The following is a 72,089-nucleotide window of genomic DNA, read 5'->3' as shown; positions in this document are numbered from 1 at the left end:
GGTGAATGTTAAATTGGACTCCTGTAATAAAGTAAATAAGAAAAAAAGTAAATTGCCATTGTGATAAATTAGGAATCTGATTAAATAATGCAGCTTTTAAAAGTAGTTAGGAAAATGTCAAGAGAGCTAAAATATGTTGGACATTGTGGTGTACATCTCTATTCCTAGCACTCAAGAGGCCGGTGGGTCTCTGAACCCTACTCCATAATGGTCTACATAGTGAGTTGCAGGATAATAGGAGTACACACTTACATACCCCCACTCACACATACACATACACATACATACACACACACACACACACACACACACACACACACACACACACAAAGAGAGAGAGAGAGAGAGTTACAAATTCCAGATATTCAAAACCAAAAGATAAATTATATAGGTAATATCCAATTCTCCTGATTATTTCACAGGGAGCACATAGGTTGTGGTACCTGAAAGTTCTAAAACCTTGTTTATTGCTCATACATTCTAAAATCTTACCACTATATTCTCAATTCTGTAATGCTTTGGAGGAATACTACTAGTTGTTAGGAACTTATTCTCTGTTGGTATCTTCCTTCTATTCAGGGTGTCTTTGTTGACTTTATATCTATATTCAAATTTAGCCAAGAAAATAACTTGAAGCAGGAAAAACTTATCTGTCCCAGTTTTAGAATTTTCAGCTCTAGTTTGTTTTTCTGGTTCCATGGAATGCAAAATATGATGGTAGAGACCATATGTCAACTTGGATTTAGAAAAGCTTGGCCAAAGCAGGACCATGAGCAAACTAGAGCCACCAATGACAAATTTCCAGAGTCTACCGCCCTCCAAACCTGATCTCAGAGCTTCCCTCATCCCCCAGTTTGATTATCAAGTTATAACCTAATCAGTGTATTAAAATGAGGCAGAGCCCTCATTCTCTAAAAACTTCTCAGTGACTGCATCTGTAATTAGTATGGAGATCAAAACATCAACACATGACCCTACTTCACAGGGCATTTCCTATCTGAAATATAAGAAAGACTGTGATAGGATTACACTATGCTTCCTTGATTCCAGTCTTGGCCACTGGACTGCTACAGTCAAATGAATGTCTAAAATATATGTTAGTGTTAGAGTCTTAAAAACCAGGTAAGAATGACCCAGATCAAAAACACTGATGACAACTTATGCTGAAGAAGTTGAAAGGTACATGGAATACTTCTGCATTTCTGGTAGGAATGCAAGTTGGTATAGCCCCTTTGGATGTCAGTGTGGCAATTTCTCAGAAAATCAGGAAACAACCTTCCTCAAGACCCATTAATACCACGTTTGGGTATATATCCAAAGGATGCTAAATCGTGCCACAAAGATATGTGCTCAACTATGTTCATAACAGCTTTGTTTGTCATAACCAGAACCTGGAAGCAACTTAAATGCCCCTCAACCAAAGAATGGATAAGAAAAATGTGGTACATTTGCACAATGGGGTACTACACAGTAGAAAAAATAATAATGAAATTGTGAATATTGCAGGCAAAAGGATGAACTAGAAAACATTATTTTGAGTGAGGTAACTCAGATACAGAAAGACAATTATCACATGTACTCATTCATAAGTGGTTTTTAAACATAAAACAAAGATAATCAGTCCACAAATCAAAATGCCAGAGAACTAAGACAACAATGAGGACACTAAGAGAAACATGCATAGATCTAATCTACATGGGAAATAGAAAAAGACAAGATCTGCTCAATAAATTGGGAGCCTGTGGATCTTGGGGGAGGGTGGGATGGAGAGGAGATAGGCAGGGAGGAGAGCAGAGAAAAACGTGGAACTCAATAAAAATCAATAAAAAAAATAAAAGCATTACACCTGTCAGAATGGCTAAAGTCAAAAACACCAAGGATAACCTTTGCTGGAGAGGCTGTGGAGGAACGGGTACCCTCATCCATTGCTGGTGGGAATGCCATCTTGTGCAACCACTGTGGAAGTCAGTGTTTCGGTTTCTCAGGAAATTCGGGATCAACTTACCCGTGGACCCAGCAATACCACTCCTGGGAATATACCCAAGAGATGCTCTATCATATGACAAAAGCATTTGTTCAACTATGTTCATAGCAGTATTATTTGTAATAGCCAGAACCTGGAAACAACCTAGATGCCCTTCAATGGAAGAATGGATGAAGAAAGTATGGAATATATACACGCTAGAGTACTACGCTGCGGTAAAAAACAATGACTTCTCGAACTTTGCAGGCAAATGGATGGAAATAGAAAACACTATCCTGAGTGAGGTGTCCCAGACCCAAAAAGATGAACATGGGATGTACTCGCTCATAATTGGTTTCTAGCCATAAATTAGGGCCACGGAGTCTACAATAGGTGAACCTAAAGAAGCTAAGTAAGAAGGTGAACCCAAGGAAAAACATATAGTTATCCTCTTGGCTAAGGGAAGTAGACCCAATTGCCGGGGAGAAAATTAGGATCTTGGGGGTGGGGTGGGATGGGGGTAAGGGGAGATGGGGAGAGAAAAGGTAGAAGGGAAGGAGGGGGGACTTGGGGAATCAGGAGAATTGGGATAAAGGAAAGGTGGATAGGTGAGCACGGAACCACAATTCTTAGTTAAGGGAACCACTTTAGGGTGAGCAAGAGATTTGACCCTAGAGGGGCTCCCAAGTGCCCAACATGAGGTTCCCAGTTAGTTCCTTGGGTAGCTGAGGATTGGGAACCTGAAATGACCCTATCCGAGAACAATACTGACGAATATCTTGCATATCATCATAGAACCTTCATCTGGTGATGGATGGAGACAGAGACAGAGACCCACACTGGAGCACTGGACTGAGCTCCCAAGGTCCCAATGAGGAGCAGAAGGAGGGAGAACATGAGCAAAGAAGTCGGGACCATGAGGGGTGCACCCACCCACTGAGACAGTGGAGCTGATCTACTGGGAGCTCACCAAGGCCAGCTGGACTGTGACCGAAAAAGCATGGGATAAAACCGGACTCTCTGAACATGGCGAACAATGAGGGCTGATGAGAGGCCAAGGACAATGGCACGGGGTTTTGATCCTACTTAATGTGCTGGCTTTGTGGAAGCCTAGCCAGTTTGGATGTTCACCTTCCTAGATATGGACGGAGGGGGGAGGGGGGAGGACCTAGGACTTACCACAGGGCAGGGAACCTGGACTGCTCTGTGGACTGGAGAGGGAGGGGGAGAGGAGTGGGGGGAGGGGTAGAAGGGTGGGAGGAGGGGGAGAAGGGTGGGAGGAGGGGGAGGGAAATGGGAGGCTGGGAGGAGGTGGAAACTTGTTTTTTGTTTATGTTTTTTTTCTTCTTTTCTTAATAAAAAAAATTATTAAAAAAAATAAAAGCAAAACATAAAAGAACCAGGTTTAATTTGAGAGTTTTTGCCAAAGCTATAATCTGCCTGTGGATCAGGGAGTAAAACAGAGGCAAAGCAGGAGAATGCAGTGTACATTGTGATTCTCAAACTTATGACAAGAAATGGCTCTTCTGTCTTCTCCCCTTTATTCTTCTCCATTCCCTCAACTCCCATCCTTCCCACTTTTCCTTCTCTTCTTCTCTCTTGCTCTGTAACTCAAACTCAGGACCTCAACATTGGACAGAAACGTAAACACGAGAACTTTAGTCAAATCCCCTTCAGTTTAAAACAACCTTGACCTTTCTTACATGTAAGTACTCTGACAGGCACACTGTAAAAGCTCAGCCCTTAATTCTTTAAGGTTTACCTAATAATTATCTCTGGGGAAGAGTTATATGGGAAATGACTGGAGCCATGTTTTCCCCTGATTTATGATAGCTAAGAGCTCATTACAGGAACTGAAACCCTACCTCCAACAAAACGGGCTGTTTTTTTGACTTTCTCATCTGTAAAATTTAAAAGGAAATAAGTGAACCCTTATGGGTTGAACAATAGCCGCTAAGTAAAAGGAAACTGTGACTTGCTCAGGAGTTAGTAGAACAAATACAAATGGGACATATTGAACTCATCCTTCATCCCTGGATGTCATTCAAGAAAAAATCTAAAGGCAAAGGGAAATTATTACATGACTTAAGATCTATTAATTTACAAATGAAAAAGATGGGGTCTTACAGCATGGCTTTCATGAGGCATGAAATTATATTTCAGTATCGTACATAAAAAGGGGATAGAGAAAGGTTTGCTTTTTCCATACCAGTGCTAAAAATGTATATACTGATCAAAAACAGTAGTGGAAATTTTTCCCTTGAAGAATGAAACATATTCCTACTATCTGTCATTATCACATTTTTCAAGCCTTAAATCCCCTGTTAAATGGCCCATCTATTATATTTATTCATCATATGGATGATATTTTGCATGCTCAGTATGATTCTACCAAATTACAGGAAGATTTTCAAATGCCTCAGATAATTATAAGTGATTCCTGCCTTAAAACAATTTGTCTCCAGTCACATTATTTACTTTAATTTATTGAAAACAAATGACAGCTCATTATATTGTAAAACTCAGTCAAGGTCAATGAGTTAATCTCTGGTTACTTTGAAAGATATAATAATAGAGAATGGTAATCACCAGCCCCATTACTTATCATTGCAAGAGTTTTCCTTGTGTCTTTTCAGAAAATATACTGCAGGAATCTGTAACCCTGCCCAGCTGAACAGATCATGGACAGCTGATATAAGCAATGAAGCTGATAACATTGAAGAGATGCAAGAAAAGCAAGCACCTATTATACTTGTGTTTTTGCTTACTGAACTAAGTTCAAATAATGCCAATTCCAGAATGTATTGGGCATTGGTACCTAGCTCTCCCTTGTTACTTGGGTGAAGGTCAGAGGACCTTGCCCTCTGTTCTTTGCTAATGGCTTCAACCTATTTTTGATATGGTCCTATGAGAGAAGATTCAAAATTTGAAATGACACTATTTCTTCTCCCAAATACCCTCCTTGCTTTCACAACCTTTCTAATTTATATACCTATGAGAATTAGTCTTTAGTTGCAATACTTTGGCTAGCATATTCTGTCCCTGGATGAGGATGCTCTGCTCTCAGGAAAGCAAAATGACATAGAGGTAGGAGAAAATGCAGGCATGGCCATGGAACCAACCCACCTGTTGATTGGGTTAATAAATAAGTAGCATGGAACACCATACCCCTGTGTATATCCAGAATTTAGAACACTGAATTCTGAAACAGTGTGAGTAGCCAGTAGCTGTCCTGCTGAACAGACTGCATTCTGGGTCTCCTTTTGGTGCTTCTTCAGTAAAAAGACAAAAATGGCATGTGTGCTCACTGTCAAATCTGAGATAGTGTGCTGATTAATCACAGTCCATAAGATTCCACTATATATTTTTAGTTGTTCAAGTACAATAAAACAAAAGCTGTTCCCTGTAACTTTCTCCAGAGGGGTTTATCTCTGGACCCTTTCCTAACCTACTAGCATTTCTGGCTTGTGTGTGTGTGTGTGTGTGTGGTTGGGGCCTTTGGGAAATGACAGTAATAAAACATTTGACATCCCAGTGTGTCCTAAAAGGAAAGGGGAGTCAGAGACAGAACAATTTTCTAATACAACAGAGTGGCGCAAAGTGCTGAGTGCCGCTCCTACCTGGCAGCCCCAGAGCTAGCACAAAATGGTACGTCCTCCATTTTAAAATTGTCCTGACTCAGCAGCAGGAAAAAACCTGGCTGTTTTAAAATGCTGGCTTTCTGGGCTACATCGCCTACATTGCGGGAGACTGAGCTTTTAAAGGGAGCATTTGGAGTAAAGCTCTACGGCTTGCTTGATGGCAATGTGGACTGCTGTGTGCCTGGAACTGTGTGTGGCTTGGGGGCACCAAATGGCTCTGAGGCAGGAGCAAGTGCTCCCTGCTGAACTGTGCTGGTCTCAGGCAGAAACTACCGTAATTACTGTAGTAACAGCGCAGTTAAGGTTTCAACTGGGCAGGACACAGATGGTACCGTATTACTTGTACATGGTGCAACTTAAGTTTTTAAGAAGTGCTTAACATCTTAAGAAATGCTCCTGGATAGTAAAAAAATGTTACAGATTCACAATAAAACAGATTCAGACATAAAAGACCACACTGTTGAATGAATGTACGTAGGCTTGAGAGAGAGAAGAAAAGGAATATAGAGAATAAAGTTAATGGTTTAATTAAAAGGTAAAGTCTTTAAAGAGACAGAGTACAGATAGTTATAGATTAAGAGAAATAAAGTAAAAATAAGCCATGTAAAAATGGAAAATTCACAGAGAGGCTGGATTATGTACATTGTGTTTTCTTTAAAATTTTTGACTGTGAAGGAGCTAAGTACAGAGAGACATTTCATTATATGGACTGCCAAGTGTAACCAGAACGGATATCATGAGGGTATGACTTCAGAATTTGGGTCTAAGGATATGATGCTTTGGAGAGAGTCTTCTTTTGTTTTCACAGAGGATGAGACTCTATGGATTTCTTCTATCCCAGTTTGGTATGATAGATCACGCCCTCCTGAAAGGTTGCTGTGAACACCCTCAAAAAAATTACTTCACTCAACTGCCAACTGAGATGACCCTGGCACATAGGTTATACCATGAAAGACCTAATTAACGAAGCCCCCATTCAGCAGGAAGCAGTTTGGAGAGAAAAAACTGGGCCCATGTTCCCAAAATATTGTTTATAAATGTTCTTTTACATTTAAAGGGGGAAATGATATAGGTATGAGTAATTTGCATTGGTATGGATTTTAAGGTCAATTTTGATATAAGTATATGTATTTCTGATCTTGATTAAGGTATTGTGATTGTGTAGTTCATTTTTAAAATGTAATATATAATTAGGAAATATAGGTTGTTGATGGATAATCATAAATAATAGTCAAGTTTGTAGTCATGTTACTTAGATTTTCTAGATATATAGAGATATATTTCAGATAGGCATTCTTCATATCTCTCAAAGGCTGCAGAATATAGCATTTAAAATATTTTAAGAACTTAGGACTTTTCATGACAATGAAACACGTCTGCTCCTGGCGGCACCAATCTACTTCGAGAGGAAGATGGGCATCGAAGAGGATCCTTATGGAGTTTGATAGCCATTTGGGCAAGAAACTGTTCTTGCCTGGACTGTTGCATAAAATGGACACAAAGAACCCGCAGAGAGAGGACTGCTGAACTTGCCTAAAGGTGAGATGATCTTTCGGGGTTCCTGATTATGTCTTGTACCTGGATAAACAATGAAGTCAATTCTGTGTCATCTGGTATAAATTCAGCAGTTTCAATATGCACTGGACAGGCAATTCAGACAAATGGAGCAGCAATAAGACACTGTATCCAACAAGGAAGAAAGTTGAGAGGATTCATGCTCACAGTTGTCCTCTGAACACCATAGTCATATGTGTACTTTGGCACATATGTTCGCACATTCATAACTCAAAAAAGCAGATGCACATTCACTCCTACATACCACACATACACATGGAGGCATGCAAACATACGTACACACACACTCTGCATTTGTTTAATACAATCGTTAAATTTGGTTTAGCTGTTGGGAACAGTTTTAACCAGACTATTTGCTAGCAGAAGGTTCACCTAGCTATACATGGCTTTGCAGTGGTTTTCACCCAGTTCAAAGGGGGAATACATTCACTGATAATCTAACAAAAACACTTCTATTATTGATGCTAAGATTTCAGCCTATAATTCCAAAACATAAGCCTCTCAGAACATTGTAGGTACAAAATCAAGGTTGTGGTGTATCTACACAAAGTGCTGTGACTGGTCAGAAACAGCTGAAGAAGAATAAAATTAATCTTTTTCTAGCATCCAGGTAAAGAGAAAGAAGAGGAGGATGAAAAAGAGGACCAACAGGGCAGAGACTGAGCCTGAATAAGTATAAAGTGCAGTAAGGAGAGAGAGAGAGAGAGAGAGAGAGAGAGAGAGAGAGAGAGAGAGAGAGAGACTAAATGTATTTGTTATGGGAAGGTCCCAAGAGCTATACTGATGGACAAGTATCTAAGGCCTGGGATTGGAAGCGGTAACACAGGCTTATAATAAAGATTGAGGAAGGTCGTAGAGTCCTAGGAACTGAACCTTAGAGGGCTGAGGGCCATGATTATTGAGGCCTGTACAAGGACTGAACATTTAAGGACACCAGTTGCTGATGATTCCCACACAGCTGATGTGGCTCACTCCTACAAAAGAAATGGAAGAACTTATTGTCGTCCAGTGGAGCAAGGAAACTTCAGCCTGCTAGTTTCTGACATTTTCAAATAGTATGCATAAAATATGTATTTAAATAAAAACTTACCTGGGGACTTCATAAAGGCAGTGTTCTGACATTCCTTTACCAAAAACTACACCAGAATCTGGGGAAAACAAATCTAAAAGTAGACAAAAATTTACATAAGAATAAACATTTTAGGATAAATAAAATATACTGATATGGAAAGCTCTCCATACATCAATGAATAAGAGACAACTTCAATAAAAGCATCCATAATAGCTTAAGTCAAGGTATTAAAGCAAAATGCTGGAGGGAATAAGTAAGTTTTCATTGGTCAGCAGAGACATGAAAGAATAAAAAGATTAAAGGAGGACTTCATTGCAAAATGGTGAATGAAATTCATCTAGCCAGCAAAGCTAAAGCAATGAAAAGGGTAATTGTTGGAAGAATTAAGAGATTTTGATGATATTCCAAATAATAGTAAGGAGAGAGGACAATGAAAGAAGCTGAATTTTAATACAGCAAACTTTCTGGAAATGACAGACAAATCAGAACAATCCCATGATTTCCAAAGAAGCCTCATCAAGAACTGCTGTGGAAAATGCTCTCATATATAATAATTTGTCACTCTGATTGGATTAATAAAATACTCATTGACCAGTAACAAGGCAGGAAATATATGCAGGGCAACTACACTTGGAGAATTTTGGGAAGAAGAAAGGCAGAGCTAGTCACCAGCCTGGTGCAGAAGAAGCAAGGTGAGAATGTTGCACTGCGAAAAGGCACCATGCCACATGGCTAAACATAGTCAAAGACTATGTGTTAATTTAAGCTATAAGAGCTAGTTAATAATAAGCCTGAGGTAATAGGTCAAACAGTTTATAAATAATATAACCCTATGTATGTTTCTTTGTGACTGAACAGCTGTGGGAATGAGTGAGACAGAATTTTATGACTGCAAAGGACCTCACTTTCTATATAAGTACTGATTGAGATGAGACTAGTGAAAACACCAGACCTGATTCAAACTCTGTCACAGTCAACTCAAGTACTAGTAGTAAAAGTCTAGTGTGTATCCTCTGAGGAGAATCAGTGAGCAAGCCATCTTCTTATGCCTGTGTACATCTTAGACACATGTATTAGTGGTCATCACTTTCTGTAAAGAACTTACTAAGTGCTATGCAATAAAAATTGTATCCCACTTTGGACCTTCTACAAACCCTGATTACCTGATTAGAACTTTTGTGATAGTGGAGAGGTAGGGATATGGCATAGGCCAGTTATAATTTATCTTTAAAATGATATCCACTCACTGCCTACTTCTGTGTCTGACTTGATATATTTGTAGCTGACATACAAAACATGTTTGGAAAGTGTTAACAGACTCCTAGCATCCACCAACTCACTTGAAAAGAATACTACCAGGTAGCATATGAGACTTATAGCTTAGGTTCCCCATATTGCTGGAACCTGCCCATTTGATGTTTCTACCATATTTGAAAAGTTTCTTGATTCATGGCATTCTTTGTTCTATTCTAATAAAAAACTTCATGAAACCGCCACCATAATCGATCATGGAGTTTGGGGTAACTTGAATCTGTGTTACTGGGCCATGAACATTCATGTTTGACTCTTTAATAAACTATCTCTCACCCATTTATGGGAAGGCCTACATTTTTCATATTGACAAATGCATATTTAAAACTATCTATCTCTAGAGAGGGCATGGCATTCTATGCAAAGATAGAAAGTATAGGTTTTCCATCAAGGACACCATGACACAAAAATATATTAATTATAACACTCTTTGGCCAAAGGCTTAGGCATATTCCTAACTAGCTCATATATATTAATTGTGCCCATTTCTAATGATATGTGTATTTATACAAAGCTGCAGATTACTCATAAAATTTTGGCCACTATGTGCTTCAGCCGAAGCATGGTGTCTCTTTATATTCTGATTACTCTTTCTATATATCTCTGTTTAGTCTTCCTGAAGAAGGATGCTTAAAAAAAATCCCACATTAGCTCAGAATTGAGAATAATAGAGAGTTATTTATTTTAGAAGTAGACTCACAAATCACAATCCTCTAAAGAAAGGGGACATTTTTTTCTAGAATTATGTCCAGCTGTCATGGGGGCAATGTTTTGTCTATGGAATCCTCTGAAAGTAAAATGATGTTTAAATACTAATATTACTGTCTGATATACTTGCTTATATGAATAGTTTTTGAATATTTGGTAGGGTTTTTATGAGGTTCCTATTTTGAGTTTTGGTCAGAGCATTATAAAAAGTACACCATTTCAGCTAACCAAGTCGAAATCATCTTGAGCAGCCAGTACCCAAAACAGGTCTTATAGCAGCACTATCAGCATCATGACATCATTTCAAGCATCTGGAGTTGTTGTGGACCCAATCTATTTCCTGGAAACCTCAATGATTACTGTAGAAAAATTCATTGTCTACTATGGAAAATTTAAACATTTTTATACAGACATATATATTCAATGAAATATATGATAGAGACAAAAATAGGTATGAAGAAATGTACATTTTTTTTCTAAATTCTTTCTTTTTCTGTCCCATACCAGACCTCTCTTCACATGAGTTAGAAACTCTGAATATTTATTTTAACATCATGCTTAAATTTAGAAAAGGAAAGAGCCCTTGTCCAACTCCAAAGCTAGATCTATATAGTTATAAATTCAAGTGTATGTTTTGATCACATGTCCTTACTAGTCATATTCCTTTCTCTTGATGATCCTTATTGGATAGCTATTTTTTTTCTTCTGTCAGTATCCAAACATCTAGGGTCTCTTGAATTTTTTATTATTTTCATTTTCCTGCAAAGACAAGAACATAACCCTGTCCCAATACTTATTAGGTTTCCTTACTACCAGTATGGTTGTTACTGCTGTGGATGAGCTGTCATTTCTTTTTTCAAGAGGTTACTCCTTTTCAAGGTAAATCTTTATTAATTTTGATGGGTTCATCATTTTTTTTCTGCTGTGGAAACAAGAGCAAAGCCCTTCCTCCAACATAGAACATCTCTTGGTTTCTATTGTGAGGTCAATACATCCTTGAAATACACTGGCTGATTTAATTCAGAAGACTTTTCTATTATCCAATGTTTCTCTACTGCTGTTGTCCCATTCTCTTTAGTGTTAAGAAATTCAAGGTTAATAAAGCATTATGTAATCTATTTCTGGGGTTATTTTCCATACCTTTTTGTTGTTTAACATATCCTTTTTAGTTCAATTTGGTCTTTCTATAACTGCCTGATCTGTAGTATTCTGTGGTATATCTGTAATATGCTTAATATTACAATAAGCAAAAATATTTCTTTTTCTTAAGAGATATATGCTAGATGATTATCTGTTTTATTTGTACCTATGATGGCCATCACTTCTAATAAATATTTGATTACCACATGAGCCTTTTCTGAGCTTAAAGCTGTTGTCCACTGAAAACTTGAATAAGTGTGGTGCACATATTTTAATATTCCAAATTCTGCAAAGTAGAACACATCCATTTGCCAGATTTCATTCCTTTGAGTACCCATTGGGTTAGTCTCTGAAAGCAATGGTGTTTGGTTATAGAAAGAACAAATAGGACATCTCTTTATAATCTCTTTAGCTTGTAGGCATGTAATAGACAACTTTCTTTAAACATTTGCTATTGACATGATGCTTTTTATGAAATTCTGAGGCCTGCAACATACTTACAATCAATAATTGATCAATTTCTATATTATCTTGTGATAGAAGATCTGGCAGATCCATATGGGATTGGATGTGTATTATTTATATGGGAAAAGACCTAATCCCAATTATATCTTGAAACTGTTTGAATAACAAAGTCAGTTCTTCATGATTTGATGTAAATTCAGCTGTTTCAATATGCAAAACTCTTTCTGCATGTTGTAAATCAGTAACTATATTAAGATGCTCTTAATATCCCATAGCACCATAAGAATAGCATATAATAATGCCTCTTGAGAAGAATTATAAGGGCTTTGTTCCAACTAACTTAATTATCCTGATTTGTAACCTGCCTTCCCTGATTTATTTGCATCAATGTAAAATGTATGGGCTCCAGTTATTGGTGCATCACTCGCAATTCAGCGAAAATCCAAGAATTTCTCTTTATAAGATTAAGTCTACTGCTTTTTGCAAAATTGCTATTAATTCCTTCAAAAAATGAGCAGAAGCCCTTTGCCAGTGTTCATTGTCTTCCAATAACTATTTTAATTCATCGGCAGTAAAATGTACTACCAGCTCTGCTGTGTCTATACCTGCTAATTGATGAAGTCTTAATTTACCTTTTATAATTTATTCAGAGGTTTTTTCCATGTAAGTTTTAATTTTTACTTGGTTTATATGTAAAAAGATTTCTTCCAGGATTATATTGTCCCTCTGCATTAAAATTAGTGTAGGAGAAATTCTGGAAGGCAATCTTACTAAAATACAATTAAGATTTGAATTCGCCCTATCCACATGTGCCTCCTGTAATTTCTCCTCAACAACTGTCAATTCTTTTTCTGCTACAGCTGTTAATTCTCTGGGACTATTCAAGTCTTTATCACCATCTAAGGTTTTGTTTAAATGGATTATTAGATTAGGAATTATACCAACAGCCAATCATAAACTGAAATTGTTTCCTAAAAATCTTAGAAAGTCATTAAGAATCTGTAACCAGTCTCTCCTATTTTGTGCCTTTTGTGTTCTTCCAGTAGCACAGACACTGAGAACCACAATAAATAAATGTGATTTCCTGAAACTGAGAAGCTTCTGTAAAGCAAAGGACACAGTTAATAAGACAAAATGGTAGCCTACGGAATGGGAAAAGATCTTCACTACCTTTATATCAGACAGAGAACTAACTCCAAAATATATAAAGAACTCAAGAAATTAGACATCAAAATTTTGAATAACACAATTTAAAAATTGGGTACAGAACTAAACAGAGAATTTTCAACAACAACAAAAATCTCATATGGCCGGAAAACACTTAAGAAAATGTTCAACATCCTTCAACATCAGGGAATTGCAAATCAAAACAATTCTGAGATACTATCTTATGCCAGTCAGAATGGCTAAGATCCAAAACACCAATTTGTTCATCTATATTCATGGCAGCATTATTTGTAATAGCTAGCACCTAGAAACAACCAAAGAATGGGTAAAGGAAATGTGGCACATTTACACATTAGAGCACTACTCAGTGGTTAAAAAAAAAAAACATGTCATCTTGAAATTTGCAAGCAAATGGATGGAACTAGAAAAAAAATTCTATAAGTGAAGTAACACAGATCCAGAAAGATGGTCATGGTATGTACTCACTGATAAGTGAATACTAGCTGTAAAGCAAAGGATATTGAGCATATAGCTTGTGATCCTAGAGAAGGTAACAAGGTGAACCCTAAGAAAAACATACATAGATCCACCTGGAAAGGGTAAATAAACAAGATCACCTGAAAAAAAAATGGGATTGTAGGTATGGGCTGAGTAGGGAGGGCATAAGTACAAGACTACGGGAGAAGGGGAGGGGGAGGACAACTTGAGGGATAAGATAGTCAGAGATGAGAACAAGGAAAAAGATAATTTTATTGAGGGAGCAATTATGGGTCTAGCAAGAAAACTGGCACTAGGGTCATTCCGAGGAATCCATAATGATGACCCCATCTAAGACCCTAAGCGATAAAGGAGAGGGTACCTGAACTGTCCTTGCCCTGTAGTCAGACTAATGAATATCTTAAATAATAGAACCTTCATCCAGCATCTGATGAAAACATAAGAAGAGACTTGCCTTGGAACTGAGCTTCCAAAGTACAGCTAAAGAGTGGGAGGAATGAGAATATAAACAAAGAGGTCAAGATCGTAATGTGAACATGCTGGGGTACCTTGTCTTGGTTATTTCAACAGAGACACCCACTGAAACTAATAGGAGCTCGCCATTAATCATACAGGGAAGGAAAAGCATAGGTCCAAAGTAGTCCCCATGAAAGTGTGTGATAATTGTATGGCTGGTTCAGACTGCTGGGCCACTGACGGTGGCACTGGGATATATCCCTCCTGCTTGTATTATCTTTTTTGTAACCCATTTTGTTTGGATGGATAACTTGCTCAACCTAGATATAGTAGGAAGTTCCTTGGACCTTCCCCAAAACAACGTGCATTGCCCTCTCTGAAGAGAGGATGGGGGTTGTGGGGGGGATGTAGGTTGAGGGAATGGGAGGAGTGAAGGGACTGGGAACTAGGAATGGTTTGTCAAATGAAAATGGATAGTTTGTTTTCTTTTAAAAAAGAAATAAGAAAGAAGAAGAGTTAGTTAATAATAATCCCAAGATAATAGACCAAACAATTTATGATTAACATAAACCTCTGTGTATTTGTTTGGTATTGAACAGCTGTGGGAATAAGTAGAACAGAATCTTTTGTCTATAAAGAACCTCACTTTCTGTATAAGGACTGATTGAGTTGAGACTAGTGAAAACACCAAACATTGTTCAGACTTTCTCACAGTCACCTCAATGACTAGAAATAAATGTCTAGTGTGTGACCTTTCTGGGAAGTCAGTTTGTAAATCTTGTTCTTATGCCTGTACAGGTCTTAGACACATGTATTAATGGTCACCAGTTCCTATTAAGAACTTACTAAGTACTATGCAATGAAAATTGTACTTTACTTTGAACATTGTACAAACTCTGATTACCTTATTTAGAACTTTAGTGATTGTGGAGAGGCAGGGATATGGAAGTCCAGAGCCCAGTAATGATTTATCTTTCAAATGATATCCACTCATTGGCTACCTCTGGTTCTTACTTGATATATTTGTAGCTGACAGAAAAAACATATTTGGAAAGTCATACCAGACTACTAGCTTTCCCCAAATATGATGCAAAAAAAAAGCCATCACATAGCAGATGAGAGGTACAGTAGAAGTTTCTCTATGTTGCTGGAACCTGCCCATCTAATGTTTCTACCATATTTGAAAAGTATTTTGATTCATGATGTTTTATGTTCTATTCCCATAAAATCTTCATGAAACTTTCAACATATTGGATCATTGAGTTTGGAGTAACTTGAATTTGTGTTACTGAGCCATGTGCATTCATGTTTGGGTCTAGAATAAACTATATTTCATACTTTTTAGGGAAGACCTAAGTTTTTCATACTGACAAATGCATATTTACAACAATCTCAGGAGAAGGCATGTTATTCTATGCAATTACAGAAACTATAGGTTTTTCATAGGGCCACCCAGACCTGAATAATAACACAAAACTCTCTTAATTATAACCCTGTTTGGCCAAAGGCTCAGGTATATTCCTAGCTAACTTTTGTATATTAATTTAGCCCATTTCTAGTAATCTGTGTATCACCACAAAGCTGGTTTTTGGTGGTACAGATTATGGCATCTTTCTCCATCAGTAGTTACAGGGTGTCTCTTTGATTCTTCTTATTCTTTATATATGGTATCTCTTTTACTCTGCCTACTCTCTACATCTCTATTAAGATTTCCCACCTGGCTTTACTCTGCTAAGTCATTGATTGAAAAAGCTTTATTCATCAACCAATAAACGCAACACATATACGGAATGACATCCCACATCAAGATACTTTAGAAATTCCTTAACTTTAAAAAAGTCAAAAATATATTTATCAAATAGAAATCAAAAATGCTTTGAAGGAGAGATTTTACTTGTTTCCACAAGAAGAAAGAGACTGGATTTGTTCCATGTTGATATGTATCTGGCTTGATGCAGGGAGACTGCCTGAAATTTGACAAGTGATAGCTATCAACAAAGATTATAGCTGGCCTTCCAAAAACTTGGTCATGATCTCAAAATTATCTTGGCGACCTTTACAGAGACTTTCCCTACATTCAGCAATAAGCAGTCTAGAGAACACAATGTGCCACACACAAGAGCTGGACTGTGGAATGTTTTTGGTTATTTTGTGGTTCAGGGTTGTTTGCTATATTTAGAAGAATAAAGGAATACAGAAATAATAAGAAAAAAGATAGATTATTGAATCTACTTTAAACCAAAAAGCAACTATTAACCTCAAATATTTTTATTGGAATGGACTTTTCTATACTAATACAAATTTAAGGTAAATTTTTGTTATACCACACTGTATATATGTTTCTAGTCTTGTTAAAAGGATTTTTGTGTGTAGGTAAGAATTTAAGTTTGTTCTTTTTATAACATTGTAAGTAGGTTTTTAGTTTTGTTTGAGATATTGTGTCTATGCAATTCACTTATAAATGTAAAGTGAAGCTCTAGTTTTTAAAAGCTATTCTTATAAACTATATAGGATATTCAAAAACATAGGTTGGTAGTTTTAGTCATGGATAACAGTCAGTTTTGTAGATATGTTAGGCAGGTTTTCTAGAGCATACAGAGATATATCTTTGATAGATAAATGGTCTACAAATACTTCATGACCTATACATTATGTCATTTAAAATGTATTAACCTGAGGTCTTTCATGACAATGAGACACTTTTGCTCCTGGCAGTACCAATTTGCTTCAGAGATGATGACCATTGAAGAAGCTCCTTATGGCGTTTGCTGTCATTGTGGCAAGGTTAGTTATTTGGGCAAGAAAATGCTCTTGCTTACACTTCTTACAAAATTTTGTATAAACTTGACAAACAGGATCCCCGTGAAAGTAACCACAGAGCTTTGACAAAACAAGGCAGAAGGATCTGTCTGGGTTCTGATTCCTGAAAAGAACTGCCAGATATTCTCCAGGACACAGAGGAAAGTGACTGACAAACAGCCAATGTGGGTATTACAGACTTCAAATTTTCTGCTTCATTGAAAAGTCTGCCAGATACTATGGGCCTGTAGGCTGAAGATGGATGCCCCGTGTTGTAACGGCACTTGGGTAGGTGCATTGGCAGTCAATTGCTTCTGTCATCCCTAAAGTTGTTGGAAGTCATTTCTAGTGTACTTTTTGTTTACATAAATAGTATAATATTTTCTAATGACTTTTATAGAGTTGAAGCCTAAATAGTTATAATTTAATTTCCTTAGCTATAAGAAAAAGTAAATCAGTGTAAGAATACATGGGTGGGGTAAGATGGGGGTAAGGGGAATTGGGAAGGGAAAAGTGAGAAGGGAAGGATGGGGAGAACTTGGGGGAATGGGATGGTTGGGATAATGGAAGGGTGGATATGGGAGTAGGAAGGTATAATTCTTAATTAAGGGAGCCATCTTAGGGTTGGCAAGTGACCTGACTATACAGTGGTTCCCAGGTGTCCAGGGAGATGTCCCCAGGTAGTTCCTTGGGCAGCTGAGAATGGGGAACCTGAAATGGCCTTATCCTATAGCCATAATGATGAATATCTTGCATATCACCATAGAACCTTCATCTGGCGATGGATGGGGATAGAGACAGAGACCCACATTGGAGCACTGGACTGAGCTCCCAAGGCCCAAATGAGGAGCAGAAGGATGGAGAACCTGAGCAAGGAAGTCAGGACTGGGATTGATGCACCCACCCACTGAAACAGTGGGGCTGATTTATTGGGAGCTCACCAAGGCTAGCTGGACTATGACTGAAAAAGCATGGGCTAAAACCAGATCGTTGAACATGGCAGACAATGAGGGCTGCTGAGAAGCCAAGGACAATGACACTGTGTTTTGATCCTACTGCATGGACTGGCGTTGTGGGAACCTAGCCTGTTTGGATGCTCACTTTCCTAGACCTGGATGGAGGGGGGAGGACCTTGGACTTTCCACAGGGCAGGGAACCCTGACTGCTCTTTGGACTGGAGAGGGAGGGGGAGAGAAGTGGAGGGAAGGGGGCGAGGAGTGGGAGGAGGGGGAGGGAAATGGGAGGCAGAATTTTTTTCAATAAAAAAAAAAGAATACATGCAACGACATAAAGGACAATATGCCATCATCAGAACCCAGTGGTCCTGGACAGATGTGAAGCAGAAAAAAAAGAGACCAAGAATGCCAGTCCAGACTATTATACCAATCAAAACACTTAATAACCATAGACAGTGAAAACAAGATATTCCATGAAAAAAAAACAGATTTAAACAATACCTGTTCTCAAATCCAGTCCCACAAAATATACTAGAAGAAAAACTCCAAAATAGTTCCATTGGCTGCACACAAAAAAACACAAGTAATGATAACCTCAAAGAAGAGAACACACACACACACACACACACACACACACATGCATGTGACTACCACCAACAGCAAAACCAAAATATAACAGGAATTAGAATTAGTAATACCTTGTATCAAATATATCGTAATATCAATGAACCAAATTTACCTATAAAAACACACAGACTAACAGAATTCATAAGAACACAGGATCTGGATTTCTGCTCCCATTTTCTGAAGTTGAGGATAAACACCTAAACTTTAAAGACAGACATTACCTCAGAGTAAAGGTTTGGGAAAAGACATTTTAGTCAAACCAATTTAAGAAGCAAGCTTGTGTAGGAGCTATTTTAATATTTAACAAAATATACTTCAAGCTAAAATTAATCAAAAGACATAAAGAAGGAAATTTCATATTCATCACAGAAAAAAATCCATCAAGGTAAAGTCTCATCTCTGAACATTTATGCTAGAAATAAAAGAGTACCCATATATGTAAAAGAGACACTACTAAAGCTTATATCACATCAAACCTCACATATTAATAGTGAGAGACTTCAACACACTACTCTTGCGAACGGATAATTCTACCAGGCAGAAAATTAACAGAGAAAAATGGGAACTAACATATGTTATGATTCAAATGGACTTAACAGACATCTATAGAATATTCTACCAAGACACAAAAGAATATACCTTCCACTCAACACCTCATGGAACCATCTCTAAAACTGATTGCACACTCAGTCACAAATCAAACCTCAATAGATAAAAAAATTGAAATATGCCCTTGTATCAGATCACCATGGCTTAAACTTAGAACTCAATAACAACACAAACTACAGTAAGTCTACAAACTCATGGAAACTAAATAATGCCCAACTGAATCACTACTAGAAGAACAAGGAAGGAATAAAGATAATTAAAGCCTTTCTAGAATTCAATGAAAATGAATGTCCAACATACCCAAAATTTATGCGATATTGTGAAAGCCATGCTAAGAAGATAGTTTCTTGCACAAATTGACTATATAAAAAAATTGGTGAAATCTCACACCATCAACTTAACAGCACACCTGAAATCTCTAGAACAAAAATAACCAAACTCACCAAGGAAGAGTACATGACAAAAATTTTCAAGGTGAGGGCTAAAATCAATAAAATAGAAACAAAGGGAACAATACAAGAAATCATTGAATCAAAGAATTGATTCTTTGACAAAAACAATGAGACAAATCCTTATCCCAACTAACTAGAAAGCAGAGAGATAATACCCAAATTAATAAACCATAAAGGAAAATGGTACCATAGCATAGAAGAAATCCAAAGAACCATCAAAATCATGTACTCCACAAATTTGGAAAACTAAAAGGAAAAAAAAATGGACAATTTTCTGAATAGGTACTACATACCAAAGTTAAATCAAACCAAGATAAACAATTTAAATGGACCTATAACCCTTAAGAAAATAAAATTAAAGAATTCTTTAAAAGTCTTCCCCCAAAAGATGCCCTATCATATGACAAGAGCATTTGTTCAACTATGTTCATTGCAGTATTATTTGTAATAGCCAGAACCTGGAAACAACCTAGATGCCCTTCAATGGAAGAATGGATGAAGAAAGTATGGAATATCTACACATTAGAGTACTATGCTGCGGTAAAAAACAATGACTTCTCAAATTTTGCATGCAAATGGATGGAAATAGAAAACACTATCCTGAGTGAGGTAACCCAGACCCAAAAAGATGAATATGGGATGTACTCACTCATAATTGGTTTCTAGCCATAAACAAGGGTCACGGAGTCTACAATTGGTGATCCCAAAGAAGCTAAGTAAGAAGGTGAACCAAAGGAAAAGCATATAGTTGTCCTCTTGGCTATGAACCTTCATCTGGTGATGGATGGAGACAGAGACAGAGACCCACACTGGAGCACTGGACTGAGCTCCCAAGGTCCCAATGAGGAGCAGAAGGAGGGAGAACATGAGCAAAGAAGTCGGGACCATGAGGGGTGCACCCAACCACTGAGACAGTGGAGCTGATCTACTGGGAGCTCACCAAGGCCAGCTGGACTGTGACTGAAAAAGCATGGGATAAAACTGGACTCTCTGAGCATGGCGAACAATGAGGGCTGATGAGAACCCAAGGACAATGGCATGGGGTTTTGAACCTACGTAATGTGCTGGCTTTGTGGGAGCCTAGCCAGTTTGGATGTTCACCTTCCTAGAAATGGACGGAGGGGGGAGGACCTAGGACTTACCACAGGGCAGGGAACCCTGACTGCTCTTTGGGCTGAAGAGGGAGGGGGAGAGGAGTGGGGGGAGGGGGAGAAGGGTGGGAGGAGGGGGAGAAGGGTGGGAGGAGGGGGAGAAGGGTGGGAGGAGGGGGAGAAGGGTGGGAGGAGGGGGAGGGAAATGGGAGGCTGGGAGGAGGAGGAAATTTGTTTTTTTTTTTTCCTTTTCTCAAAAAAAAAAAAAAGTCTTTCCCCCTACCTGCAGCTTTAAAAATAGCCCAGGCCAAGATAGTTTCATTTCAGAATTCAACCAGAATTTCAAAGAAGAGTAAATTCCAGACCCACAAAGAACTGTGTTAATCACACAGATACTATATTAATTACAACCTTGTTTGGTCTATTAGCTTAAGCTTAGCATAAACTAGCTCTTACAACTTAAACTAACTGAGAATATTTGTCTATTTAGTCATATGGCTTGGTAACTTTTTTTTAGTACTTCCTTTGTGTGTGGCTGGTGACAGCATCTCTACCTTTCCTCTTCCAAGAATTCTCTTAGTTTGGGTGCTTCACCTATACTTCTTGGGTGGCTACCGACGAAATAGATTTTTATTAAACCAATAAAGTTACAAAGCTAGTGCACAAGAAGATTATCCCACAGCATATCCCCTTTTGTCTTTTAAAAACAAGAACACTGAATTTTAATCTCCTCTGTGTAGCTTTTTCAAGACCATTATTCATAACAACTTGTAATGAACACTTCAAGCAAAACAAGAAAAAAAAAGGCTTCTAAACAGCCAAGAACAGAGTCAAGCACAGTGTCTTGGTAACTATCTGTTCTTCAGTAGGCTCTGTGTGCTGGCGGTGAACAGATGTACAATTCCTTTAAGAAAGTCTTCCTGAACCAGAATTAGCAGCAAAAACTTCATGGTGACTTTTTTAAGAGATCATGTCACTAAACACTTAAATGGTGTTGATAAGCAGCTGGCATCAGGCTTCTTCATGGTGGCATGGACCTAGAAACTCTACAGAGCTGTGACAATAAACAAGGCTCCCACCCATACTTCCATCACAAAATCAGTATTTAATCTGCTAAGTGATATGGCTAGGATTAAAGCAGCAAACTTGATGGCTGGCTCTGCTCCATTTCTTGGCCTCCTGAGAGTATAGTTTTGTGATGGAAGTATGGGTGGGAGCCTTGTTTATTGTACATCTGTTTCCCAGCTGCCCAGAACCAAATAATCACACAGAAACCATATTAATTACAACATGGTTTGGACTATGGGCTCAGGCTTACCATAAACTAGCTCTTACATCATAAATTCTTTCTTTGGTTAGTCCCATGGCTTGGTACTTTAGCTCAGTGCAGTATTATCATCTTTTTTCTTCTGCATATAGATGTTGACAACATCTCTACCTTTCATCTTCCCAGAATTCTGTTAGTCTGGTTGCTCCACTAACACTTTCTGTCTGATTACCTACCAATCAGTGTTTAACTAAACCAATGGAATGGCAAATCTTTACATTGCATCCTATTATCCCATAGCATCCTATTCTTTATCAAAACTTCACAAGAAAGGTCTCTAATTCAGTTGCTATTATTGATCCCCCTTGAAACCTCTTGACCTAGTCCTACAGCTTCCAATCAATTTTACCACCACTGTCTTCCAACTTCCTATTAGAGTGTCCCATTTTACTCTTATACATTTCCACCACTTCCATAGTCCAATCTCCTAAAGTCTTCCATATTGTTCCAAAATATCACGGGGGGAACCATGGCAGCTGATTGGTAGGCAAGTTAATGGAATAGGAGTTAAGAGCTTACATCCTGAGTTTACAAACTGGGGGCAGAAAATGGACTAACAGACAACAGCATGCAGTTTTGAAATCTCAAAACCCATGCCCAGTTATATTCCTCCTCTTTACTAGGCTACACAATGTAGTCTTTCTTAAAATGTTCCACCAACTAGGGATCAAGCATTCAAATATATGATCCTCTGAGGGTCATTTTCCTTCAAACTACCACATTAATATTATTTTTATCTTGCCAACTCTAACCTTTGTTGAAAAATATCTTTAGATTCATGTGATCCAACTGTCTCTTGTCTTTTTATTCTTTGAGAATTTTATATGCACATAATGCATTTTGATCATATATATATATATATATATATATATATATATATATATACATCATATCACCTTCTCCAACTGTTCCCAAATCCATCCATCCATCCTCAACATATCCCTGTCTTAATTTTATGGCTTTTCCCTTTCTAAAATTAACTTATCAAGTTTAATGGATGATACTGTATAAGCATAGGTGTAGAGACACCTACAGGAGTAGGAGCAATCCACTAGTAGCCATGCATTCCCAATGAAAACTTACTCAACTGGTAATAGCTCCTTAGTGAGGGGTGGCAACTTATGAGCACCTTCCCCAAACATAATGGAATAATTCTTTTCATTATTTTGAGTAAGGGTCTCTTTGTAGCCTGGCTCTTTTAGAACTCATTGAATAGACAAGGCTTCTAGTCTTGAACTCTAGGAGAACCTCTTGTCTTTACTTAGAAACTGTTAGAATTAAAGACATGTGCCAGTGAACTTGGCCCATGGTATGATTTGACAGGCATAATTTTGTGAGATAATCACAATTGTACTTAATTTGCATATGCAATTACCAAGTTATGTCCAGAAGACAGAATTTTAGGTTATTTTTCCATTAATTACACACCCTCTTCCATGGTGTTTCCTGTGTTGGAATTTATACAGATATGTGACTTGTGACTTAAGGCCGAGAACTCAGTTATGTATTACAACACTTTGATCAGTTATAGTCATTCCTGCATTACTCACTGTGTTGTAAAATATTTCACTGTAAATCTCCAAGATTGTGCTATTTACTTGAACAACCTGCCTCTAGCTTCAGTGCATCCTAGCCCTAGAACACACCCTTAATCAAGGAGATTTATGCTTATAATAAACAGAATTAAATAAAATCAGCCATAGGTTAAGAGTCAGAGCAAACAGCTTGTTAACAGAAAGTAGTCATAAAGAGTAAAAGAGAGCCAGGCGGTGGTGGTGCATGCCTTTAATCCCAGCACTTGGGAGGCAGAGGCAGGCGGATCTCTGGGAGTTTGAGGCCAGCCTGGTCTACAAAAGCTAGTTCCGGGAAGGGCACCAAAGCTACAGAGAAACTCTGTCTTGAAAAAACAACAACAACAACAACAACAACAAAAAAGAGTAAGAGAGAGTCAGGAAGATGAAAAGAGACATACAAAAGAAATAGAAGAGAGGGACTTTGAGTTTGCTGCTCCTTTTTGGTTCGGAATGGCAGAAGAGAAGTCTCTTTCTGGGACATCAGTGAAGGAGGAAGGTCATCTGGCTGCTTTCTCTGCCTCTCTGAGATAGCAGGTTATCACCCCAGCATCTAGTTCATGGATATTTATTAGTACCATAAAAGTCAGAGACTTAAACATTTGTCTCCCTACATGAAGGTGATGAGGAAGTGGCTTCAGAGGCACAGTCAGCAACTGAGGCAGCAATAAAACCAGGTGTAATCATTGTGCTGCAGATATAATGCATCAATTGATGCCGGGTCATGGTGGCACACCTTTAATCCCAACACTGATGAGACAGATGCAGGAGAGGACCTCTGTGAGCTTGAGGCTAGCCTGGTCTACAGAGCAAGTGCCAGGAGAGGCTCCAAAGTTATACACAAACTCTGTCTTAAAAAAAAAAAAACAATTGTCATCCAACATGCTATATGATCACAAAGACAGAGAAATAACACTAGCTGTGGACAAACTAAGAAGTCATAATATTTGTTAAGACACCTAGGGAGGCCAGGCAGCACAAAAACCCTGTATTGAAAAACAAAGAAAAGGAAAAAAAGAAAGAAATATAAAAGAGAAAAAAGAGAGACATCTAGGGAGTCCTTAAGGAAAGAGGTAAATAATACATCTTTCCAAAGTTAAGGTATGAAATATGACAATTTAGGGTACTAGGACCCTGTATAATGCTACTCTGGATGGCTTGAAAATGGAAGCAGTAAATAAGGGGTTAAATGACTGAGATAGTATTGACATAGTGCTGATTATAATTTCCTTCAGTCTGGTAATTACTATTTTATCACTAATAGAAATCTTAAGGATTTTTTGTACCAAATAAAAAAGCCATTTGATGATGTGCCAAACATGAAAAGTCTATAGATAATATACTAGTCTTAGAAAAACTCATAATTGAAAAAAAAAACTACTTAGATACAGACAGAGAAATTTAAAGAACGTACTGCACCACGACATGATGAAACTGAAGAAAGGCAGTCCAAGGTTATTAGAAAACAAACCTTAGATTGTTCAGTTACTGTACAAGAACTACCAGGAGATGATAGACATCCCCAAAGTTTTCAGAAAGTTAAATGGAATCCTATAGAAATATTAGACTAAGGAGATTTAAGCAAGCAATAATTTCATATAATATACATTTACCTTATGTAAAGCAGATGGTAAATCTGTGGTAACACAGAACATATCTGTCAAGACTGGAAAGATTTGGCAAAAGCAATATTGGAAGGTTGGTCTCAGTTACAATGGTGAACATGGAAAAAAGGAAGTGAGGGTCATAGAACAATGCAATCAGGGTAGAGGTATTAAAATCTCCCAATATCAGTTGCTATGTGAAGGCCAATATACCAAATTGTAAAGGCATTTTGAATTTGATGGCCACACATTGGTGCTATGTTGTTTATTAGCTTACATGCTTGGGCAGGGTTGAAGAATCAGGACAGAGCTCTAAGTTATTTACTAAAATTATATAAGGCCCAAAAGAAGCCTTCATTGATTTTTTGCAAATATTAACCTCAGCTGTAAATACAATAATGTCAGATCCAGAAATCAGACAAATAGTAATCAAATCTTTGACTTTTGAAAGTGCTAAATTCAGATTATAAAAGATTGATTAGATCTTTAGAGGCAAGATCATCACCAATAGATAAATAGATTAGTAATTTAACTGATATTGGATCGCACACTTGTGATGATACTCTGAAAGGAGAAGTAATTTTTAAAAGATTCAAAAAAGAATCTAAAGGTCAGATGTTTTAATTGTGGTAAGAAAGGTCATATGAAAATATTATAAGCAAGTCATTCATAGAAACAACTAGAAACAATGTGGGTTTTTTCCCTAGAGATAATCCAAACAGAAAGCCGCAGACCTATGGAGGAGGTATGGAAAAGGTGTGGCAAAAGCTGGCATTGGACTAATGAATGCAGATCAACAAAGGACGGGCAAGGTAATTCTTTGCCATTGGGAAATGCTCTGAGGGGCCTGTCACAGGACCCACTATTAAATTTGATTCAGTTATTATCTGTCAGTGTTGTAGAAACTCATCCTCAAAGCAATTAAAAAACTTAAAGCCTGTTGTTGACAGCATCACTGTTCTGGATGTAATCAAGAACAGAACAGCCTCAATAGATAAAGCAAAAAGTTTAGGAGAGAACATAAAACGAGTATTTGGGCAAATTGCTATAAATTATCAGAAGCCAAAGTTAGGAAAGCAAATAAATGACACTGAAATTAAAGTTTTAGTGGACAGAGGAAAAGCTATAACAATAATTTAACTAAAATCTTGGTATACAGATTGCCCTCTTGAGGAAGTGAGTAGTCAATTTTTTTAGGACTGAAACTTTATTTGTCACACACATATACACCCTTGCAGGGTCAAGGGAGTGTGGAGGCTTTGATACTGCTAGGAGAACTCCAGTGATCTAGCCTTGATTGATAGAAAGAAGCATGGTTTTCTTTTCCTCATATTCCTGCCTAGCAAAATTAGGCAAGGGGACTTGTTGAAATGAATGTAAGGTTGGGAAAGACAATGAGACTTTCTTCAACACAACTATCCATGATCCCAAATCAAGAGACTACAAAATGTGTCTACTCTCACTGTGGTTATTATTCTAGAAACTATCACCTTGAACAGAAACCTGAAAGACAAAAATAGAATAAGGTCACCTCCAATGTTTTGTTTGACCTTTCCTGAATTTCTTCAAATATTTATTAACTTCGTCTTTAAGGAGCCCTACAGTCTTCATAAAATTGGTTTCGAGGTATTTTCTTGTGCTTTATAGCTCTCTTAGAATATTCAGGACTTGATGTAGTAGGCTGGATGGACTTTGGTGGTGACATTTTATCTTGGTTTTTGTTGATTTTATTCTTAAGCTAGCATCTAGGCATCTGAGTTTGTAATCACTATAAGTCTAGGTGTCAAATTCTGCAGTTGTCTTTTTTGAATAGGTGTTTTTTTTTTTTATCTTGGTTTCTGTTTCTTTTCTGGTCCTCTGGACATTGTGACCTGTGGTTGTTCAAGGGTTCTTTGACAAAGTCACAGTCTATTACATGGTGACCTTAATGGCATTGGTGGTTAGGAACTCAGAGAGTAGGGAAGGTCTGCTGGCGTGCAGCCTACCTGGGCATCCAAGTACCTGTGTGGCATCTTCTCTAGCAGAGGGTCTGCACCTCAGTTGGGAGCTGTGACATCATAATTATGAGGGATGAGGTTAAGTTCATTGGTTAAGAACACAAACTGTTCATTTTAGCACATGGGTTTTATATTAGTCTGGACTCTCTAGAGTAGCAGAACTTATAGAATGAATATCTCTCTTTCTCTCTTTCTCTCTCTCTTCTCTCTCTCTCTCTCTCTCTCTCTATATATATATATATATATATGTACTATTTAATTCTCTCTCTCTCTATATATATATATATTCTATTTAATTCTCTCTCTATATATATATATTGGATTTATTAGAATTACTTACAGCCTATAGATCAACTAATCAAGCAATGACTGGGTATGAACAGAAATCTTAAAAATTCAAAAAAGTTACCAGTCCACAAGGCTGTAATAGTTGGTTAATTAGATAAGCTAAAAGAGCACATTGGCTGCTGGGCTTCAATAATCTGATAGGTGGATCTTCATGATTAGTCTCAGGAAGAGGAAGGATAAGACGTGCCATTGCCATGTTTCCTATGCTTGAGCTTACTAGTGCCCTTTAAATGAGACAGAGTCAGATCGATCTCTGTGAGTTCAGGGCCAGCCTGGTCTATAAAAATAATTTCCAGTACTGCCAGGACTACATAAAACAACATTGTCCCAGTAAATCAATAATAAAATAATGGTCCCTTATTTGTAGTACATATATATATTGCATATATACCTAACACCTTTATTATACGGATTTTATAGTGTAGGTGACTTCTACATTTCTTAGGATTTCTCTCAAAAGCCACAATAAAAAATTCTGTATATCAAAGAGGTATTAAAAAAGACTTTCCAATTGAGGATAAAAAACAAAAAACAAAACATATCATGTGAACTTTTGCCAAAAAGTCTTATCTATATCCCCTAAAGTACTGAACAGAAAGAGTTTAGTCAGTTTGAAGAAAAGCAAAAATACTCTAAGGATGAGGAGCCCAAAAAAGACAAGACATTGAAATCATACTATATTATATTTCATTGTACCATCCATATTTTAGTGGGAAAGAAAAAAAATCATCTGTGACATCTGCCCATGTAACTTGATTTTATTTGGAAAGAACTGTTTTTATTTTTCTGAAGACATAAGAAAGTAGACATTCAACAAGACTTTGTGCATGGCATTATAGGCCAGACTCACTCAGCATGAAAAGGCAGAGAAAATGGTACAAAATATCTGGGACTAGTTTTGTTTGATTGATTTTTGTCATTGTTTTGTCAGTTAAAGAGGTTTTTTTTTTTGTCTTCAATTAGGGAGTTTAAAGTTAAATCATTTTGAAGGATCCCATTCAATGCAGAATAGTGCAATTTATTTATGTTTTTCTTCTAGCAAAAGCCCTGAGATATTTCAGAAACCTTCTCACATATATTTGTAGTCAGCTTGAAGGGCCAGAGAGAGTGTTCCCAGTCTACTATCTACTAAGACATAGAAGACTATAGAAGTTTTTGTTTATGTTACAGAATTTTTGTGGGAGAATGCAAAACACAGACACACACATACAGATAGATGGATAGAAAGATGGATGGATAGATAGATAGATACATAGATAGATGATAGATAGATAGATAGATAGATAGATAGATAGATAGATAGATAAACAGACAGCTACATATGCAGAAAGATGATTGATAGGCACACAGAGACACACACAGACTCACATATAGACACACAAAAAAAAACACACACAGAGACAGTTCTAGTCACCCCAAAAAGGAATCCCTTATCAGACCAAAGTACTCATTGCATAAATATTCAGTTTGGTGATATAATGAGTTTGTCTTGGGGTTTCTAACTGTGTTAAGGAGGTTAACCCTTCCTTAAATTTTTAGCACTCAGAGATAAAGGAGGAAAGAATCCTCATGAATTAACATGCTGCTTAGCCTCAAACTATGGCATAATAGGCCTATACCTCATCAGAAATATTCAATAGTTTATTTATGATTAGACATTTGTAATACTCTTGTCTACGTGACCACCTGTGGAAATTTGAATGAGAAAAGCTACATAGGGTCATGTACTCAAAACCTTGATTGCCAGTTACTGGAACTGTTTGGGAAAAGGACACATGGCATTCCTGGTGTAGGTATGTAATTAGAGATGGCAGGTACAGTCTCTTTCTCTCCCTCCCTCCTTTTCTCCTTCTCCCCTCTCATATCCCACTCTACATGCCACTGTCCCATATCTTCCTGCTGCATACTTCTCAGCTTCTTCTCTCCTTGCCATGCTGCCCGCTTATTCTTTCTTCTATGATGATCATGAATGAACCCTCTTAAATAAAAATGAAGCCCTAACTAAGTATTTTATTTGAGGCCTAGGTCATGGTGTCTCTTGGCAACAATAGAACATAACTAAGATACCAATGAAGAAGATGCCTTTTAATTTGCACACCAAAAGATTTTTTTTCAGAGCTAAGCAAATTTTACAGAAGTTGCGATTTACAAGTTTCTAGTTAGAACAGTTTTATCTTCAGCAAAAGAACTTTCAATCTCAGCAGAAATAAGGAGTGGCTGCTTCTTAAAGTTGAAGAACAGATGTATCACATGTTCACCAAAGAGATGAGGATAAGCAAGATTACAAAAGCAGAAGCAAGTAGTGTAGTGTTACTTCTGTTGTCCCTGATAAGGCACTGTCTGCTTTATTGCTTGCTCATTTCTTTATAACAATATTGCCTAAGTAAGATGATTAATCATAATTAATTGCAAAACTTGTTGTTGTTTTTTCTTTGCCCTTCAACAGGAGGATCAGTGAGGGGTTATTCACAAGAGCACGGATGACTCAAAATCAGCTGCATCACCAGAAATCACACCATAACCCTGCTGCTGATCCCAAGATATCACATCTAACCACATCAGTCCAGGACTCATAAAAGCAAAGAACACAAAGTTACACTTTTGGGATGAGTTAGCTTATATTCTGTTTTCTTCCAAGCAGAACTTTATTTTGTAATAGAGGTTTCTAGAACCCTTTTGTTATCCTGGCTAGTCAAACAGTTTTACAAAAGAGGAACAAGGTGTTACCTCCAATATCTTGCAAGAACATCTGAAGCAGCAAGAGATTTTTTTCCCAAGACTTGGTAGTTTTTAAGAATAACCCAACTATTCCCAGAAAAGGGGAAATAGAGTGACAGAGTGCAGCCTGTACAAGCTAGGGGTTTAATGCTAAAAACATTTTTGTTATGTATTTACGTTAAGTGTAAATGCATGTGTGTATATACCTATATCTTAAAAATAGTAATTAAAATGTTACATGTATTGTTAACCTTTATAGGAACATCTGTAGAGCAGGGAGTAGTGCAGAAATACTCAAGGTTTACCTGAAACTATAAAACATATGCATTTGCTTTCTATGTTTTACGAAAGTATTTCCTAAAGAGATACATATGGGCTTCCGACCATTGGTTGAACCTGTAGAGAGAGTCATCAGAGCAGGTTTTAGATGGGTCAGAGACAATACTGAATATAACAGCCTCTACATTTTTAGTTTGATTTTCATTCTATTATCTTTGTGTGTTGTGATATGTGTGAGTTGTGGCTATGAGGGATGAAAGACAATATTGTGTGACACCAACTGTACTGGGAAGAAAGAAATATAAGCCCCTGGGCAGGAGTGACTCAGAAGGAGCATGTGTGCTTACACTCAGAAGCCACTCTCCAGCAAGCTACACGTGCCCTCAGATCTGAATGCTTCTTCTGCCCTTCCACTGAGTAGCTTCAATCTTAGAAAGCCTTTACTTAAGATAGCTTCACTTAAGACCCAGTGTGATGGTGATATCTGGTATATATAATGCCCAATCTTTCACCAGTTTAAAACTTCTTTTTCTTGATAAATACCCTATGTTGAATGTAGAAAGAAAATTCAGATGGGCATTTTGATGTTCAGAAATACTAAGAATTCTTTGCAGAAATGCAAGCATGACAATTGTCCATCCACTCTTGTCAAAACTGTATGTATTCAAAAAACAACAGGCTCCAAGATATCCAGCAACCTCCTCTAAAGACTCGTCATCAGAGAGAACCTCAAGAAAACTTTGCTAAGATGGAAACAATTAAGTGGGATATTTTGTTTTCTTTTTCTTTGTTTTGTTTTTGGGTTTTTTGAGACAAGTTTTCTCTGCTTAGACATGGATGTCCTTGATCTCAGAGATCTACCTACCTCTGTCTTCCAAGACTTTGGAGTGAAGGTGTGTGCCATTGTGCCAGGTTCAGTGGTATAGTTTGAGCTCTACTATTTCAGGAGAAAATATAATATAGGGACCCATATAACTGCCATCAATAAAAGGAATCATTACTCTTCTCGCTCCCCCTTCTCTCCTCTTTCTTGTGAAATTTTTCACTGTCATTACACCTCCTGATTTATGAAAAGGTTTTTATGGGCAAGGGTATTCTTCAAGCATGACTCATGCGGTACCACAATAACATACCACACAACAAACCTCACAGAAGAAATCTATTTGGAAGAGACACAAAATCCCAGTTGCCTCTGAATACAGTGACAGACAGCAGAGGGCTGGTGTAGGGTAGGGCTTTTACAGAGATTTTGGAACATGCTCAGAAATCTAGTGTAGCATGAACAGTGAGCTAATGGACAATTATACTGTCAGAAGAATTATTGCTGGGCCATGAAGTTTGAAACATTGTTTTTTAATTAACTAGTCATTGTGGAAAGAGATTTCTAAGTCTATGTACTTAGAGACAGGGCAGGAACAAGGTGATTTTCCATTTGCCTTTTAGGAAATATTCCACAAAATAGTGTTTAGTATTAATAAAGAATCTGGGATCAGGAGTTGTAATGACATTGTCCTTAAGGTACTTCATGTTGTATGGCAGTGTTGAAGTCTTTGGGGGCACACTTGATTTATCATTAGGGAATAATCAGGGCTTATTAACCTCTGTTATCATAAGCTAATAATCCTATAAATATATAGGTAAAAATCTTTGAGTTTGTTATTGAATAAATTTAGATAAGAAATTCATAACACAGTAAGATTAAGAAAAAATGGAGTTAGGGGCTAAGAAAAGCAGTATCCAAATCCATATAAGACTCTTAATAATCTATGAATGAGAGGCATCAAGCTATTCCTTGACATTTGTAAGACTTATCTGAAGTTGTTGGACCTTTTCCTTTACTACACCTAATTGACTGACATATAAGTGACATTCTTTTTCTGAGGAAGAGGCAAACACCACTCTTCTCCAATATTAGCAGATGTAATTCCTGTCATTTTGTAGCATCATGGTAGCCAGTCTCTTTGACTCTGGAGAGTAATGTGGTCTGAATTACCCTTTGGAGATCCTTGACAAACTGAGAGAAAAACTGATGAGGTCATGAATGGTGTCCATGTGTTTGGCCCAGAAGGGACACACAACCAGCATTCTCCAAAGTATCCCAGGCAGAGTGCCATTTGGGAACTGATATTTGGAGGTTAAGGTGAAATAAGAGATGAAGTGAACATGAAGACAAAGAAATGGATAAGTGTCATCCAAGAGGGGAGGGATTAGGAGGTAACTTTGATTAATATTAATGACATCTTCTGTTTTTTCAATACCTAGAGGTTGGGATAGTGGGATATATATTTTTTCTTTAAAAAATTGTTTGTGATTCATGGATTATGGTGACAAATATTGTAGTAAAACTTAATAGATACTTTTATCTTCCATGCGCCATTGGTCAGCTGTAGGTCTTTAATTACCCATTCCACATAATAGTTAGAGTCTGCTCCTCGATGTGCCTGGTATTCTTTATAAGGACAATAAAGGTCACCTTCATAAATTCTGGAAAACAACAACAGCAATCTCTACTTTGGTCCTGGAGAAAGTGAGCAAAAGAACGAGATGTGACAGAGAACCTGTATGATAAGAACTTTAGTCTTTAAAGAAAGATATTAAAGAAAACACCAGAAAGTGGAAAGATCTCCCATGCTTTGGGGTAGGTTCAACCTGAAGGTCAAAAAAGCAAAGCAGCCAGCCACTGGTTCTTACCTCTACCTAAGTATGAAATGACAACCTGCCTCCAAGAATCTCAGAATGAGACATTATCTGAGAACTGTCTCCTCCCATCTTATAACCCTTTCTAGTTCTCAGATTAAGGGAGCACACCACTACTGTTGGGTTTCTATGGTAAGCTAGTGTGCCTTCTTGGATTAAAGGAGTGTGTCATTGCTGCCTGGTATCTAAGGCTGGACAATGTGACTATTTTACTTTTCTGATCCTCAGGCAAGCTTTATTTATTAAAATACATATGACTATAATATATATTAAATTTTTGTCATGATATTAATGGTCATATATAATACTAACTAATTCAAGGAAAAAGTTTCATCTACATTCCTGTGCAAGATATCTGATTTGAGTCTCTGTAAGTTTTTTTTTTTTGGTTAACAAACAGTTATTTATTTCTGTCACTATTATTATGTTGATATTGATATTTTTATTGTTTTTATTGAGCTATATATTTTTCTCTGCTCCCCTGCCTTCTTCTCCCTTCTCTTTGTACACTTTCTTGTGATCCCCATACTCCCAGTTTACTCAGGAGATTTTGTCTTTTTCTACTTCCCATGTATATTAAATCCATGTATGTTTATCTTAGGATCCTCTTTGTTTTCTAGGTTCTCTGGGGTTGTGAAGTGTAGGCTGGATTTCTATCCGTTTTCTTCAGTGAACCATGAGAATACCTAACAATGACCTTTGAAGTTTCCAAAAACCAGGATGGGGCCCAACAATGACAATTCCTCCAGGACTATGATAACAACACTAAACTGAAAAACACCACTTAAAGACAGGTTTTGGACTACAAACAGATCAAATTTATTTTGAGGTGTCTTCCTGAGATGATCTGGCCTCACAGACTATTCTAGCCAGAAATTTAGACAAGCCGTGCACGTTTTCATTACAAAGAGACTTGACAACAAATGATACAGCTTCCTCTCCCAGGACTTGACAATCAACCCAAATTTTTCTTTTCAGGGTTCTCAAAAGATGTCATCGCCCCCATATAGCAGGAAGCAAATTTAAGATTACAATGGCCACATTCCCGAGAAGTGGGGTGGGTAGTTTTTGGTCATTCAATGGGCTATGGATATTTGTCATTGTTTATGGGAATTGGTTAAAAGTTGTTATTTGTTATGGTCAGGAGGAATATTGAACAAAGGAGATTAGATTCAAAATTCTTGTTTTGAAAAGGAAAAAGGAGTATATAAATGATAGAATTGAAGGGTAGATTATTGAGTCTACTCTGAAAAGAAAACAATGAGGATATAGATTGATAAGATAAAAGATTAATGACTCTAATTTTTAAAAGCAACTACTGGTTTTAGATAGTTTACATTGTACTTGTGTATTTAAATTTTGCATATTGATACAAATTTTAGATAGATTTTGTTAAGACATACTGAACATACATTTCTAATCTTATTGAAATTATTTTTCCATACAGCTCATTTAACAATGTAATGCAAAATTCTAGTTCTAGAAAGTTATACTTACCCACTGTAGTAGTTCACACCTTTAACCGCAGTACTACAGAGGAATATGAAACAGAAGGAGATAGAAGGAGCTTAGTGCTTCAGTCTGCAGTTTACAGTCACACTGAGGATAGGATTACTCAGCCTTGGAAAAGGCAAAAACTCTAGTAATTGGTTGCTTTGCTTTCTGAACTTCATCTTGAACTTCAATATCTGTCTCTGGGTTTTTTTTTATTTGTGCTAGACTCCTTGCTCCTTTATTATCACTGTGGGGGGACAGCCTTACCCACTTCATCAGACCCCACTATTTAGTTGTATTTTTAGGGGTATCCACTTTGCTCACTCCTTCCTAGTATTAGCAACCTGTCCTATACTTTTGCTGAGTACTGATCTATTAGCCAGGGTGGGAGTATCTGTTTCTTTTGCTCCCCTGTTTACATGACCACAGGATCTCTGTCATTCACCCCTTCTCCAAACCACACAGTCTGACACAACTTATCCTCCACTGGCTTACTAGGTGTATCCCCAAGTATGGGACACCCAAAACCCCTCTATAGCCAATCATCATTCCCCCTTTTCATCCAATTGTAAACTCCTACCAATTACATCATTCAGGTTCAACATCCACTCTCTCTTTAAAGTTTTAGGGAACTTAAGTCTCTTATCTCTGACCTCATAAGAAAGACTCTTCTGTGCCTTCACATCTTCCTCCATACTTGTGGTTAAAATCCCAACAGAACCTACTACTTGGCTCAGGATCTCCAACTTAACCAACTTGGAAGTGTTTTTCCTTCCCTCTACTACCCAACCCATATAGCATAAACCCTAACCAAAAGGCTGAACAGCTCTTACCCATGCCTTTCAACTAGCATGGAGACTCAGTCACTCTGAACCAATATTCAGATTTGACCTATGCTACTGATTTGATTCTCTTAAGAACTACAGGAATCATTTGTTTATGCTGGCTTGTTCCACTCATTAAGTTTGGTTCCAGATTCTATTGTTCTCCTCTTCAACTCTTTCTTCATTCTACTTGCTTTAAATATCCATCTCTCTTTGCCTACTCAGTAAGTGTCCTCTTTCTGGGTCCTTGAGCCTGATATGCCCTCCACTGCCCCACTAAATGGGCAACTCTCTAGTCATTAAGACACTTGCTCCACTCCATCTATTAGAACCCTCCCTGTTTCCTTGTCTCTTTACCTTAGTAGCTGCCTGCTAAATCTTGCAGCATCTTTAAGAACTTCTGGGTTTTTATGATCATGTCCTGATGTCTGCTAGCTCTGTCCTGGAAGTCTCACAGGTTCTTTATGTCATCATGGGTTTCTCTCTTGCCTCTCAGCTCCCACTTGGCGCTGATAGAAACTCCTTCTGTTGGAGTTCATTTTGCAATCTTTCTTATATTCCCCCATGAACTTAATTTTTATTAAAGATACACTCTATAACTATAAACAGCTTAACCTAAGTACAGTTCAATGGCCAAAACTGGCATACTCAGTTTTCAATTATGGCAGCTAATGTCATTGCATAAACAAATGATTTGAAAATCTCTTATATCCAGACTTGTTCCTTCTTTCTCTATTTCTTCCTATATATACCTGTTTGTAGTGTCTCTTATATACAGATGTTTATTGTCCAAGAGACCTGCCCCTCTAACCAACAGCCTGTTCTAATAACGTCAGGAAACTGATCTATAACAGACTGTCAACAACTGACCCAGTTCTCTTTGACTCCTTTATTCACCTCTACTTCTTCTGAGCTTAACCCATTGCCATTTTCTCTATTTTCATATGGTTTTCCTGTCCCAAAACCATAAATAATAAAAACAGGGTTTATGAAAGACAGGATTTTAAAAATATTTTTTTTATTTAATACTGTATTAAAATGTCACCTCCAGGTATATACTCATATACTAGAATGTAGCTCATGATGGTACCTGAACTTTTCAATATAAGTCTCCTACCTTGTATAAGTTTTAAAAGACATGAACAGTTCATGGAGAGCAACTGAGACTCATTGGCACTGTGTGGCAGGATTGAAGTTCTTAAAGAGAGGCCAGGAGAGGCTATTGATGAATATGTAGCTCAGTTGCAATGAGAGTCTAAGAAAGTGTATTAAGGTCTGAGAATGAGAAAGTTCAAGAATGTTCCAAAGGTATAAGAAAGTGTTTTCTGGTATGTAATTTATGCAGTTTCTGTGTGGTTATTTTGGTAATGAGCAGCCAGGAAAACACAAGCGGCCTCCTACTACAAACCGATGATAGCATTTAGGAATATATACTCTCAGGGATGGACCATATGTATGTTTTAATAAAATGAGATAAAGACTGGCTATTAAGGTGAAAGAGCCCATGTAGATAGGATAGAATTTGCAGAGTGTCTGAGGATGATAATGGAGATGTAGACTGTAAAGTAAAGATGGCTGATGATATGTGGGAGGGTCCAGTCCCCTGAGAATCATGGCTCTAGCTACATTGCTGGGTTGGTTATTTTCATAATAATGATAATGGAATTGATAATAGAATTGTGTGCTTGGTACAGTTGGCAGTGGGAAATCCCTATGATTGTGGAAAGATGAGAGGCTTTTAGCAGGCTCATAATTTGGTCTAAGTTGAGTATTGGCACTCTCTTTGTGTTAGTAGTTCATGATCCTTCCAGATAGCTACCTATGAGAGAAGAACATGAAAACCTATATGGAGTCTTTATTAAGGTTTAGAGACTGTCCATTTGCTAATTGAGAGGAATGGGTAAGAGCCATTAGTTTGGCCTACTGGTTTGTGGTTCAGGCTAGAAGTCTCTGCTGACACTTACAAAAGGGTTAATAATCAGTAAAAGAAGGGGTCATATGAGGAGCCAAGGGCTACCTCATATAGGTGGTTAGAAAGAAAAGAGAAAGAAGGGATCCAAGAGCAGGAGAAACCAGTCATGCCATATGGTGGCTCACGTCAATCTATAATCTGACATGCAGGCAGGCATACAGACAGAGCAATTGTATACATAAATAAATAAATTTTAAAACAAACAAAAAGCTTATATGGGGAAATGATACATTTAAAAAATAATTAGCAATGGTATAGCCTGTATGGTGATATATAACTATAATTCCAGTCATCTGGGAATTACAGAGAAACCAAGTTACAAAATAAGTATTATAGAAGGGGGTGGTGGTACAGATTAATAGTGAATGCTTGACAGTCATGTGAAAGTAGGTTTAATTTATATATCAATACAGTAAAAAGACAGTGTAAACAAAATGGATATTTGTAACCTGTAATTTTTTTCTTCTGGGGACTTGTTAGTGCAGTGCTATGAATGATCAAACAATAACATAAGTATTTTGTTCTTAAAACTCAAAAGTATGTAAATATTATAAGTCTATGCATCAAATGTATAAGAAGGCTCCTTATGAAACAAGGAATGAATTAAAATGGCTTGCATATGTATGCAATTCTCAAAAATTAAATTAAGAGAGTAAAATGGCATTCCTTGTAATAGTTCTTAGTCCACTGTAATTAAAAATTGTAAACTGAGAAGCAAACTCCAAAAATATTTTGACAAGATTTCTAGTGAATAAAATTACAGTGTGTATGATATTAGTTTTAATCATGTCTAGATCTCCATTCATGTTTGTCATTAAATTTTGTAAAAAATAAAAAAGTTAACTGTTTCTAAAAACATTTGGAGACTGAGACAACAAACATCTTTCCTGTGGTTATTAAATTATTTCCAGAATTTCACTTTCTGTTCATTTTTTTAATATTCAAGGCATTTCAAAGAGAAAGTAATGAAGTAAAAGTTCATAAGTGGCCATAAAAGTAGAGGTCACAAAAAATTTCATTGTACTTTAGGCTTAAAATATGAGTACCAACTCATACCTGAACACCTATTTAATGTACAGTCATCTACGGTCTCTCTCCCAAGTATCTGAAAGTATAGTCCTCTAAGATAGTTTTCATCCCTGGTGCCATCACACATTATGAATTGATTTGATATAATGTAACATAAACCATGGGTAAGATATAACAGGTTTTTCACAAATACTTTGACAATTTCTCTACCTTAGATAAAAAATTACTGGGCACTAAATACTAATATGTGTAGCTGTTGTGTTTGCTACAAATACAGTATTTTTCTACGAAGCTCTTGTTACTGGAGATCTCCTTCATAGACAGTATGGCCCAGTTGTCATCTCCTAGGACAGGTTCCCTAAAACAGAAAACAAACAAAATTTCTACAGAGGCCAGCAGTGCATTCACTCCCACAATAAAATATCACCCTACTTTACTGGTTATTTGTAGTATGAATCAAAGAAAGGCAAAATCCATGGGAAATCAGTGACACTGGTTTTTACCTAATGTCTTTTACATCCCAGGGGTCAGATTGAACAATACACCATTGCCATTAATCCATGGTGAACCCTGTAATGTGTATAGAAGGCATTTGCCAGAATCAAAAGAACTGGTACCATGGTTTGCCTCACTGAGGGTGATACTAAATTCTACCTTGACATATTTTATACATGTATACAAGTACAGAAATCCCACTTCATAATCAATTACTAACAAGGCTTTAATGATAAAAGTGACTGGCTCTGTCATTTTTGTCATTTCAGTGAAATGATTCCTTTCAAAATTACTATCTATGCTTATACCCAGGAGCCGTCTCAGTGTTCTTCAATGATGAGACTTTAGAGGAGGTTCCTAAGGTCCCAGAAGTCTCTGTATCTGAGAACAGGTGCAGCTGTGTAACAGTTGTCTGGAAAGTCCTACTTGAGCCAATCTGCAATGGCTTTCTAGGGTTTCAGGGCACTCACTGCAAATCTTCAGTTCTGTAGACAGCCCACAAGGTCATTTCTCAGCAGGAAATATTATACGTTGGTGATGGAACAGAAAAGATTACCCATGATGCCATTGTCATGTTAAAGATTTCAAGACAAACCACACTAGGTAAATGCTTTGAAGATGATGGATAATAAACAGGAAATCAAGGAGTTGGAAGTTTTCCTGTCCTCACCTCTCACTCCCTGTTCCAGGAACTACTTCCAAATTTAATATTATTTATAAATGCTTGGCCAATAGCTCAGGCTTATAACTAGCTAACTCTTACATTTTAATTAACCCACATTTCTATTTATGCTTTTCTACATAATTCATGACTTACTACCTCATTTTTTACACATCCTGCTTGCTCGAGAGCTGGCCTGCATCTCTCAAGACTCCCCTGACTCAACTGCTCCTCCTCCCATTAATCTCACTGTGTCAGTCTGTCTTCCCAAATCTCTTCTTGCTCTGCTATTGGCCAATTAGTCTCTTATTAACAATGAATATAATCCAAAGCATTGAGAATTCAAAGAATTTAAATTTGATGTAGAGCTTGCTGGGTATTGGTTCTCGCACATAAGCATACACCATGACTCAGAGCCAACCTCAAGACCAAAGGCTTATGTTTTTTGCTTTCCAGAACAATTGGCATTACACGACACTGATTTTTATCTCTCATAGGCACAATTCACACACCACAATATAGGAACATAGTAGAAAGAAAACTGGTCTGAAAACATACAAGTTATTATATTCAGTGCTGTTTGTCCACTTCCAAGGGTGTTGTAATGATTCTCTGTGCAAGCCAATCCAGTACTGAAATTTCCATGCATATGTCTTCAGGAAATTCTGTCATAAGACATTAAAAGCAAACACATGTGTCTCTTTGTTTCAAATGACCATTGAGTCTCCCTGACCTATAGCCTCCTCTCTGGATGGAAGCAGATTATAACTGAGAGTCATAGACTTTGGAGCCAGTACAATAATCAGATTTCAGTGTATGCACTTTACTCTCACAATCTAAAATATATTGGTGGCCCTCATTTTTTTTTTCTGGCTAGAATCATCCCTTAGTAAGCCTGGTCTTCAAGTTATTAACAGTTTGATGTGGAAGTGATTTCTTTCTAATCTATTGCTTTCATTGGTTAATTAATAAAGAAACTGCGTAGGCCCATTTGATAGGCCAACCCTTAGGTGGGTGGAGTAAACAGAACAGAATGCTGGGAGAAAAAAGCCGAGTCAGGCAGTCGCCATGATTCTCTCACTCCAGACAGACACAGGTTAAGATCTTTCCTGGTAATCCAGCTCGTGGTGCTACACAGATTATTAGAAATGGGTTAGATCAATATATAAGAGCTAGCCAATAAGAGGCTGCAGCTAATGGGCCAGGCAGTGTTTAAAAGAATTCAGTTTCTGTGTAATTATTTCGGATAAAGCTAACCAGGTGGCGGGAAGCGGCCCGCTGCTCCTATTACTACAACAGTTGCCACATTCAGTATGCAATACTGGCCAACATGGATAAAGACTTCCATGATTATCATGTATCTTAGTGGATTGTTTGGCCATGCAGGTTAACAATAAGTATGAAAGCATGTCTCTGGAGTGGGGCTCCAGTCAGAAGCAACCACATTAGCAACTGCATACACTAATATGTGACCTTTGTCCTTCACAAAAGAAGAAGGGTAGAATCCCTCCACAGGCTTCATATTTAACCTTCCCATCACAAGGCAATACAAATTCAACATAACAAACAACAAACCAATTCCTGATGCTTTCTTACCAACTCCTCCAGAGTTTCAAATCCAGCTAGTTGGGCCTCATGTGCCATGCAGTAGTTCTGGCTTAATGTCCAATTTCTCTCAACTTCAGAAAAATAAAAACATTTACTTCCAAGTCCAATCCAGTCATTTGGACAAGTGGCAAAGCATGGTGCAGGGGGCGAAGTGACTGCATTTTCCTTTTTCACTAAAATGCAGACAGTGCAACAAAATGATGTAACAAAGAAAAGTGTTCATGTCATATCCTCTTAGCTACCCATGCAAATCTCAGTTTTGAGGTATGTGCTTGTACTATAGCTCTACTCATTTATTACTAGAAGACACATCATATCATGATGGTCCACAACCCAGGACTTTCCAGTGCTCTGAGGAAATGCTTTATTTTTCTTCTCTGTATTTTGTGTTTTGAGACAGAATCTTGCTATATCCCCTGCTTGGACTGGATCTCACTGTGTGAATTGTATTTGTCTGGAGCCTTTACTAATCCTGCTATGTATGTCTCCTTAGTGCTGGGACTAAAGACACTATGTCCTGCAAGAAAATCATTTCTAGGCCATCAGCACCTTGGGAGTGAGAGATCTAAACTTCCTCCATTTTAAAAGCTAGAATTAAGTTTCAGTTTCTTAAACAAAGGTCTAATAATCAACAACACCCCTGACAACAAAGACAAGGGGGAAAGAGCAGAGAGCATGTACATGGCCTTAATAAGCAATACAGTATCTCAAAGCAATGACCAAAAAAAGAATGGTTCCTATAATAACTGGAACAGGACATACTTTGACTTTCCTAAGTATGCCCAAACATGGAAAAATAAGTCAAAAATATTATAATGTAACCTTAGAAATGACATAGCTGTTCCTGGAATTTCCCTAGCTATGGTTAAAAGGAACTGTTTGTCTTTGTTCCTTCCGGGTTGTCAATTTGTACAAGTGGTAGATCCCACATGCTTGAATAAATAAATGCTCTTTGTTTTTGTCTACTATTTGAATCTGGGTCTTCATTCAGTGATTCTCATACCCTTTAAAGAACTATTCCTGATTCCCGAAATCCTATAGCTCTTTTTCCCATAATACTTCACATCCTCCTTATTTCTTAAAAAATAAATAAAAAAAGTAACTCACTTGCCTGAATTTTACTATAGAGAAATGACATTGTGTAAAACATAGACATGGCAAAATCAATCTTCTATATCAAATCTTTTATAATTCTACCACACTGAATATATATATATATATATGCATACATACATACATACTGGTTCTTATAGAGCTGCTCAGAAAGGCTATTATAGACAACTCTGATAACTGATGTTAAAAAATGTGCAAAAATATGGACATTCATAAACTGCTGGTGGGAGTCAAAATTACATAGCCAGCTGGAGATTTTTCAATGAAGTTTAAAGTAAATATACTACATGACACAGCTATACCACTCCTAAGCATATGTGGAGCAAACTCACATCCTGCTACAGAGATACCTGTACATCCATAGCTATTGCTTCCCTATTTACAATAGTAACGAAATGTACTTGCTCCTAATACCCATCAAATAACAGATAATTAAATGTATTATACATATGAAACAGGATGTTATTCAGCCAAAAAGAAAAATGGAATTTAAGGAAAGTATGCTATCAAGTTAGGTCACACAAAATAAGAAAGAAAGAGGCCCAGGTATTCTGTCAAATGCAGTCCCAGCCTGTGATATACAGTGTGAACAGCTGTGAGTGTGGGCATGATTAACACATAGACAGGAGAACAAGTAAGAGAAGTGTAATGTGACCAGGACAAACAAGATATAACAAGGGGCTAGCAAGTTGTGAGAAATGGCTATAGAGACAATTGTTTTTGTAGTTTCTGCCCTATCATATTTTTTCGGATAAGTGCATAAAAATGGGATTGACAGTGAAAGTCTAAACCCATAACCAAAGCTCCACAATTTCAGAATAGCTCTTCTAATTGTGTGGAATGTCAATGAGATACATTCAATGAGATACGTAGGGCTTGGGACTTGACAGGTGTTGGAGGGGCTATGCTAATGGAGCTGTGTAATTTGTTCATTTGTGATTTTATCACAATAGAGTGAATGTGTGCACACATGTGGTGTGTGTGTGTGTGTGTGTGTGTGTGTGTGTGTGTAAGAAGCTCTGAATTTCAAAGTACAGTTTAGAAGAATAACAATTTTTCAGTCATACCTTCAACATTTTTATCCTTTACTGGACCAGAACACTTTTCTCCTGAAGAGATTCTAAATCCTAGAAATAAATGATTTCATAAGAGATAATAAATATCAGAAATGGCTCCCACACTAATTTTTAATAGAAGGAAATTGGTTGTCACTGTTACCAGTTCTCACACCCTGTACACCGAAGCTTCATCGAATAGGACAAATACAACAGATAGCGAGGATAACTATCACGTCTTTCTATCTTGCTCTTTTCAGAGCTGTGTAATAGTTTAGGTTACACTGACTAAGACTTTTTAAAAATTGTTTGTCTATGTATAGTCCTGTGTATATTCACCAACATGGTTAAAGTTTATTTTTATAAAACAATATCGCAAAACATTTATGTGAGCTATGAAAAAGGGTGTGCAAAATTATATCAGATAATTCTGAACAGTCCACAATTAAAAGCTTAGGAAAGGCATACATCTAGAACTGGTATGTTCAATATTTTCAGAGTCTGGTTGAAGACATTAACTGAAACCAAGAGTCATGGTGTGTGGGGTTCTGTGCATTCTTCCAAACAAAAACTCTTCATTGTCCTCACTTCCCTCAGGTGCATCAGCCTCCTTGAACTTTCTTCTTTGAAATTTCTTGTCTTTGTTCACTGCCTTGAATAGTTTTCCTAGGTGAATATATGTCTTCTACATCTCTGTCTAAATGTTGCCGAATGCCATCTTCCCAGGGATGCTGAGCTTGATCTCCTATGCACACTACACCTCATGCTGTTCCATCAGTGCATCTTCCTACTAGCTCCTAAATTCCCAGAGAAAACGTTTCTCTAGAGCCTTTCCTATAATGCCTGGCTCACGGTGATCAGTAAGTATAACTGAAAATGTGAATGTCTCAGAAAAAATACTACTTACCAGTGCAGGAGCAGGGGATTAGAAAAGTTAGTAAAATATATGAAGACTTGAGTGAAAATAATAAAAGAAAACATAAGACGGTAACAGGAAGGAGTTCCAGTGAATACTGAAATCACCCACATTTAATTTTCTGTACATTTTTATATCCCAATACAATAGGGGTAAGAACACAAAAAACTGCTTTAACATAATTCAAAGGACTACTAGAGCAGTTTTGCTTCAATATTTTGAGCCATCAAGCCATTAATCCAAAAAGCATTCTGTAGTTTATTCAGTGAATCCACCCTAGACAAAGTATATTGAAGGTAGTGACTCCCAAGGTCAAACCTCCTATTTCAAAAGAAGGAGCAGAAGTATGCTTGAACTTTTGACCATTTGTCAGAAGGGATTGGGACTACCTTGATGGAACATTTTAATGTCAAAATGATCAAGTAAGCTCACCCTAGGTCAGGGTGTGTAGCCACACTTTTTTCAACAACTTTTAGCAAGCTAAAACTCTCTGACCCTCAGGCAAGGTGGAAATAGGCTCACATTTTTGGGCCTCCACATCAATGTGATAGAATGTTGCAGAATTTGGACAATGAAGCACGTACCTGACAAAGCAAAAGAAAGTGCAATTACAGTTACGCTGAGGACCATGATCACTGCATAGCAGCAGTAAAGCTTAACACGAGGCTGGGTGGGGCTCTTTCTGAGACATTTTCCTTGCTGTTTTTTACCTAGAAACATAAATATCAGAATATCAACCTCAAGAACCTTTCAGGGAAAAAATAAGTTTACCCAGAATCAACTATATATTTCACTTGTACCCCCCTCCTGCAAATGCCCTTCACAGAAGTTCCTGGTCCATAAATGATACCCTTAACTTGCAAAACATTAGAGGAAAGGGAAACATTACTTTTTGCTATGATTTTTTAGTTATTGAATTAGGGACCAGTAAAAGAGAAAGAAACAGAAACAGTGGAGATCATGGAGAAAAGAAAATAACAACAAAAACCACCCATAGATGCTTTTATCCTGTCTCTTGTATTATTTTTATTAAAAAGCTGCTTGACCAGTAGCCAGGCAGGAAGCAAAGGCAGGGTAATAAGGCAGGAAGTAGAGGCAGGTAAATGAGATTTCTAAGAAGAGGGAAGTTTTAGTCTGCAGTAGTGACCCCAGCCATAGAGGAAGCAACATAGCAAGATGTGAATGCCCTACCAAAAAGGTATCAAGCCACCTTGTCTAACACGGACAAGAATTATGGGATAATATAAGTTATAAGAGTTAATAAGAAGCCTGAGATACTAGGCAAGGCAGTTTATAATTAGTGTAGACCTCTGTGTGGTTTCTTTGGGGCTTAACAACTGCAGGAACGGGGCAGGACAGAAAACTCAGTCAACACATAGATTTAGTGCTATAAAAAGAGACCTGCTTGGTTAGGACTGATGAGACTGTAATAATAATAATAATAATAATAATAATAATAATAATAATAATGAAAAGAAAATATGTGTGTAAGGTGGGATGGCACAGGATTTCATACACTAGCAATTGTCAAGTACAAACAAATGTATAAATACTGTAGCTCTCACAGTACTATCAAACACACAATTGTACACGTAATGGAACATGCTCATATTCAGTTGCTGGAAGAGCAGCAACAAAGGCTTTTAACCTCTGATTCACTTCCTACGCGTTTTCATTGGGTTCCAAAAGATCTCAATACATTGTAGGTACAATTTCTTTTGAGAGATAGAAAAAAATACAAAATATCAGCAATAAAATATAAAACCCTTGGCAGTACATTTTTATCCTTTTATTACTTTTTCAGGAACCAGAGCAGAGGAATTTCATTATTCTAAATCCAATTTATTTTTCTGTGTATAGCTAAAGAAAACTCTGCCTGACAAAAGTTCACTGAGATTTTCTTTTTATTTTTTCTTGTTCAAATAGATTTAAAGTTCTAGATTTCATATTTGGCTCTATTGTCCATTTTGAGACATTTATTGTACAACAAATGAGGAATGAGTCATAACCATAAGAACTAACTGTCTTAGCATCATATGCAGAAGACATAACATCCATTTTTTACCTATGAAACCTGTAAACTGAGACTGCTTTTCCATTTCCCGGCTGGCCAGACCCTAATAATCACAGAGAAGCTATATTAATAAAACACTGTTTGGGGAATGGCTCAAGCATATACCTTGTAAGCTCTTATATCTTAAATTAACCCATTTCTATTAATCTATGTGTCACCACAAAACTGTGAGCTATGGGTAAGTTTCCAGTGTCTTTCTCCATCAGCAGCTACATGGAATCTATCTGACTATACCTTGTTTTCTGCTCTATCTCTGCTTGGATTACCTGCCTTGCTATATTCTGCACTGTCATAGGTCAAAGCAGCTTTTTTTGTTAACCAAAGGTAATAATCCTACTCACAACATACAGAGAGGAATCTCACATCTCCTCTGTATGTTGTGAATACCGTTGGTTAATAAAGTACTGCTTTGGACCTATAGCAGGGCAGAACCTAATTAGCTAGGTGGAGAAAACTAAACTGAATGCTGGGAAAAAGGAGGCAGAGGAGAGAGAATCCATTGAGCTGCCATGGGAAGCAGCCACGCCAGAACCTTGCCAGTAGGCCATGGCCCTCATGGTAAAATGTAAAATAATAGAAATGGGTTAAATTAAGATACAAAAGATAGCCAATAAGAAATTAGAGCTAATAGACCAAGCAGTGATTTAACACATTTTCCCTGTGGTTATTTCGGGAGTCTGGGAGACTGAGAAATGAACAGTACTTGGACATTGTTTTCTTCCAGTTTCTTTCTGCTGTTTGTTGAGCAAAGTATTTTTAAGGTTCACAGAAACCTTTTGGAGAAATCTTGTTCCCTCAAACAACATTAGCCAGGAAGGAATTCAAAGATTTCCATTTTCTGTGGAAACAAAAGCAGAACATCTTTTCCAAAGTAACATATCCTTAGACTCAAATTTTGAAGTAAATATATATGTTTGTTTAGCTTAGCAGCCCCTAGAATCAAATATCTCTCTGCTGTCAAGAAATTCAAAGAAAGCACAACAATATACATAATCCAGATTCTCTGTTTATTTTTCATCATTACATAGCTTAATTTTAATTCTATCAGTTTTTCAATATTTATTTTATTGTCTTTACTCCTTTATTTATGATTGTCTGTATTCTTTTCTCTCTCTCTCTTAAGCCCATGTATATTTATCCAACACTGTGACCCATTCAGAGGTCTTTTTCATCTGATTCTGTCTTATTGTGTATCTGAAATCCTGTAAGCATTTTCTGACCAGGAAATTTTTTGTTATTTTTTTTTCAAATGAGTGTCTAAGACTAATGCTATGGCTTTGCCTGTTGACTCTGTCCAGTCCAAAATGGTGGATGCATGTTCAATGCCTCTACAAGCCATGCTGACTGCCCCAGCTTCAGGGGCACAGAGGGTCTATGTCACCATTAAGCAACTTGTATCACTCTGCTCACAAACCTTAAGTGAGCTGTAGAGGGAACTCTAGAAAAATCCAGAGCCCTTTTTGCTTCCAGAATGAACCAGGAAGCCATTTCTTATAGGAAGGAGACATGCCTCTCCTTGCAGCCAGCAAACAGAGCCTATCTTAAAAAAAAAGACATGAGACTACTAAGTAGCTGCACTTGGCTCCCATTTTTTTGTGGGTCTAGAAGCTGGTGTAGGAGTTCCTTCTGTTTGTGAGTTGCTTTCATTGGTTAAGAACTTGTCCTAGTTGGTGTGGCAGAATTTAGGTAGGCAGAGAAGACAGAACTGAATTCTGGGAGAAAGAAAGCAGAGTGGGAGAACTGCCATGGTGTCACTAGAATCAGACATGCTGAATCTCTCCCAGTAAACCACGACCTCGTGGTGATATACAGATTAATAGAAATGGGTTAAATCAGTTAGCCAATAAGAGGCTAGAGATAATGGGCCAGGCAGTGCTTTAATTAATACAGTTTCTGTGTGGTTATTTTGGGTGTAAGCTAGCTGGGCGCCCGGGACAAACAAAAGGCCACCCTCCTCATGCAACAAGAAGCACTATGTTTTCTTTGAGCTTTTGTAGGTCTTATGTGGATCCATGCCAGACATAAACACCTTTTCATAAACTGAGTTGGCTTTTTCTTTTCCTGGCCACCCAGACATGAATAATCACACAGAAACTATATTGATTACAACACTGATTAGCCAATTGTTCAACTGTATTTCTATTTAGTTCTTATATCTTAAATTAATCCATTTCTATTAATCTATGTATCATCATGAGTCTGTGGCCTACTAATAAGGTTCTTGTGTCTTTATCTGTCAGAAGGAACATGGCATCTGCCTGACTCTACCTACTTTCCTTCTCTATATCTGCTTGGATTTCCTTACTTGATATATTCTGCCCTACCATAGGTCAAAGCAGATTCTTTATTAACCAATGGTAAAAAATAAAAGAACATATTCATAGCATACAGAGGGGAATCCCACCTCAGACTTCATGTTTCCATCTTTATCCACTTTTGAATCATTTATTTTGCAATGGATAAGAATCATCACTAGGGGAAGTCACTGTCTTAGTATCATATGTAGAAAAGATACCATCCTTTCTCTACCTAAGAAATGTCACTTTGCCCATTTTACAGTTCACAGACACACACATTATAAACCCATATTGATTTTTAAAAATAAAAAATATACCAATAGAAATGACACACTCACAGTAAACATATCCATTAAAATGCTTGGTATTACCTATGTTTGGGGGAAATATAGTTTAGTATTTTGCTAAAATTTGAATACATTTACCTCACAACCTAGATCTAAGAAAAATGCCTGTGTTTACATAAAAAAGCCTATCTGTATTATAGCAACTTTTTAAATTTAGTCTGTGGTTTGCAGCAACTCAAATATCCCTGAGCTTGTGATAATATAAAACAATTTTACTCAGAACTGGGGAAGTGATAAAAAAGAAACCTGGACCTCAGTATTGCATTTGCCCATTTCTTGTGCTGGCTAAATGTTCCTCATTTTTCTGTTCCCAGAGGGAAAATCTTGTTGCCCACTTAAGTAACCCTTAAGTAGTTGGCACCAAAAGCAGTTGGCCTCAGGCCAGCAAAGCAGCTTATTGGATAAATATGTATTATATTAAAGCCTCATATCATGGATTTAATCTGTGAAACATACAGAAAAGCAGGAGATAACCAAATACAGGTAGCTGTTTTATTGACTTTAGACGTGAGTCAAGGCTCATGTGTGAACCACATCAGCACCACCATCACCACCAAATCCCAAATAGCAACCAAATCCCACACAGCCCATTTGCAGTTTACTTGGAGAAGCTGACCTCACAGCACTGGTTTTCTGCTGAGAAATTCCGACTATCTTCTCTCATTTTGCTCACTCTCTTACCCACCAGTTTCCTGTAAGGTTTCCCTGACATGTTTGAAAAACTGTTTTTGTATTCAGGTTTGAAATACATGCTCTGAATATCTACAGTCCATGCCTCAATCAATCATGTTCTGGAATCTCTTCTACTCTAGCTACTGTGTTCATAGTTGACACACAGCTGTGAAACTCACTGTGGATGAATCTCAAATGCATGATTTCTGCAGGGATCCAGCTACATGATATTCTTGGAAAGCAAGTGTGTAAGAGCAAAAAAAAAAAAAAAAAAAGAGCAAAGATGCCATAGGCTGGGTACAGAGGAAAGGAGTGTTTACAGAAGAGCACAGAGGTAATGGGGTGGGGTCTGGGTCTATAATGTGAGTATAATGGAGACTTCATTGTTACATGTGTTCTAAAAGTTTGTGAACATGACATAAATTCAATGGTGTGATTAAGGGGAAATTTTTTATTGTAGACATAAAGAAGAGTATCTGCAAGAGTCTCTCATGATGGGGGAGAGAAAGGAAGTGGGGAGCCACAGAGGAAGAGAAGGGAAGTTGTGTGAGACCAGGAAAGATGGAGATAAAAGTGAAGACCAAAAGAAAGAGTAAGAGAGAGGGGTAAGAGAAAGCATGGCGGGACCATAGAGCACCAAGAAGGTGGGGCAGAGAAGCCCAAGATATGGAGAAGTTTAGGGTAGGAGGCAGATTGAAAAGAGCTGAGATGGGCCACAGGCACTGAGTAAGCCTGGAGGTCAGCATGTGCTTTGGTGTGCTGAAAGTCACCAGAAGCTGTTTTCTACCTGACAACTCTTACTGCTTTCTTTCCTTACTTTTTGTTTTGTTTTGATTCTTTTTGTTGTTTTGTTTTTCAAAGTTAAACTCTAAAAGTTTATTATGGAAAATATCAAGTCCATACAAAAATTAAAAAATAGCGAGCATGGAGGCCTGATCTCTAGGCACCAGGAGACCCAGCGTTGGGGTGAGTTTCTGACCCTGCGGCGCCAGCCCGGGAAGGGGAGTTCAGAGGTTCCTTGGCCCCCTGTCCTTCTTGAGCTCTCGGCAGGGCCCCCACTCCCTGCATACCTCCTCTTTCTTCCTAGCCCACCCAGCTTCCATCCAGAACCCTCCCCACTTTGCCCCACCGCCTTCTTTCTGCACATAACATCACCCAGCCCAGCCAGTCTGGGCACTGGGTCCAAATCATCGGGGCACCCAAGCAGGCGGGAGTCTCTTTGTTTCTATGGCCTGCCTGCACCCAGCAGGGTAGGCGCTTTGTTTGCGACCTGCCCACCAGCATGGAGGCCTGATCTCTCGGCGCCAGGAGACCCAGCGTTGGGCACGGAGGCCTGATCTCTCAGCGCCAGGAGACCCAGCCTTGGGGAGACCCAGCGTTGGGGAGAGACAACGTTGGGGAGATCCAGCATTGGGTAGGCAAGGAGACCTGATCCGGTAAAGAAGATCCATAAGGGAGCATTTGGAAGAAGAGATGGGTAGACGCCAAGGCAAGAATTGGCCCAACAAGCTGAAAAGCAACATGAAGCCACCAGAAACCAGCGACCTCACAACGGGAGGACATGAACACCTTAATCAAGAAGAAGTAGAAAAGGTTGACTTCATGAAAGTGATTGACGCCCTTAAACAGCATGTAAAAAATGCCCTTATAGAAATGGATGAGAAATATAACAGAAAGTTTGAAGATCTGAATAAATCAGTGAATGATACCCTAGAAAACCAAGGAAAAACAATCAAACAGATAATGGAAACGGTGCAAGACTTGAAAACTGAAATGGAGGCAAAGAAGAAAACACAAACAGAGGGCCGGCTGGACATGGAAAATTTAAGTAAACAAACAGAGTCTACAGAAACAAGCATAACCAACAGAATACAAGAGATAGAAGAAAGAATCTCAGATTCTGAAGATACCATAGAGAAAATAAACACTCTGATCAAAGAAAACAGCAAGTCCAACAAACTCTCATCACAAAATATTCAGGAAATATGGGACACAATAAAAAGACCAAACCTAAGAATAATAGGAGTAGAAGAAGGAGAAGAAGTGCAGCTCAATGGTCCAGAAAATATATTTAATAAAATTATAGAAGAAAACTTTCCCAACCTAAAGAAAGATATACCTATGAAGGTTCAAGAAGCATACAGAACACCGAATAGGCTGGATCAAAAAAGAACATCCCCTCGCCATATAATTATTAAAACACAAAGCATACAGAATAAGGAAAGAATATTAAGAGCTGCAAAGGAAAAAGGCAAAATTACTTATAAAGGTAAACCTATCAGACTTACACCTGACTTCTCCATGGAAACCATGAAAGCCAGAATGTTCTGGATAGATGTACTTCAGAAACTAAGAGACCATGGATGCAAGCCCAGATTACTATACCCAGCCAAGCTTTCGTTCACTATAAATGGAGAAAATAAAATTTTCCAGGATAAAAACAAATTTAAACAATACGCAGCCACAAATCCAGCCTTACAGAAAGTAATAGAAGGAAAATCACTAACCAAGGAGTCCAACAATGACCACAATAACTCAGACATCTAGAGACCCTTCACCAACACAAATCAAAGAAGGGAAACACACAAACTCTACGACTAAAAAAATGACCGGAGTTAACATCCACTGGTCATTAATATCACTTAATGTCAATGGACTCAACTCACCTATTAAAAGGCACAGGCTAAGAGATTGGATACGAAAACAGGATCCAACATTCTGCTGTTTACAAGAAACACACCTCAACCACAAAGACAGGCACCTACTCAGAGTAAAGGGCTGGGAAAAGGCTTATCAAGCAAATGGACCTAAGAAACAAGCAGGTGTGGCCATACTAATCTCTAACAAAGTTGACTTCAAACTTAAATCAATCAGAAAAGATGGAGAGGGGCATTTTATACTCATAACAGGAACAGTTCAGCAGGATGAAGTCTCAATTCTGAACATCTATGCCCCTAATTTAAAAGCACCCACGTACATAAAAGAAACATTGCTAAAACTCAAGGCAGCCATCAAACCGCACACACTAATAGTAGGAGACTTCAACACTCCTCTCTCACCAATGGACAGGTCAATCAGACAGAAACCTAACAGAGAAATAAGAGAATTAATGGAGGTAATGAATCAAATGGACTTAACAGACATCTATAGAACATTCCACCCAAATAGGAAAGAATATACCTTCTTCTCTGCAGCTCATGGAACCTTCTCAAAAATCGACCACATAGTCGGTAACAAAGCAAACATCCACAGTTACAAAAAAATATTAGTAACTACCTGTGTCTTATCAGATCAACATGGATTAAAGTTAGAATTCAACAACAATGCTAACCCCCAAAAGCCTACAAACTCATGGAAACTGAACAGTCAACTACTGAACCATACCTGGATTTAGGAAGAAATAAAGAAAGAAATTAAAGTATTCCTGGAATTCAATGAAAATAAAGAAACAACATACTTAAACTTATGGGACACTATGAAAGCAGTCCTAAGAGGAAAGTTCATAGCACTAAGTGCCCACTTAAAGAAAACAGAGAAAGCTCACATTGGAGAATTAACAGCCCACCTGAAAGCTCTAGAAAAAAAAGAAGCAGACTCACCTAGGAGGAGTAGAAGACTGGAAATAATCAAACTGAGGGCTGAAATCAACAAAATAGAAACACAGAAAACAATCCAAAGAATCAATGAAACAAAAAGCTGGTTTCTGGAGAAATTCAACAAGATTGACAAACCCCTATCCAAACTAATCAAATGGCAGAGAGAGAATTTGCAAATTAATAAGATCAGAAATGAAAAGGGGGACATAACCACAGACACAGAGGAAATTCAGAGAATCATTAGATCTTACTACAAAAGCCTATATGCCACAAAACTGGAAAATGTAAAGGAAATGGACACTTTTTTAGATAAATACAATATACCAAAGTTAAACCAGGACCAGGTGAACAATCTAAATAGACCTGTTAGTCGCGAAGAATTAGAAGAGGTTATCAAAAACCTCCCTACCAAAAAAAGCCCAGGACCAGATGGTTTCAATGCGGAATTCTACCAGAACTTCCAAGAAGACCTAATACCTATACTCCTTAATGTATTTCACAATATAGAAACAGAAGAGTCATTGCCAAATTCCTTTTATGAAGCTACAGTTACTCTGATACCAAAACCGCACAAAGACTCAACCAAGAAAGAAAATTATAGACCAATCTCACTCATGAACATCGATGCAAAAATCCTCAACAAAATACTGGCAAACCGAATCCAAGAACACATTAGGAAAATTATCCATTATGATCAAGTAGGCTTCATCCCAGGGATGCAGGGCTGGTTCAACATACAAAAATCTATCAATGTAATCCAGCATATAAATAAACTGAAAGAAAAAAACCATATGATCATTTCATTAGATGCTGAAAAAGCATTTGACACAATTCAACACCCCTTTATGATAAAAGTATTGGAGAGATTAGGGATACAAGGGTCATACCTAAATATAATAAAAGCTATATACAGCAAGCTGACAGCTAACATTAAATTAAATGGAGAGAAATTTAAAGCCATCCCACTAAACTCAGGAACACGACAAGGCTGTCCACTCTCGCCATACCTCTTCAATATAGTACTTGTAGTTCTAGCAATAGCAATAAGACAACATAAGGGGATCAAAGGGATTCGAATTGGAAAGGAAGAAGTTAAACTTTCGTTATTTGCAGATGATATGATAGTGTACAAAAGCGACCCCAAAAACTCCACCAAAGAACTTTTACAGCTGATAAACACCTTTAGTAATGTGGCAGGATACAAGATAAACTCCAAAAAATCAGTCGCCCTCTTATACACAAAGGATATGGAAACAGAGAGGGAAATCAGAGAAGCTTCACCTTTCACAATAGCCACAAACAGCATAAAATATCTTGGGGTAACTCTAACCAAGGAAGTGAAATATCTATTTGACAAGAACTTTAAGGCACTGAAGAAAGAAATTGAGGAGTATACCAGAAAATGGAAGGACCTTCCTTGCTCTTGGATTGGGAGGATCAACATAGTAAAAATGGCAATTCTACCAAAGGCAATTTATAGATTCAATGCAATCCCCATCAGGGTCCCATCAAAATTCTTCACAGATCTTGAGAGGACAATAATCAACTTTATATGGAAAAACAAAAAACCCAGGATAGCCAAAACAATCCTATACAATAAAGGATTGTCTGGAGGCATTACCATCCCTGACTTCAAACTCTATTACAGAGCTACAGTGATGAAAACAGTGTGGTACTGGCATAAAAACAGAGAAGCTGACCAATGGAATCGTATAGAAGACCCGAATTTTAACCCACAAACCTATGAACACCTCATATTTGATAAAGGAGCCAAAAGTATACAATGGAAGAAAGAAAGCATTTTTAACAAATGGTGCTGGCATAACTGGATGTCAACCTGTAGAAGAATGAAAATAGACCCATATCTATCACCATGCACAAAACTCAAGTCCAAATGGATTAAAGACCTCACTATCAGTCAGAACACAGTGAACCTGATAGAAGAGAAAATGGGAAGTACCCTACAGGAGATGGGCACAGGAGATCGCTTCCTATGTGTAACCCCAACAGCACAGACTTTAAGGGCAACATTGAATAAATGGGACCCACTAAAACTGAGAAGCTTCTGTAAAGCAAAGACACTGTCACCAAGACAAATAGGCAACCTACTGACTGGGAGAAGATCTTCACCAACCCTGCAACAGACAAAGGTCTGATCTCCAAAATATATAGAGAACTCAGGAAACTAGACTTTAAAATGCTAATTAACCCAATTAAAAAATGGGGCACTGAACTGAACAGAGAATTCTCAGCAGAGGAAGTTCAAATGGCCAAAAGACACCTAAGGTCATGCTCAACCTCCTTAGCAATCAGGGAAATGCAAATCAAAACAACTTTGAGATATCATCTTACACCTTTCAGAATGGCTAAAATAAAAAACTCCAATGATAGCCTTTGCTGGAGAGGCTGTGGAGGAAGGGGAACACTCATCCATTGCTGGTGGGAATGCAATCTTGTGCAACCACTTTGGAAATCGGTGTTTCGGTTTCTCAGGAAATTCGGGATCAACTTACCCCTGGACCCAGCAATACCACTCCTGGGAATATACCCAAGAGATGCCCTATCACATGACAAGAGCATTTGTTCAACTATGTTCATAGCAGTATTATTTGTAATAGCCAGAACCTGGAAACAACCTAGATGCCCTTCAATGGAAGAATGGATGAAGAAAGTGTGGAATATCTACACATTAGAGTACTATGCTGCGTTAAAAAACAATGACTTCTCAAATTTTGCATGCAAATGGATGGAAATAGAAAACACTATCCTGAGTGAGGTATCCCAGACCCAAAAAGATGAACATGGGATGTACTCACTCATAATTGGTTTCTAGCCATAAACAAGGGTCACGGAGTCTACACTTGGTGATCCCAAAGAAGCTAAGTAAGAAGGTGAACCAAAGGAAAAGCATATAGTTGCCCTCTTGGCTATGGGAAGTAGACAAAATTGCCGGGGAGAAAATTGAGATCTTGGGGGTGGGGTGGGATGGGGGTGAGGGGAGATGGGGAGAGAGGGGGGAGAGGGGGAGAATGGGGGGAGCTTGGGGAAGGGGGAGGATTGGGATGAAGGAAGGTTGGATGGGGGAGCATGGAAGCACGGTTCTTAGTTAAGGGAGCCACCTTAGGGTTGGCAAGAGACTTGAACCTAGAGTGGCTCCCAGATACCCATGCCGAGGTCCCCAGGTAGTTCCTTGGGCAGCTGAGGATGGGGAACCTGAAATGACCCTATTCTAGAGCAATAATGACGAATATCTTGCATATCATCATAGAACCTTCATCTGGTGATGGATGGAGACAGAGACAGAGACCCACACTGGAGCACTGGAATGAGCTCCCTAGGTCCCGATGAGGAGCAGAAGGAGGGAGAACATGAGCAAAGAAGTCGGGACCACGAGGGGAGCACCCACCCACTGAGACAGTGGAGCTGATCTATTGGGAGCTCACCAAGGACAGCTGAACTGTGACTGAAAAAGCATGGGATAAACCTAGACTCTCTGAGCATGGCGAACAATGAGGGCTGATGAGAACCCAAGGACAATGGCACGGGGTTTTGAACCTACGTAATGTGCTGGCTTTGTGGGAGCCTAGCCAGTTTGGATGTTCACCTTCCTAGAAATGCACGGAGGGGGGAGGACCTAGGACTTACCACAGGGCAGGGAAATCTGACTGCTCTTTGGGCTGGAGAGGAAGGGGGAGAGGAGTGGGGGGAGGGGGAGAAGGGTGGGAGGAGGGGGAGGGAAATGGGAGGCTGGGAGGAGGAGGAAATTTGTTTTGTTGTTTTTTTTTTCTTTTCTCAATAAAAAAAAAAGTTAAAAAAAAAAGAATTCTCAGTATTCCTCATTGTCCGCTATGTTCAACTAGTCCGGATTTATCCCATGCTTTTTCAGACCTAGGCCAGCTGGCCTTGGTGAGTTCCCGATAGAACATCCCCATTGTCTCAGTGTGTGGGTGTACCCCTCGTGGTCCTGAGTTCCTTGCTCGTGCTCCGTCTCCTTCTGCTCCTGATTTGGACCTTGAGATTTCTGTCCGGTGCTCCCATGTGGGTCTCTGTCTCTGTCTCCTTTCATCGCCTGATGAAGGTTAATATTCATGAGGATGCCTATGTGTTTGTCTTTGGATTCACCTTACACCTGTCAGAATGGCTAAAATCAAAAACACCAATGATAGCCTTTGCTGGAGAGGTTGTGGAGAAAGGGGTACACTCACCCATTGCTGGTGGGAATGCAAACTTGTGCAACCACTCTGGAAAGCAGTGTTTCGGTTTCTCAGGAAATTCGGGATCAACCTACCCCTGGATCCAGCAATACCACTCTTGGGAATATACCCAAGAGAGGCCCTATCATACAACAAAAGTATATGCTCAACTATGTTCATGGCAGCATTGTTTGTAATAGCCAGAACCTGGAAACAACCTAGATGCCCTTCAACGGAAGAATGGATGAAGAAAGTATGGAATATATACATATTAGAGTATTACTCAGCAGTAAAAAACAAGGACTTCTTGAATTTTGCATACAAATGGATGGAAATAGAAAACACTATCCTTAGTGAGGTAAGCCAGACCCAAAAAGAGGAACATGGGATGTACTCACTCATATTTGGTTTCTAGCCATAAATAAAGGACATTGAGCTTATAATTCATGTTCCTAGAGAAGCATCACCTTTTATGATGCCACAAATAGCATAAAATATCTTGGGGAAACTCTAACCAAGGAAGTGAAAAATCTATTTGACAAGAACTTAAGGTCTTTGAAGAAAGAAATTGAAGAGGATACCAGAAAATGGAAGGATCTCTCTTGCTCTTGGATTGGGAGGATCAACATTGTAAAAGTGGCAATTCTACATAAAAGCAATCTATAGATTCAACTCAATCCCCATCAAATTCCCAACAAAATTCTTCACAGACCTTGAGAGAAAAATAATCAACTTTATATGGAAAAAAAAACCCAGGATAGCCAAAACAATCTTATACAATAAAGGAACTTCTGGAGGCATTACTACCCCTGACTTCAAACTCTATTACAGAGCTACAGTAATGAAAACAGCTTGGTATTGTCATAAAAACAGAGATGTTGTCCAATGGAATAGAATCGAAGACCTGGATATTAACCCACAAACCTATGAACACCTGACTTTCCACAAATGAGCTAAAATTATACAATGGAAGAAAGAAAGCATCTTTAATAAATGGTGCTGGCATAACTGGATTTCAACATGTAGAAGAATGAAAATAAATCCATATATATCACCATGCACAAAACTCAAGTTCAAATGGATTAAAGATATCAATATAAATCTGGCCATGATGATCCTGATAGAAGAGAAAGTGGGAAGTAGTCTGCAACACATGGACACAGGAGACCACTTCCTACGTATAACCCCAGCAGCACAGACATTAAGGGCCTCATTGAATAAATGGGACCTCCTGAGACTGAGAAGCTTCTGTAAAGCAAAGGACACTGTCATTAAGACAAAAAGGCAACCTACTGACTGGGAGAAGATCTTCACCAATCCTGCATCAGACAAAGGTCTGATCTATATAAAGAACTCAAGAAAGTAGACATTAAAACTCTAATTAACCCAATTAAAAAATGGGGTACAGAACTGAACAGAGAATTCTCAACAGAAGAAGTTCAAATGGCCAAAAGACCATTAAAGTCATGCTCAACCTCCTTAGTAATCAGGGAAATGCAAATCAAAACAATTTTAAGATACCATCTTACACCTGTCAGAATGGCTAAAATCAAAAACACCAATGATAGATAACCTATGCTGGAGAGGTTGTAAAGTAAGGGGAACACTCATCCATTGTTGGTGGGAATGCAAACTTGTGAAACCACTTTGGAAATCAGTGTGGCAGTTTCTCAGGAAACTGGGAGTCAACCTTTCTCAGGACCCAGCAATTCCACTCTTGGCAATATACCCAAGAGCTGCCCAATCATACTACAAAAGCTTTTGTTCAACTGTGTTCATAACAGCAATATTTGTAATAGAAAGAAGCTGGAAACAACCTAGGTGCCCTTCCATAGAAGAATGGATAAAGAAGGTGTGGCACATATATACTTTAGAGATCTACTCATCGGTAAAAAACAAGGACTTCTTGAATTTTGCATGCAAATGGATGGAAATAGAAAACACTTTACTGAGTGAGATAATCCAGACCCAAAAAGAAGAATATGGTGTGTGCTCACTCATAAGCGGATTCTAGCCATAAACAAAGGGCATTGAGCTATAGTTCATGATCCTAGAAAAGCTAAATAAGAAGGTGAACCCAAAGAAAAACATATATTTTTCCTCCTGGATATTGGAAGTTGACAAGATCATCGGGCAAAAGTTGGGAGCAGGGGGGTGAGGGTGGATTGTAGGGAAGGGGAGATGGGGAAAGCGAAGGGAGAAGGGGAGGATTGGGGAGAGCTTGGGGGAATGGGATAATTGAGATGGAGAAAGGGTGGATATGGGAGCAGGGAAGAAGTTATCCTAAACAAGGGAGCCATTTTAGGGTTGGCTAGAGTCTTGGCTTTAGAGGGGTTCCCAGGTGTCCAAGGGGATTTCGCCAACTAGTTCGATGGACAGTAGAGGAGAGGATGCCTGAACTGGCCTTATCCTAGAGCCACAGTGATGAATATCTTGCATATCACTATAGAACCTTCATCTGGCGATGGATGGAGAAAAACACAGAGACCCACATTAGAGCACTGGACTGAGCTCCCAAGGTCCAAATGAGGAGCAGAAGGAGAACATGAGGAAGGAAGTCAGGACCGCGAGGGGTGCGTCCACCCACTGAGACAATGAGACTGATCTAATGGGAGCTCACCAAGGTCAGCTGGACTGGGACTGATGAAGCATGTGATCAAACCGGACTCTTTGAATGTGGCTGACAATGAGGGCGGACTGAGAAGCCAAAAACAATGGCACTGAGTTTTGATTCTACTGCATGGACTGGCCTTGTGGGAGCCTAGCCAGTTTGGATGCTCACCTTACTAGACCTGGATGGAGGGGGGAGGACCTTGGACTGCCCACAGGGCAGGGAATCCTGACTGCTCTTAGGACTGGAGAGGGTGGGGAAGAGGGAGTGGGGGTATGGGAGGGAAATGGGAGGAGGGGAGGAGGTGGAAATTTTGAATAAATAAATAAAATAAAAAGATTTTATTTTGCCATTTTTGAAAAAAAAATTAAAAAATAGCAAGATAAATCTGCAACTTGTGCCTTGTTGTTTCAAATAACTGTGGGGTCTGTTTGTGGGAATCTGCAGGGAACACGAAAATGTTTTCAGTTACAGGAATATTTGATCTAGCTGAAAAACATCTACATTTTTATTAACTTGCTTTTTTGGCAAGTATAAATGCTGTTTTTCAGAAAATCCAATATCCTTTCATCAAGTTACACAAGCAAACAAAGAAAAATAAAAGCAGCAGAAGAGAGAAGAAATAAATAAAAATAAGAATGCAGTGGACATTTTCAAACACAAAAGACAGTTGTTTTTCCCTAAAGACTGCAACAGAAATCACACAAGATTCTTCATTTTCATAATTTTCCGCAAAGTGAAAATGCCAGAGCACTTCTGGTGTGTGTGGGGGTGTGGACGAATTGTTGCAGGGGAGGAGGAGGTAGCTCACCCTGCCACTGCAGCTCTCTCCTTTCTAAAGTTCCTATGAATCACAGTGCATCACAAACCCCAGGCCCTGGACCCACAGGGAACTTAGTTTCCTTCCCTCTGGGACATAAGAAGTCTGGTCTATAGCAAGTTCCTGTAACTCACAGGAGTGCAAATTACCAGATCAAGAGTGGACTAGAAAGCACACACACACACACACATACACACACACACACACACACACACACACACACACCAAAATCAACAACACAACAAAAAAATAATAAATGTATAATGAAAAATAAAAAAAAACAACTCCCCCTAACCAAATCAAACAAAAACTATGCCTCAAGCTATTATAATTAACTTATTATTTTTTCTTGACTAGTTGAATACTATATAGTCCGATAGAGTAACTAATATACCAGAGGCTCCCAATCATTTCACTTCTACAGAGTCCTACCATGGCAGGCTTAACAGGCAGGAGGTTCACTTCCTCTGTGAGACCCCCATGAAGCTCCTCTTTTCCCTTTCAGTTTGCTTCAAATTGCATTAAATACATACCCATGTCTCCCTCTCGTAGGTGGTCTGGGGTAGATGTTTCTTTTTTTAGCATGTTCATGGGAGTCTCTTCAGCCTCTATAGCAGACATCTCTGAACTGAGAGGAAAAATCTTTCCTGAACTAAGGAGGAGGGATGAAACCTGAAACTCTGGAGAGGGAGACAAAGCTTTGGTTTCTGTGTTTCCTAATAAGCACTTTGCAAGTACAACCCACTGTCCCTGTGACTCATTAGCCACTCCTTACCAGTTCTGAACACATCACCTCTAAGCAGATAACGTTTTGTTCTTGGAGGAAACAGAATTACAAAGTAGGACACTTTGAAGTGAAATTAAGTGGACTATACAACAGTAATTGTTCCAGACTCATCACAACTTCTTAAAAAAAAAAAGTATTACTTTGATGAAAGCCACTGCTATTAAGTGGGGAAAGTGTTGCTTGCTTGATTGATTAGTTGGTTGGATGTTTAGTTGGTTGGTTGATTGATTGATTGATTGATTGAATCAGTGTCTCACTTTGTAACTCTGACTAGCCTTAGACACACATTAACCCACATTGGGCCTGGATTTCTTCTCCTATGTCAGCTTAAAGGTCAGTAATGCTGTAAGGCCTGAAATTCCAGATCATATATGTGAAGGCAGATAAGACCCTGACAAGAAGGCAAAGAGGAAAGAGGAAAACAATTAAATTTCTGGAGTCAGAGGTACCTGAAACCACTAGAGAAGCAAAATCTCAGCGTGAAGAGTAAAAAAGATTGACCCCCCCGAGAAGCTTCACCAGCTGCATGGGATGTTTTCTGCCCAGGCTGTGATAAAGGGGTGTCTTTCTTTACCTTTTCTTCTATATGACTTATGGCACAAACCAATAATACTGCAGTTGCCAAGCAAGTCTAAATTCTGGAGTTGGGGAACAGACACCAGAAATAATGCCTCCATTTATCTGTGTACAAGCATCCTCAAAGGTGCAGTCAAACATAGATCACAAACCCTTTGGGAAGCACCAAGACTCAAATCTCTTTCCCTCCCACTATGTCACCCCGTAAGGCTCCTCACTATTTAAAACCTGAGCATAGTTTGCTAAAGACTCTGCTGCACTGGATTGGAAAGAATCATGTCCCAGCCATCACCAAGGAACCTTCTAAACATGCAGATCCATACTGACGACACTTAGTAATAAACTCCAGGTGACTTCTGCATTACTAAGAGACCTTTCCGGGAAAACTCCTTCCTGAGGAAACAGACAGAGCCATTCACATTCCTTGGTAAAAGGATCAATTCCTAGATTTCATAAGTTAGGTAAGTAGTTTAAAATGTGCGTATTCAGACGTCATACAGGATGTACTCTTACCTCAATCAGCTGTTGACCCCATTTCCTGTTCCTTGGTAACCTGTCTCATTTTAAAGAAAGAGCAAGGGCCACCATTTCCCCTCCTAAGACTTTGATATGCCCTTACCCTTTTATTACTGTCCTGGTCAGTGGTTGATGATATACTTTGATTAAAACAGCAGCTATTTCCATGTACAATGACCTCCTTCCTGTGATAGAGTCAAAATCTTACCTTACAACCAAAAGACAGCCTGAAGTCAGAAGGAGGAACAAAAAAGCATGATAGGAAGAATAAGTGTTCACTCAATGAAAAGCATGCATACCCAGTCCTGAGCCTCTGCCTTCTCAAGATAGTGGAGAGTTCAAATTATCAACTTACAGCCAGACTCTAAAAGTCTTGGGAAAGAGGCAGGGAATGAGATGGGGAGGAGGCTTTGTGGCCATAGAGAAGAGACCTGAAGCATATTTAATAACCTTGTATCTTAGTATTCTAACGCTATGAAGTGACACCAAAAACACAGGATCTCTTATAAAGGATAACATTTAACTGGACTTTGCTTACAATTTCAGATGTTTAGTCCATTGTCCTCATGGTGGGGAGCATGGTGATACGTATGCAGATATGGTGTTAGGGAATCTGAGAGTTCTAAATCCAGATCTGCAAACAGCATGAAGAGAGAGAGGAAGAGAGTGAGAGGAAACTATTAGGTCTGCCTTGGACTTCTGAAACCCCAAAGACCACCCCCAGTGATACATTTCCTCCTACAACACAACACCCCTCAAATCCCTTGCAAGTAGCTCCACTCCCTAAGGACCAAGTATTCAAATATATGAGCCTATGGGGGCCATTTCTATTCAAACCAACAGGAATCTAACTGACTCTATTTTAAAGGCAAGATACATTATGTTGTATCTTAAATATAAGTTTCTCTTTACTGTGAGAGTGGAGTAGCTCTGTTTCCTGAACATGACCTTCCCAAGCCCATGATCTGCAATTGTTTGTGAGAATATCCTGACCTTAACCTCCCCTGATCCCTCTTAAACACATGGGGTGATCACACTATGACTTTTTTAAGTATTTTTTTTTATTTTCTTCTTGCCCCATTGTTTCAATTCTGTAAAAGTACTAATGATTTTACTCCTTAAAAGGGGTCCAAAATCTCTCTCTCTCTCTCTCTCTCTCTCTCTCTCTCTCTCTCTCTCTCTCTATCTCACCCAATTTAGTTAGCAGTGGCTGACCAACCCTCAGTCATATCCCAATAAAAATCAAGCTTGATTGAAATTTGGCTCAAATTGTGGAGGTGGTCTCTTATTTTCACCATTGGGATAAACACCAGCACACCTTGTTACAGATATCTTTAAGGCCCAAGGGATTTTTTATCTTATAATGTGACTTCCTGCAGATGGTTCTTGAGACAGGAAGAAGCAGACTCTGGTTTGGAAAGCCACGGAAATGTGGAAAAAAAAAAAAAAAACCTCCATAATGTGGAAGGAGTCTTTGATGGAGGTAGGGTAGGCCAGGAGATTTTATGAGCTGTTCTGGGCTCTTCAATCCTGCCTGTGCTAGAGTTGAAGGAAGACACAGGGATTTCACTTCAAGAGCAGATGAAAAGTATTCAAGCATTGAGGAGATCAAGGCAGGAAGAGAGCTAGTGAGGACTCAGCTTCAGCTCCATAAAAACATTTTCTTTCAAAAATTAATTAGTTAAAGGTTAAATAAACAGAGCTGAACATGATGATTTACACCTATAATTACAGCATTTAAGAGACTAAGAAAGGAGGATTGCTTTGAGTTTGTCATCAGATTGAGCTATAGGGAATGATCTATCTAAGAAAATCAAAATTAATTAATTAGAAACTTGTAGACCAGAGCTAAATGGATGAGATTTCCCAGGAGCTGTTTACAGGTGAGTTTAGGGGTTCCTGGGGTCAGGACTTCATGTGTCTAACCACCTGAATACACATCAACAACGTGTCTCTGATGGTCAGAGCAGGATTTATTCCCCATTACAAGTGCTTCCTGTGTAAAACTCAAAGTAAGAGCCCATTCCAGGTTAGAAATGAAACAGACACATAGAATACTGACTTTCTTTTCCTTCTTAAATTACTTAAAAGAAGCAACAGGTTTAGAATACTTGAAGTATGCCACATACATTTTGTACACATGGTCGTTTTTTTATTTGTTGTGACTGCTAGGATTAAGGGATTATGCTGGCCTGCCCTGTCATCTGGCAGGATGTGCACAGACTGTACCCTTGCAGCACAGGGTCCTAGTAGGCACACAAGTGCAAAGGTCCCTTTAAGAGACAACCCAGACCTTTCTCTTCCCACCAAGGCATGCAGGTCTTGGCCTCTCTCTCTCAGCTTCTCTCTCTTCTCCTCCTCCCCTCTGTCTCTGTGTCTCTCCCTTTGTTTTCTCCCACTACCTTCCCCATACTCTCTTCTCTATGAAACTCCACACTCAAGCTCTCTCTGCATGGAGTATTCTGTCATATGTTGTGGTTCTCACTAGTGGTGGGAACTGTCAGGGTGCTACTCATGCTGTATTTTAATAGTGACTGCCTAAAGTAGACAATGCAACTTGAAAAATTGAGCCTGCCAGAGAGTGCTCTGCCACATCTTGAACCAGAAGCCTGTTCATCTTATTGCAAATATTCTCCATGGAGCACTTGTTAAGTTGGGAGCGTAGCCTCCAGCCCCTGGCATCCATCTCAGCCTCCCTGGCCTGGGAGTCCTATTGGTCTGGACTCCAAATCCCAGAATGCTAGGTCCTGATCCCTCCCTAGGGAGGGGGGAGGGTCAGGACCACTTCCACAGGGTATTTAAGTGAGCACTCAGAGGAGAAATAAGTGATTTGGGGTTTGTATGGGCTCCCTGCTGTCCTGTCTCCCTGCCATGCACTTGGCCACCTGAGAGTGTCTTACTTAATAAAACGATGGGCATTTTGATTCACTTTGGTTTGACCTAATGGATTTCTTGTGCTGGCAGAGCCACCTTTTTCTTATTTAAATTTTACTTATCAGCACTCTTATCTCCATCTAGGACTGATCAACAAACATATTTTAAATATACTCAGCAATAAAAAACAAGGACTTCTTGAATTTTGCATGCAAATGGATGGAAATGGAAAACACTATCCTGAGTGAGGTAAGCCAGATCCAAAAAGAGGAACATGGGATGTACTCACTCATATATGGTTTCTAGCCATAAACCAAGGATTTTGAGCCCATAATTAGTGATCCTAGAGAAGCTAAATAAGGAGAACCCAAAGAAAAACATATAGGCATCCTCCTGAATATTAACCTTCAGCAAGCGATGAAAGGAGACAGAGACAGAGACCCACATTGGAGCACAGGAATGAAATCTCAAGGTCCAAATCAGGAGCAGAAGGAGAGAGAGCACGAGCAAGAAACTCAGGACCGCAAGGGGTGCACCCACACACTGAGACAATGGAGATGTTCTACTGGGAACTCACCAAGACCAGCTGGCCTGGGTCTGGAAAAGCTTGGGATAAAACCGGACTCTCTGAACATAGCGGACAATGAGGACTACTGAAACTCAAAAACAATGGCAATGGGTTTCTGATCCTACTGCACGCACTGGCTTTGTGGGAGCCTAGGCAGTTTGGATGCTCAACTTACTACACCTGGATGGAGGTGGGGGTTCCTTGGACTTCCCACAGGACAGGGAACCCTGATTGTTTTTTGGGCTGGGGGGGCACTTAATTGGGGGAGGGGGAGGGAAATGGGAGGCGGTGGCGGGGAAGAGACAGAAATCATTAATAAATAAATAAATTTAAAAAAAAAAGAAAATATATTCACCAGTATTGCTCAAGGATAGGGTCATTTCAGGTTCCCTATTCTCAACTGCCCAAGGAACTAACTGGGGACCTCAGCTTGGGCACCTGGGAGCCCCTCTAGGGTCAGGTCTCTTGCCAACCCTAAAGTGGTTCCCTTAACTAAGAATTGTGGTTCCGTGCTCCCCTGTCCAACCTTCCTTTATCCCAATCCTCCTGCTTTCCCAAGGCCCGACCTCCTTCCCTTCTAACTTTTCTCTCCCCATCTCCCCTTACCCCCAACCCACCCCACCCCAAGATCCCAATTTTCTCCCCGGCAATTTTGTCTACTTCCCTTAGCCAAGAGGATAACTATATGTTTTTCCTTGGGTTCCCCTTCTTACTTAGCTTCTTTAGATTCACCTATTGTAGACTCCACGAGGGATGCACCCACCCACTGAGACAGTGGAGCTGATCTATTGAGAGCTCACCAAGACCGGCTGGACTGTGACTGAAAAAGCATGGGATAAAACTGGACTCTCTGAACATGGCGAACAATGAGGGCTGATGAGACGCAAAGGACAATGAAACGGGGGTTTGATCCTATGTAATGTGATGGCTTTGTGGTAGCCCAGCCAGTTTGGATGTTCACCTTCCTAGATATGGACGGAGGTGGGAGGTCCTAGGTCTTACCACAGGGCAGAAAACCCTGACTGCTCTTTGGACTGGAGAGGGAGGGGGAAAGGAGTGGGGGGAGGGGGAGAAGGGTGGGAGGAGGGGGAGTAGGGGGGGAGGAGGGGGAGTAGGGGGGGAGGAGGGGGAGGGAAATGGGAGGCTGGGAGGAGGTGGAAACTTGTTTTTTTTTCTCCTTTTCTCAATAAAAAAAGAAAAGAAAAAAGAAAAAAAAAGTGTTGTCCAAGTTCCCAGAATAAGTAATTGGGGAAGCTTGGACTCAATTTCATAGAAAACAAGCACAGAAGTATAGGCCCTATGCCCTCCTGGCATCTTCTCCTGCCTAGACTGGCCTAGTCTATTCTAGTCAAAAGTATGCATGGCTTTGACTGGACATGGAAAACAATTAATTCCATGAGTCAAAGTACTGAAATGCAAACATTAGTAAACATGGTGCCATCTATTTAATCAAGAAAAATTTAAGAAATATGAACCTCATAGATTAGAGGAGGGATTCATTATCAGTCATGGTAAAGTCAGAATTTCTATTGTTAATTTTCTTCTCTCTATTTTTGTACAAGTGACAGATGCAAAGTTTGGGAGAAGTCTTTCTGGCTCACAGATGAAAGAATATAGTCCTTCATGGTATGGGGACCTAAGCAGAAACACTGCACCAGCCTGTGGAGACAGGACTGTACAGAAACTGCTTAGTGACTGACATCAGTCAGGAATGCAGAGAGAGGAACCTGATGTTGGAAGATGAACCTCAGCCCCCACCTGCATCAATCAGTACTAGGAGCCACACCCAAAAGTATCAAAACTCTCCAGACAGCAGCATAAGATGGAGACAAAGTATTTCTTTACATTAGCCTGAAGAGACATTTCATCTTTAAAGAAAACCAAAGTCCTGAGCATTGTTTCCCTTCATGAGCCCAGGAGGAATTCATATACGAAATATCTCCTTAAGACACTGGAGACTCACCAAACCGCTCATTCCTTTCTCGAGAATGACTTGAAATCAGACCAGTTATTAATCTCCACTCTATTCCTCATGGGAAATCTTCTCTCCCTGTCAACACCACTGGTGGTGTGAGAGGTCAAGGACCCATTGCATCCTGTTCACTAGGGAGTCGACCACTGATGGCTGCATTGCACTTGATTAGAAATGTGTAGAGAACGCTGCTATTTGCTTGTTTTGTTTGTTTGTGTGAGACAGGGTTTCTCTCTATAGTCCTGGCCGTCCTGGAATTCATTCTATAGAGCAGGCTGGCCTCAAACACATTCACCTAAGGCACGGGCCACCACTCCTGATTTACAAGAGCACTTTTACTCCATTTAGTCTGTTATACACAAACGAGATCAGAGGGATTGCCTGGATGGGAAGAGGAGAAGGAGAGTTGTTTGCCATGCCTGTTGGTGAACTTGAAGCTAGTATACACAGGGGTAAAATGACTGAACTATAGTGGAAGCAAAGAAATGAATGGATTATTGAATATCCACTCAGCCAATGATCGATGCCATGAATGAGTCAGTGATCAAGAACATTGAAAGATCCAGCAGTCTGGCACTGTGTGTGCATCCTAGGTGAGAAGTCAGGGACCGTGGCTATCACCACAGGATTCACAACAGTCAAAAGGCAGCAGCATGCAGGTTTGCTCCCCAGGAACAGTGACACAGAGAGTGTTGGAGCATAGATCCCATTCGTCAGCCTCAAAGAGGAATGATCAGGTAAATTTTGCAGCCCACATGCCATCCATGCTGATGAAGGCTCCAAATTGTAGATCTGTCTAAGGCTCCAAATTGTAGATCTGTCTAAACCTCTGCCATCTCCATTTCCTCTCCAAGAAGCAGAACAGAGAGCTAGATCTAGGTATCATTATTGACCTTAGGAAAAAGCCAGGAGGCTAGATATCTCTACGACAAGTTAAGGGTTTCTGCTTAAACATCACCTGATACATGAGGACTTGGCCTGTGAGCAGACAAGTTCAATAGCTGTCATAACAGGAAGGCTTCCCTGCCTACCTACACGTACAACTGAAACTGCTATAGGAGTCTGTGGTAAAGTGATTCCCTACATACATGTTTGTTGTGGAACAGCTCAGCACAAAGCCTTATACAGATGCAAGGTATTAGGTGTACCTGTGTCCTGGTAGCTTGAGAAGGGCAAGAAGGGTGAGGGGAGCCGAAGGAGGGATAAGAGAGGGAAGTAGGGAAATGTAACAGATATGATAAGGATGAAACCAGGTTTTTACACTGAAAGACGTACAACAATCATAAAAAGATAAATGTTTGGGTATATGCAGGATGTGGCACAGTAGGTTTTAATCCTATGTAGGATGAAGTGGTGTGGGCCTTATATAGAATATTGGGCAGAATGACTATGGTAAGCATGCTTCCCTGTGGCTGGACATTTCCTGTAGCCCCACACTGCTCTGAAACCTAAAGCTGATGCAAAGAGCACCAAAGACCTGGATCTCCAGCACAAGGATGATGCACACCACACACAGAAATGGAACACTATGTATTTTCAAAATATATTATTCCCAAGAATATTCTCTGTTTCAAACTGAACTTCAAAGTTAATTAATTGAAATGAATTTAAAGTTCTAAAAGGAACTCAGTAGAATTAGGTTAGACTTAAAAGATGAATTTTAAGTAAATTTAAAATGAAAAGAGTCTTTTTTTGTTTTATAAAGATCTCATTAGGAAATGAGAAATATAGCACCTGGAGTGACAGCTGTGGCTGCAGGAAACCAAGATCTTACTGCTTGGTTTTGAGCTGAATGGCTCAAATGGTTGAATCATCTCTGTAGCCCATCCCCCATTCTGCTCATTGCCTTCCAGAGCTTCCCTGAAGCACATAAGGGCTGCCATTGCGAAACATTTCCGTTGAGCTTATTCACATTTATGATCCATGACAAAATGTTTTCCTGAATTGGAGGTAAAAACAAAGACTGGATAAGTCATGCGTTTTTGCAGTGATCACTTCTGATCTGGGGGATGCCTGCTTTCTCCTTTTCACCATAAGGAATAGCAGACAAAGAACCAAAGGGGCAGGGGGACTGATAAGAAAGATAAGAGGAAACCTAGTTTGCTAGGGGAGGAATGTGGCCTGCAGACAAGGATGTGGGAGGGTATCTGCTGCGCCCTCTGGACGTGAGCTAGCACATTTGAGCTGTAGAATGGAGCTTGTGTGACTGGAGCAGCTGATTAAAGCAGGGTAAAGGTAGCTGAGCACAGCTGGAGTGCAAAGAGGAGCTTTATGGCTTTTGGAAAGACGCTTTGGATTCACATTTTAATCCTGAAAATGTTTGGAAAATAAAAATCCCAGGCTAGCCTCGATCTTCAAATCCTCCTCTCTTTGCCTCTTCAGTGAATCCTCCTGTAGCACATCTCAAGTGAAGGAAACAATGTGAGTTAGGGGTCTAGTTGAGTAAGTTATCCTGTGACATTACAGGACCCACCAGAATGGAAGGAGCTCAGAGTTGGGATTGCAAGAGAGCCTGTATACCCTGCTCCAAACCTAAGCCCTTTTAAGGGGTTCAAGCACTCCAATCTTCACAATAGACTCTCTCAGTTCCGAGAATCAGATCCCATAGGCCTGGATGTCCTTACTGCCCATGCCCTCCACCCGATGGCCACTCTGGAAAATGCACCCCTACTGCTCTTTGGGCATAGGAGGAGCTCTGATGACCAGCCCTTACATGGACCCTCCATACTATCTGATTCTCTGCCCTTTGGCCCTCATCATTCATGCAGAAAATCAGTAGCCAGAGGAAGGTGGTACAGTCAGATGGCCTTTCTCAGTAGTAACTGGCAGGACTCAAAATGAAGAGAACTCCTCAGAAAGACTCGTCAGTGCACAGTACTGGCTTTTGCCCAGTGGTTCTCCTATCACCAGAACACTTGCCCTCCTTCAGCTGTGGACACTTCCTTCAAGGAGTCCAGAGGCTCAGTATGCATTTGGTTCCAACTTTAAATTTCTTTGTCAGGATTAGGTTCAGAATTTTCATCTATCTGTGTGCCATAGACTGTGTGTGCCCTGGACTTAGCCATATTCTCTGGAGGGCAACTGGATACTTGATGGCTCCCTAGGAATTGTTTAGAAGTCCCAGGGACAGTTGTTGATATCTCTGCCATCTTACAAATATGTCTAAAATAAAGGGTATGTCCTCACTGATCAACACTTTTTAAAAGTTTAATAACAAATAAAAATGGGAATGGGACTTCAGTTATGGGGAGAGCTGTTCCTGACCCTACCAGCTGCAACTTCAGGAAAGCAGCCCTTGCACCTTGCCAGGTCAGCACAAAAGAGTCAACCCTGTTGGTTGAGGAGTGGTTGAGCAAGCCACAATGTTGTGAGCAGGGCAGGAAGCATCCCCATTACTCATCTGACAGAGGCTTCAAACCAGACCTAGACTCTGCAATGAACATTGGCAAGTAAAGAAATGTGAACAAAGGGGTTAACTGTGTGACTCAGTGTGTCACACTGCAGCTTCCATGATGAGGTTTTTTAACTGTTTCCTTTAATTTTTTAAATTATTTTAATTGGGGGGGGGGTGTTGCAATGGCAGAGGGCAGATTTGAAGCAACAGAGAAATGAATGGAGTTAAGATGCATGATAGGAAAAACAGATACCGAATACACAAAAAGAAAGAAAATATAAGTAAGAAAGTTAAAAATGAATAAAAATGGGCATAGGACTTCAATGCTACAGCAAAAAAAAGTTACACAAATGATCAAACAGTATTTGAAAGAGGGAATACTGAAAACACAATCCTGAAGAAAGCATAGATCAAAGCCCCATGAGAATTTACTTCCAACTAGAAACAAAGAATACAAGCATCAAAGAGAAGAGAGAGAGCGTAGAACTTAAAAACATTATGGGAATTTTATATTTTAAAAAGCCCCTGGAAAAAATTGAAATTCCTCAAAAAAT

At 38.9% G+C, this 72,089-nt stretch overlaps 1 protein-coding gene across 1 annotated transcript; it reads right to left on the bottom strand.

Annotated features, from left to right (window-relative positions):
* Window positions 1–37,536: 37,536 nt before the first annotated feature.
* On the bottom strand, window positions 37,537–61,469 carry LOC121436392 (C-type lectin domain family 2 member E-like). The gene is made up of 6 exons (XM_041636234.1): window positions 61,382–61,469; window positions 44,823–44,948; window positions 43,335–43,394; window positions 41,143–41,327; window positions 40,105–40,211; window positions 37,537–38,748 (listed from the first exon to the last, which is right to left on the bottom strand). The coding sequence occupies exons 1-6, from the start codon at window positions 61,467–61,469 to the stop codon at window positions 38,631–38,633; spliced, it is 684 nt and encodes a 227-aa protein (XP_041492168.1). The 3' UTR covers window positions 37,537–38,630.
* Between the last annotated feature and the right edge of the window lie 10,620 nt (window positions 61,470–72,089).

This window comes from Microtus oregoni, unplaced genomic scaffold (assembly GCF_018167655.1).
Source record: "Microtus oregoni isolate MIOR12 unplaced genomic scaffold, Mior012 000002F_ref0000024, whole genome shotgun sequence".
Classification (NCBI taxonomy): domain Eukaryota; kingdom Metazoa; phylum Chordata; class Mammalia; order Rodentia; family Cricetidae; genus Microtus; species Microtus oregoni.
Note: the sequence above shows the minus strand (reverse complement) of the source record. Positions and strands in the feature narration are given on the sequence as shown.

What these genes read in the sequence shown, in the direction of transcription:
- LOC121436392 (XM_041636234.1), bottom strand. Translation starts at nt 61,469, where the DNA reads ATGTCTGCTATAGAGGCTGAAGAGACTCCCATGAACATGCTAAAAAAA. An exon ending in AAAGGATAAAAATGTTGAAG is followed by an intron (nt 41,328 to 43,334) that starts GTATGACTGAAA and finishes TCTGCATTTTAG; the next exon opens with TGAAAAAGGAAAATGCAGTC. An exon ending in AGCACTGAATATAATAACTT is followed by an intron (nt 38,749 to 40,104) that starts GTATGTTTTCAG and finishes TTTCTGTTTTAG; the next exon opens with GGAACCTGTCCTAGGAGATG.